General features: G+C 38.9%; 2 protein-coding genes and 1 long non-coding RNA gene across 4 annotated transcripts; 1 reads left to right on the top strand and 2 right to left on the bottom strand.

The window, feature by feature from the left end:
• Window positions 1-24,122: 24,122 nt before the first annotated feature.
• LOC141617197 (uncharacterized) lies at window positions 24,123-28,704 on the bottom strand. The gene is made up of 6 exons (XM_074434379.1): window positions 28,695-28,704; window positions 28,408-28,580; window positions 28,210-28,309; window positions 26,127-26,299; window positions 25,160-25,263; window positions 24,123-24,366 (listed from the first exon to the last, which is right to left on the bottom strand). Exons 1-6 carry the CDS (start codon window positions 28,702-28,704, stop codon window positions 24,294-24,296), a joined length of 633 nt encoding a protein of 210 aa, XP_074290480.1. The 3' UTR covers window positions 24,123-24,293.
• A 5,268-nt stretch (window positions 28,705-33,972) lies between these two features.
• Window positions 33,973-36,823, top strand: LOC141621340 (uncharacterized). Of its 2 annotated transcripts, none has more exons than XM_074437921.1 (5): window positions 33,973-34,260; window positions 34,567-35,044; window positions 35,170-35,368; window positions 35,459-35,872; window positions 36,212-36,823. In XM_074437921.1, exons 1-5 carry the CDS (start codon window positions 34,062-34,064, stop codon window positions 36,590-36,592), a joined length of 1,671 nt encoding a protein of 556 aa, XP_074294022.1. In that variant the 5' UTR covers window positions 33,973-34,061; the 3' UTR covers window positions 36,593-36,823. The 2 variants fall into 2 exon arrangements, with proteins under 2 accessions (XP_074294022.1, XP_074294021.1); XM_074437920.1 differs by having other exon boundaries at window positions 34,537-35,044.
• Window positions 36,824-36,952: 129 nt separating this feature from the next.
• Window positions 36,953-48,530, bottom strand: LOC141621339 (uncharacterized). Its single transcript, XR_012532241.1, has 12 exons — window positions 47,881-48,530; window positions 47,493-47,668; window positions 43,475-44,260; window positions 42,991-43,281; window positions 41,541-41,882; window positions 41,327-41,455; window positions 41,170-41,238; window positions 40,036-40,299; window positions 39,268-39,324; window positions 38,595-38,934; window positions 37,675-37,870; window positions 36,953-37,551 (listed from the first exon to the last, which is right to left on the bottom strand). It is a non-coding gene; the product is annotated as an uncharacterized LOC141621339 (long non-coding RNA).
• Window positions 48,531-72,089: the final 23,559 nt, after the last annotated feature.

Below are 72,089 nucleotides of genomic sequence, written 5' to 3'. Positions count from 1 at the left end.
GATATCAACAGCAAAAAAGTAAAAAATGAGATTTGAAAAATCAAATCTGAAAAATGGTAAAACAAATCAAAGATCTAGTAAAAAAAAAAAGTAAACAATGAGATTTCATAATTAATAGATTTGGTACTAAAATCAAACTATAATTTGTAAGAATGCCAATAACCGAAAAAAAAAAAGACAAAAACATCAAAATTGATAAAAAAAAAACGAAAATGAAAAAAAAACGGTCAATGAAAATTGATCTATTTTAGTAGATCTAAGATTAAAATAAAAAAACTCACAAATTTAAAACAATATTATATAACAAGACGATATTTGAGAAAAAAAAAACAATACAAAAATAAAAACAACACCAAGATTAAAATTAAAACATCAAGGTTTTTTTTCTTAAAAAAAAAATGACGTCGTGGCGGTGGCGGCGGTGGTGGTTTCCGGTGGGTGGTGGTAGGTGGATGGTGAATGAGGAATAGATGAGTAAATGATTTATTTGGACTTTTTGGGTTTTTTATTTGTTTGGTTTTTTGGGTTTTTTTTTCTTGGTTTTTTTTTGAGAGAATATGGAGAAGTGAGATATAGAGAGAGAATGAGGAGATGTGATAATGAGATGATGAATGAAAGATGAGGAGGATTAATGTAGTTAATGAGAAAATTAGAGGAAGATAGCAAAATTAGAGCATTAACCTTAATTTTTTTGTTCTCATCTTAGCCCTCCATTTCCAAGATCCAATGGCCCATAATGGAATTTATGGACTCACATGTAAGAGGAGAACTCATTTGATATTATTACTATATATATATATATATATATATATATATATATATATATATATATATATATATATATATATATATATATATATATATAGAGAGAGAGAGAGAGAGAGAGAGAGAGAGAAGAGTTCTTATAAGTCCATTATATCATATAAGGCCCTAAGTCTTTATAAGAACCCTTGGATGAAGAGATTCAATAGATGAGATAAGGAGAGAGGGCGCCTTTTTTAGAAAAAAAAAAAAAAAAAAAAAGGAAATGCTGGGTGTATGAGAGAGGGTACACATTTCACTAATTGTGTACTACTTGCAGAACAATCCCGCGGACAAAAGGAATAAACAAACACTAATAATTTATTTTGCATGCTTTCCCTCTTCATTCACCATTCAAAACCTCTCAACAAGCAAAACCCATAAAAATCACCATTCAAACCATCCTAAATCCTGTAAAATGCATTATAAATCATCAAAAAAATAAAAGAATTTTCATTCCAACTGTATAACTACTTCATGTTGCTTTGTTGAAGATAAATAAATTGTCATTCTTCATCAGAGAAAGACGCTCAAAATGACAGTCAGTGTTTGTGAAGTGGATCATATGCAGATTGAAGTTGTCGTCGATAGTGAGTTATTTGCTTTCTTATTTGTGTCTTGGTGTTCAAGAATAAAGTGCTATATGTAATTTTAGCTTGATGTTCATTATTGTAGCTTGTTGTTATTTCATTTGTGTTCATTTTTCTTAATGGTGTTGTTCTTTCATGGTGTTCATTAAAGTTGGGATAATTGGTCTTTCATGGTGTTCATCAGATTTGTTCTTTCATTTTGGTAGCTTGTTATTCATGGCAAAAAATGATGGAAATTTAAAAGCTTGATAAAGAACGAATTATAACTTTAGTGGGTTTAAGTAAAACTCTTACCCGTATATGTATAACTTCAGTAATACAGTTTGTGTACTCATGCAGTTCTTATATTCATCGTGTTATAACTCCAGTGGTTTTTTGTATAACTCTTTGACAATTTCCTGCAGCTTCAGGTAACAGAGTACATAACTCCTGTAATTCTAATCCTAAATTTTGCATAAAAAATATTACTAAACAACCAATTTTGATATAATTATTCATGTTATAACTTAAGTTATACATTCATTAAGTGAAGTTATAGGATGTGGAGGGTTATACATTCTCTGCTTAGAGTTGTACATTATATGATTAGAGTTATACAGTCTGTGTCTAGAGTTGTACATTATATGTTGTAGAGTTCTTCATGATATGCTAAGAGTTATACATTGTATGACTAGAGTTATACATTCTGAAAACTAAAGTAATACAGTCTACAATGTATAACTCTAGGCATATAATGTATAACTCTTAGCATATAATGAAAATATATAAACATATAATGTATAACTCTAGACACAGAGTTATACATTATATGCCTAGAGTTATACAGTCTGTGTCTAGAGTTATACAGAATATGCCTAGAGTTATACAGTCTGTGTCTAGAGTTTGTAGCTTGTTCTAGCTTGTTGTTATTTCATTTGTGTTCATTTTTCTTAATGGTGTTGTTCTTTCACGGTTTTCATTAAAGTTGGGATAATTGTTCTTTCATGGTGTTCATCAGATTTGTTCTTTCATTTTGGTAGCTTGTTGTTCATGGCAAAAAATGATGGAAATTTAAAAGCTTGATAAAGAACGAATTATAACTTCAGTGGGTTTAAGTAAAACTCTTACCCGTATATGTATAACTTCAGTAATACAGTTTGTGTACTCATGCAGTTCTTATATTTATCGTGTTATAACTCTAGTGGTTTTTTGTATAACTCTTTGACAATTTCATGCAGCTTTAGGTAACAGAGTACATAACTCCTGTACTAACCCTAAATTTTGCATAAAAAATATTACTAAACAATCAATTTTGATATAATTCATGTTATAGCTTAAGTTATACATTCATTAAGTGAAGTTATAGGACGTGGAGGGTTATACATTCTCTACTTAGAGTTGTACATTATATGATTAGAGTTATACAGTCTGTGTCTAGAGTTGTACATTATATGTTGTAGAGTTCTTCATGATATGCTAAGAGTTATACATTGTATGACTAGAGTTATACATTCTAAAAACTAAAGTAATACAGTCTACAATGTATAACTCTAGGCATATAATGTATAACTCTTAGCATATAATGAAAATATATAAACATATAATGTATAACTCTAGACACAGAGTTATACATTATATGCCTAGGGTTATACAGTATGTGTCTAGAGTTATACATCATATGCCTAGAGTTATACAATATATGCCTAGAGTTATGCAGTCTGTGCCTACAGTTATACATTATATGCCTAGAGTTATACATTATATGCCTAGAGTTATACAGTCTGTGTTTAGAGTTATACAGTATATGCCTAGAGTTATACAGTCTGTGTCTAGCGTTATACAGTCTGTGTCTAGAGTTATACATTCTATGCCTAGAGTTATACATTCTGTGTCTAGAGTTATACAGTATATGCCTAGAGTTATACAATCTGTGTGTAGAGTTATACATTATATGCCTAGAGTTATACAGTCTGTGTCTAGAGTTATACAGTCTGTGTCTAGAGTTATACAGTATATGCCTAGAGTTTTACAATCTGTGTCTAGAGTTATACAGACTGTGCTTGGAGTTACAGAGTAAATGCTAAGGGGTTATACATTCTATGCTTGGAGTTATATATTTCTTAATCATTTTATGGATGTTTGACTCTACTCAGATGGTCGTAAGGAAGCGGAAACTGAGTATTGTAAGCATTTGGCAGCGGAGTTTACACCTTGTGTAGGACAACAATTTTTTGAAATCGATGAGGCAGTGACATTCTATAAAATTTATGCATTGGCGTCCGGGTTTGATGTTCGGAAGTATACCAAGTCAAAGTTGCTGGTTTGCAACAGAGAGGGATTCACATATGTCCCAAAAGGCAAGGCAGTAATTAAAAAAAATGAGACCGGGATTAGGGAAGAAGAAATGCAATGGGGATTAACAACTGCGAGACAGTCAAGAGGGTAGGGTGTAAAGCACATGTCAGGCTATTTATGAAGAATGGAGTATTAGTAATTGACCGATTCCACATGGGGCATAATCACGAGCTTGTATCTAGTGAGGATCGTCAGTTTCAAAAGATGTCGCGGAACATAGAAGATTTTCACAAGTACTTGATAATGTACAACTCAAGGGTTAGTTTACTATTAATCAAACTTCCACTAATTGAATGGCAAACTTCTAAAGTTATACACCGAGATCTTAGAGTTATGTTAACTTCGAGTAATTGATTGTGAAACTTCTAAATATTTTTTAAAATTCTAGAATAATTTATAACAGCCTTAGAGTTATATAGAAAGTTGTTAGAGTTATACATAATCGCATTGAAGGTTATACTTTCAGATGTAAGAGTTATAAATAAGCCAGAAGTTGCACAATCAATCAATGGAGTTATGCATATATTTCATGAAGTTATATGAAAAGGTGTAAGAGTTATAGTTGAGGAATTCTTGATTATTACTCAGCACTGATCAGGATTTGTTGTCCACTGCAATTGAGGATAGGAGCAACCAGGACGTACAATATGTGTAAGGAACTCGTAAGCGGGTTCGAGAACATTGGTGCATCCTTAACTGATTTTAAGAACTTCCACCGAGATGTGAAATGCTTCATCCATAAACGGGACGGTCAATTGTTCATAGGCCGGTTCAAGAATATGGCACAAAATAGGCAGGGATTTTATTTTGATTATGAAGTTGACAAGGATAATAGCCTTCGAAGGGCAATGGGCAATGATTTAACCGCTAGAAGGAACTACTCCGTGTTTGGAGATGCAGTGTCGTATGACCCAACATACTCAACAAACAAGTACGATATGATTTTCATGCCATTCACTGGCATAGATCACCATAAGCGATCAGTAACATTCTGTGGGGCATTGATTGCCCATGAAGACCATGAATCCTTCCAGTGGGTTTTCAACAGGTTTTTGAATGCTATGGGTGGAAAGGAGCCCAAGTACATTATCACAAATCAGGATGCGGGCATTATTAAGGCCGTACCCCTTGCCTTCAAGACTGCACGCCACCGATTTTGCATGTGGCATATAATGAACAAGGTGCCATCGAAGTTCGGGGTGACAGGGGAGGATTATAAGGAGTTCCTTCAGAAATTGAACAACATTATATGGGACGACAACCTAGAAGCAGACGATTTTGACGCTAGGTGGGCAGAAATAATGGAAGCGCATGGTCTTGTGAACGAAGAGTGGTTTACAGAAGCGTACGATAAAAGGAGCCAATGGGTGATGGCGCATTGCAGGGACTTGAACATGGGTGGTGTAATGAGGACAACCCGAGATCGTAGAGCATTAATAGTTTTTTTAAGAAGTTTGAGCAGAGGTCAGGTACGTTAGTGGAGTTTTGGATGCGTTTTGAAAGCGCTATGGACCATCAACGGCATACGCAGAAGAGACTTGACCATGAAAACCGACACTCAACACCAGCAAGGGGAACGCATTTACCCATAGAGGAATATGCGTCAAATGTTTATACCCGTGCGGTTTTCAAGGAATTCCAACTAGAGGTCATTTTCTCAATCGATACATGTAAGACCGGGGGCTATGCTGAAGTCGATGGAGTTGAAGTGACTGTCGTTAAGGATTCAATCAGAGAGAAAAGTATCAACGTAGAGTACAACCCAGGTAACAACATTTTGGCATAATCTTTATCTATGTGGTAGTTCACTGAAGTTGCTAGATATCGTGCCAAAGTTACATTGTTTGAACATAGAAGTTATACAATTGTTCACTGAACTGCAGTTATCTGTTGTATAAATCTGACTACATTTTGAATAACTTTAGTTTTCAGAATGTATAACTCTTGTTATTATATGTATAACTCTACTTGCAGAATGTATAACTCTTGCTGCCATATGTATAACTCTACTTGCATAGTGTATAACTCTTGTTACCATATGTATAACTCTACTTGTTGAGTGTATAACTCTTGTTGCCATATGTATAACTCTACTTTCAGAATAACTTTAGAAGTTATATAATTGTTCACTGAACTGCAGTTATTTGTAGTATAAATCTGATTACATTTTAAATAACTTTAGCTTTCAGAATGTATAACTCTTGTTATTATATGTATATCTCTACTTGCAGAATGTATAACTCTTGTTGCCATATGTATAACTCTACCTTGATAATGTTTAACTCTTATTATTATATGTATAAGACTACTATATGGATGGAGACGTTATTTAGATGACAGTAACTTCATAATTTAATTAATTTACAGGGACACTAACTACACGGTGCAGCTGTATGATGTTTGAAAGGATGGGAATTCTGTGCCGACATATAGAATGGATTTTGTCGGCTAACGACAAGAAGACAATTCCAGATGATTACGTTTCTAAAAGATGGAGAAAAGATGCATTGCAATTCAGATTATCAGAATGTGATGGTGAACAAACGGATTCAAATAGTAGCGCTGATGGAAAAGAAGTTGAGATGGTGAAGTTGTGGTTAGAAGTTCATGCGACCATTGGTTTACTTCGTGGCATGAGTGTGACTGAAGTTGTGAACTTAAGCTCCTTAATTAGACAGTTCATGGAGAAACTTTTACCGTTCAAGAAAGATTTAACTAAGCAGCAGGAATTCGAGCAAATACTTGGTTGCCCCGCCAGTGACGAGGTAACAATACTTCCACCAAAACAATCTAAAAACCTTACTAAAAAAACCCTGTGGGAAAAACATTAGAAAAGAAAAGAGTACAATATCTTCTAAACACGCATAACAAGTTGTCTCGCTAAAACCTTTCCATGGAAAACCCAGTGGGACAAAACCACGAATAAGGAAAAAGAGTACAGAGCGTGCCTACTCCCCCTGATGATTACATAACTTGATAAATCTTGAAATGATCCATGATTTGACATAACTTCTCGATTGTTGAAATATAATTCTTCTTGGTTGATAACTTGATATCTTTAATTAGTATAAATTCTTGATAACTTCAATCATCATACTTCATCGGAACTCATAATCTGGATATGATCATTTCATACTAACTCTTGAATTTTCATTTCACATAATACCTCCATAATTATGATAGAGTTTCTCCTCAATATATGACATAGCATTATATGTCCAAAATAATTGTTATCGCAACAATAATGACAATCATGACTATAGCGTAATAATGCGCTTATAGTGCTACCTCATTAAAAACTCTGCTAGGAAAACCCGTTGGGATAAAAAACCTAGTCGAAGAGAAAAAGAGTGTAGCCATTATTCCTTAATTCCTTGTCTTAAGGAGATTCAATCCGATAATATTGAATAATCATCCAATACCTTTGAGCGTTTTCTTTACTAAACCACATATGTATGGATTGACATTCTCATTGTAGACTTTGACTACATTTTTTCCAATCGTTGTGGTACCATTTAACCGTAAACTAATTTCACATGTTTAGCATGAAGTTCATTTAAATCATTATTCTCATATGCTCAAACTTCAGGTTGAGACAATAATAACTTCCTCTAAGTAACTCTACAGGAGTTTGAATTTTCCATTTTGGAAATAATCACGATAACCTTTCAATCGTATCATAGAAGTTCATATATAATCATGAGTTCCCAAAACTCAATTAATCAAACATCATTATTTGATGATCATTTATAAGAGGCTGTAAAATATATTTCTCTTTTTTAAACATTTAACAAAGTATAACAATATAATTAATTATGTGCATCCATATGATATGTAACTAATTCAAAACAATAATAAAAACAATGAAAATATGCAATAATGTATAATGTATATATAATAACACTAAGATGCAAATGATAAACTTATTATCTAAAATGCACATGATAATGACTCAAAAATGCAAACTATATAAGATTTATTTTCCAATATTCATAACTAAAATTGACTTCAGGTCAATGAATGGACTTCAGGTCCATAAGCTCATTCATAATCACTGATTATGTGTCGACAGTAAAATTGGACTTATTTATAAGATCCCCATTTTCAAGTCCACTAAATTTCGCGCGCGCAAATGCATATCGGTTCATTAACCATATCGATATAATTTCAACATCTCGTGATATTGTCAGTACTGAATTAGTGATATCTGAATATATTTGGTACCAATCCTTTTCCACATAGGCCAACTATTATTATTCAGATATCTATGTCACTTACAGGACATCCAAATTTCTTTACTCCATAAGAGTACCAACTGCCTAAGCTTGCCATTTTCTTATTATTTGAAATATGTGAACCAATATGACTCTCACACTACATTTCACGTGTGTTATTGTTCAATTTGGCAAGAAACTAATATTTTCATTACATATATTTTCTATGACTAATGTATAGCTCGCTATACCACATATAGGATTAATCTGTCTATAATTAAATCATAGATTTCAATGTATGAACATATCACATTTTGATAAGGTGATCAAAGCGGTATCATAATACATCTTCATTACCAAATGAATACCATCATTTGTAATTCCACGAACCTCTATTTGATATATTTCCTTTTGAAAACAAATCGCTGAACTTCAGGTCCAGTTAGGGACAACATGTTTGTTTTTACCAGCTTTTCCTTATCATTCTCCCCCTAAGGTGGTAAAAACCATAACCACCTTATACCTTAATTTCTCATATCACCGATAAGAATTTATATGAGCATTTTTGTACAATAACAATCTTTGGGGGAGTAACATATAATGCAGTTGGTTTTAAATGTGTTGAATCACAATGCCCAATTCGGAGACTAACGATTTCATATTATAATCAAACTGTGATTTCCACACAATAACTACTCAGAAAATCATAATGTGGCTATAAATCCCTTAATATTACATGAACATTTAAGTTCTTTAATACACTCCGAGTAGTTGTTAGATCTCCAATAAATATACTCAGTCTTCGTGTAATGTCTTGCCTTTAATAAATTTCACGAGAGAGTTTCAGGACTTATATTTTCCTTTAAGATAAACTCCAAGTTTATCAAAACGGGTATAATAGGAACCCGGATGGCCTTAATTGTCACATCTGGATAATTTCATGTCAACTTTTTTTAGTTGCCCACAATCCAAGGCATTCTTTCATAATCTATCTGGCCAGATAAATGATGTGACATAGGACACAATAGATGTCTCTTATATGTAGGCAAGACTCATTAATGTTCTTTCAGGGAATATGACTATATTTGTGACACCCCGATAAAGCGGAAAATATAACTAATAAATTAAAGCGGAATTTGCGAGATTTTAAAAACTTTTTGTTATAAGTTAATGATTAAAACGCGGGTGCCAAAAACTAAATAAAACAAATACTACAATGGACAAATTTAGGTTATTACAACCCAAGTCTAGAAAGCGGGGAAAAGATATCCCACGAATAAACATATAAGGGGTTTCTAAACTAGAAACTAAGGTCCAAGGGTTTAGTTCTCGCTAGCCCACACGTCTTTCCCACGTAAGCATCTTCACCACCTGTCATTCATGTAAACATGAACGCCACAGTCAGTGGGGAGTAACTCAAGGTTCTCCCAGCCACAATATGTCGAAATGCAAGTAAACAAACACTTAATTAAACATATTGATCATGCAACGTATGTGAACAATAAAGAACAAGGGATACAATTGATGATCATGATGAGATAGGCATAATACTTTCTTAATGAAATAGGCATGAGATATTAGATGAAATATGCAATCAAGGGCATAGAACAATCAAGTCAACCAACTCATATTGACACGACTCAACAAGTGTAAGACATATACTTAGTATGAACTCACAAGACAAACCATCTAGACTCCAACCTCTTGGTAGGACGACGATCATAATACGGTCCTAGTCTAAACCTGGATCCAGACTCTCGGGATGGACGTCACCCGATTCGACAAACGATATACCAATCGTATCCAAGACTCGAAACATGGCACACACTCGTAACCAAAGGTCGAGTAACCTCTAATCGGAAATATGGCACACACTCGTAACCAAAGGTCCGAAGAAAGGCGGAAGGATATCCTAATTCGGAAACATGGCACACACCCGTAACCAAAGGTCCGAAAGAGGAAAGATAACCCAATCCGGAAACATGGCACACACTCGTAACCAAAGGTCCGAAAGAGGGAAGATAACCCAATCCGGAAACATGGCACACACTCGTAACCAAAGGTCCGAAAGGGGTAAATAAGGAATGTCAAGTAGTCACACAATGTAAAACGTCACACTTGAGTCACAATAAGGGTAAGAATGATCATGCAAACATCATATGACACGGGATCTTTAATGTCACATTCATACTCATGGCTTGCATCTCACCATGAGTACGGATGGGAACATCAATCCCGACAATCATATCGCAACTAGAGGGCTTATAGCTCACCCCTAGTATCCGATAGGACCAAGACTCTCACAACAGACAGTACAAGGCATTATCAAGAATACGACCCTTAATGAGTGACTATTTATAATAAATATTTCATGCTTATATTAATAAATATTTCACTTTATAGATTAACGTGCCGGTTAAATAAAATATAATAAGTGATAATGAATAATTTACGTTATATGAAATGTACGAGGTAAAATGTGACCAAGTCCAAGTGACCCATTTATGAGCCCAATAAACAAATTATAAGGAGCCCATTAATTAAATCACTTTTAAGCCCAACAACAAGGCATGCTAGACCCCACATACTACTCATGTAAAATCCAAATATTTAATCATGTGAAGTCCAACTATTTACTCATATCAAATCCGACAAATTCCACACAACGAGCCCAATACTTGTATTGAACTTAGCCCAACAAAATACACATTAAGCCCAATGGAATAAACACATTAAGCCCAATTATAAAACTTTACACAATCCTAGACAAAGGAGGAGATAGACCATAGGATTGAAATGCAGAACCGTTTTTGCAAGTAATTTAGCGAAATCGAAAATGTAAAAGAAAACATAGAAGTTTAACAGGCCGTTACTTGTCAATAATAAGCAATCACATGTATGAAGCCTATGTGCATATACTGAATGTTGGATGATATTTGAGGACGTGACGCAATAGATAATAAAACTACAAATGGTTACGGAGGGATTTAAGTATTGAATATACTCCATGCCCGCGACTGACCCGGAACAACCCGGCCGTGGCCACGCCGTCAGTCCACGGCCGGACACCAGCCCAGCCAAGCTACGACCACTGCCTGCAAACCAGCTCCAAAAACCGAACCAACACAGGCTCCAAACATCCCATATACCCGTCCCAAAAACAGCCCAAACGACCCCCATTTCGACTGTCCCAAAACAATCCACAGGCTGCAATTAAACCGTTCCCAAACAGAGAGGAATAAATTCCCTTTCCATCTTTATTTCGAGACGGAAATAAACAAGCTCAGGGTACTAACAACCTACGCAAAACTCATCCAAGAAGCTCAGGGAGGGAAGAAAACAGAAACAACAGTAGCACATAAACCTAGGACACGCAGTGAACCCGACAACTCTCCCCCATAACCGTATCCAGCCTAAAACGAGTCCAAACCATCCAAACAGCCGCGTGAAAATAACGACCAACACCACAAACTTAACCACAGACAAGAGGAAAACAAAAAGGACTAAACTTTACGACACATAAAGGTGAAAAACGAGTGGGAAGGGTGAAATATCGACATTTTGTCGAGTAACCTATCACCGTTACCTTTAACGCTCCTTATTCTTCGAATAAACGGTCCCCAAAGCTTCAGTATCCCACCGGGTCTTCGAAATCTTCAGTAAGGAGCCAGAAAACGAAATGGTTGAGGCAAAATCCGAGACTTTAATAAGACAGCGAAAACAAAACCATCACAAAAACGAGTCTTTCTTACCTTGAAAGGTGAAGGAGGAAATAAGGAGAAGAATGGTACAAAAATTAAGAAGAATGGTTGAGAAATGGCGATGAGATCTCGGTTTGAAGCTCGGCCGAAAATGGTGTTGTTTGCTCTGATTGTTGCTGTCTGTTTATCCGTTTTTTTCAAAAGAAGGAAGAGGATCAAAGTGATTGGAATGGTCCGCAGGTTACACAAGTGGGGTGGGAGTCAAAGGAATAAAATAATAATATTAATAATAATAATAATAATAATAATAATTATATAAATGAGTTGAAAAGGGTAGATACGAGTTGTCGACTTGTGATTGGTTCGGGTTTAACTTATTCAGAAGTGAAATGTGACGGTCTTTAACTAGACGGAAATTAAGACGGACATTATTACTATTGCTGTCACTATTATTATCCGACCAAAAATATGTATACATTTATTCTTATATAAATTATGTCTTAAAAATATAATTTAATAATAATAATACGTATTTTTATAAAAATGTGCCTTTATATAATACGTTCATAAAAATCGTGTTTGACATAAAATTAATTAAATTGAATAATTCAAAAATATGAAATAAAGTAATCGAACAGTTTAATAAATTTAGAATGTCAAAATGGAAAATTCGCGGGTGTTACAATATTACTCTTTAAACATTATCATAACCAACAATTATAATTGTCAACGTATACAATAAAGCTATTACCAAAATATTAACAAGTGTACATATGAGGAATAAAATCAACACTATTAACGCACAAATGAAGCTATCATCAAAACATTAACAAATATAAACGCTATTAATGACCACTCTGTTGTTCCTAATAAGACTAATGTGGTAATTCTTTCACATAGTTTACATATCAATCATCACAAGTTCACGTGCTATTCTAAAGATACTATTTTGCAATTTGTTAAAAATGGCAAGTACCAATGTTTACATAATGTGAGATGTCAATTTTATAGTCGGTGACTTGGTGATTTTCGGTGGTTATCTATATGTAGCATACACTAGTTCAATTAAAGCCATCTAACACCGTATTTGAAGACTCGTTATACTATATGCAGGTTATTTAATCAAATAATCAATCAAACTATTATATCATTTGTTGAAATCAAATATTATAATCGTATAATTCTATCATCATATATAAAACAATTAAACATATATTAGACCACACCTTAACTTCTTAGAATGAGCAGAATAAATAAATAAATTATAATTCCAAATCTACGTGGGTTAATAGAATCCAGCAATCGTACATAATTTATAAGTTCAACTGGGCAAAGTAATTGTGTATTTGTTAAGAGAGAAACAAATCGATAAAGGATTTAAACTTTCAAACATGTAAAATACTTAAACACTTGCGTCTTTACAAGTGGTGAATGTGTACTTGAATGGGCTAGAAGCAATAGAATAAGAATATAAGATCTAATACAAATCACATGATTTCCATTTGTATATATTTTTCTTTCCTTTCTCATATCGAATTTTTAGTCTATATGAGTCTCACAATACTGAAAGATGATACTCATACATGAGATGTATGAGTTTTTTCATACACGGCCAATCATAATGCGCCACATGGCAAACTAGAGTTAACTTGTATAGGTTAGAGTAAGGTTAGATTAGTAATTTAACATATTGGGTTAGCAACTTAACTATAGTAGTTAACAATTTTTATGGAAGTTTTTTTATTTGTTTTGACTTTCGTCAATTTCATTTAATTACCTAAACTTATGTTATTATTTATATTTTTTTTTTGTTATTTAGCTTTTATATTAAGGAAAATCGTTTTTTTAAAAACAATAAAATAAAATAGATAAAAATCGAATTCAATTAATCAAACCCTAATTTAATTTATTGATCAAATTGATGAAAACCTTAATTCCAAATTTCGATTTCATTAATCAAAGCAAACTCAAAATTTCGAATTCATTTATCAAATTGATGAAAACCTAATTCAAAATTTTGATTTCATTAAATTTTCCAAAATCAATTAACCCTAATTTCATTTTATTAATCGAATCCCTAATTCAATTAACCCAAATTGATTAATCGAATCTCTAATTCAATTTGTAGATAAATGTTTGCCTTAATCAAAATCTAAATGTAAATGTTTAGGTAATGATTAATCGAAAAAATGAAAAAAAAAATCAAAATCGAAATTAACTAACCCTAACTTGATTAATCGAAAAAAAAGGAAAAAAATTTGCTGGTAAGGAGATTCGAGCACGGGTTGTTGTTAGTAGAGGGCTATTGTTTGCAAAGAGTCTGGTAACCATCTAAGCTAGGGGTATCAGCACATCAAAGTACCTATTACAATTTATTATATTGTTAAAAATAAACCCTAAATCGATTTTTAACCGCCTAATCAAAAAATTCGTTTCCATGATTTTTAAAACTTCCTTATTTAAAAACTACCCCATTTATAACTTGCCTTATTTAAAATTTTGAATTTTATTTTTAACATTTCCTTATTAGAAAAGATTTTTACTTGATTTGTGGAATATTATTTGAAATATTTTATCTTATTGTTGAGAGATTTTAGAGAAGATCTTCAATATTTTATCTTATTGTTGAGAAAATTTAGAAAAGATCTTCAATATTTTTTTGTGGTAGCAATAACAGTAGAAGATTAAAAAAAAAATCTTGGCCTAAATCTACACCTAAAAATCAAATAAGGGAGATCTTCCACCCAAAATCTCTCAACAAAAAGATAATATTCCTAAAATCAAGCACTTTTTTTAAAAAAAATGATATTTTGTCAAATAAAACCGATTTTTTTTAAATAAGGCAATTATTAAACTTAAGAAAGTTTTTGCCTAAAATCAAGCTAATAATATTTTTTAGAAAAAGAAAAGTTTTACGAATTTAAAAAAGGAATTTGTAAATAAGGAAATTATTGGAATTAGAGTTCAATAACGTTTACATTTCGAAATCAATTAAAGGAATAGATTAATAATATAATGAATTATAATTAGTAAATGTATGTGCTGATACCCCTAGCTTAGTTGGTTACTAGTTTCTTTGCAAACATTTACTTGCTTCTAATGTCAACCCGTGTTCAAACCTTTACAACAACAACTTTTTCCCCCCTTTTTCCCCCTTTATGCCCTAATTATTTCGCTTAACTTTACCTTTAATTTAATACCACCTCAATTAGGGTTCATACATTTGATTAACATAACTTAATTATGTTCTAATTAAACGAACAAAATTAAGGTTATTTGATTTTGACAAATTGAATTAGGGTTGATCAAATAATTGATCGATTTTCATTAATTAAATTAGGGTTCGTCAAAATTTGTCCCCTTTCCCCCTAATTCGATTTTAAATGATTTAGAATAAGGCTAATTCGATTAATAGTATTGAATTAGATTTTAATTACTCCAATGCTAGGGTTAACACAATTTTTAATGATTAGGATTACAATTTGATTGATAAAAACTGATTTTGATAAACTGAATTACGGTTCTTCAATTTGATTAGGGTTCATAATTTTGTTTCCCCATTTTCCTCTAATTCGATTTTAAATGATTAAGAATAAGGCTAATTCGATTAATAGAATTACAATTTGATTAATAATGCTAGGGTAATTTGATTTACATTGATTAGGATTACATCTTAATCAATAAAAATTGATATGATCAAATGAGTTAGGGTTCATCAATCCAATGAAATTAGGGTTCATACGATTTTGATTGATAAAGAATACAATTGAAGACGTCAAAAATAATTAACAATAATACTTGTTAATATTAATAATTCAAAATAAAATAAAAACAATAATAATAATAATAATAAGAGATCACAATTGTAAAACAAAGGAAATTAAAAATTACCCAAAATATAGCTAACTACATGTGGTTAGCAAGTTAACTAGATAGGTGTAATTACTAATATAACCCTTAATTAATTACATATGATTCACTCTAGTTTGCCACATGGCGCAATTTTATTCGTCGTGTATGAGATTTTCATACACCTCGTGTATGAGTAGTCTTTTTGCACAATACTGTTTATGAGATACTTTCTTTTAATGGGAAAATTTGGCTCAATTAAGGCTCATATCGTACATTAGGCTTAATTAAGACCTCTTTTCTTGGCTTGCCAAATGCCACATAATTAGGCTCAATTTAGGCCGCAATATTAGGCTTATCAAAATGCCATGTTCTCGATTTTTACTACAGGCAGAGCCTTTTATGAGATGTCACATTCACTTCAAAGAATTGACCAAATTTCAAATCTCATTATACTGTTCAGGTGAACAATAATCAATTCAGAAACAATTTCCCTTTATTAAAAACCGCTTTAAACTCATATTGCGGTTTATAAAATCGCAGCTGTGAACTTCTAGCCACTTTCACTTATACAATATAATATTGTATTGATGAGACGGTGTTAAATTATTACACACCTTAAAAACTTTGAACTTCAGGTCAAAGTTATAATATGGACATATCTCCACTCATCTTTATAAGATAAATCATTTGGAACTTCTGGTCCAAAAATTGTATTATATATCTCTACAATTTGTTCACCGCATATACAAAGCTTAGGCCACGTGGTTGAAAGTAAAAACCCAATTACCATCAAATTACCAAAAGATAGTCTTTATGCAAAATAAGATCATGATTATAACTTGTGTTTGCTAAAAGCTACTACCATTGTATATTTTATATTCATGATAAAAACAAATCTCTACACATGTTTTAAGTGGAGTTCAGGGGTGCAAAATCAATACTATAAGAATTACTTTCACATATTTATATGTTTCAACCGTATAATAATGTTTAATGTTTTGTATAATTATCGTCGTTGCAATTTGTCATAATAAATTGAATATACAAACGTACCTTAACCACGTAAACATTGGTATTTGGATCTGCATCTTCTTAATTTGTCTTACCCAATTGGCTATAGGATATCGTCTCAGTCGCTAGGAGTCGTGTTGATAACGTGTTGTGAAATAAAGAGATGAGAGGATTGTAGAGAGAAGTTAGAGAGAATATGAGAGAGATAAAATTGTATTCTTATTCCATTATGAGGGGTATATATATGTTCGGGGTGTAATTCCAGAGCAGTGTTGTTTACCACGCAAGCTTGGTGAATGGATGTCTTTCCTTGCCTTGACTCTTCCTCTCGGCCTCTCCTGAAACGATGAACAAACTGAGGGCTCGGCTTTGCACCGAGCATACTCACTCCGACGCTCAAGTCAGTGAACTTAAAGGGATTAAGTTGTATGTTACTTGACAAAGTATATTGTAGAGAGATAAGGGAGATTATACCAGATGAATAGTGAGTTTTAGGTTAGATTGTGGATCCTTTCCTCAATGAGGGTTGAGGAGTATTTATAGACTTTCACCTTTTGTCACGTAGTGGCCAAGTGGCCAAGTGGCTAGCAGGTGGAAAGACTGATCTACCCTCGGCCGAGGTACCTATGGCAGGCCGGCGGGCCCTGTTGACTCCATGCCGATGAGTCTTGGATATGAGTACGCGGATATGTGCCCCGGCTGGCTAGTTGTCCCAGCCGGGACCCAAGAGACAGGCCAACAGGCTGCGTCGGTTAGGCTGTCTAAGTCGTTGACTTGCTGTGGATATCTTTGACCTTGCTCAATATGTTGACTCGGTCACCGGGTGCAGAATATGCCCCATCAATTTGCCCCCAGCGTAGTCTATGCCGTGGTATGGACCTTCGATGAGTGTTGAGCGTATTCTGCGCAAGTTTCAAATTTCTGCCCCGGCTTCTTCTACCTCGGCTTGGTTCTGCTTAGGCCGTACCGTATCATATCCCCCCTCCACATGGATGTGTAATGGACATCAGATGTGGAAAAGAAAGTGGCGCTGGCCGAGACCGTGGTTGTGAGTGCCGTGTGCTTTTGATTGCTCCCAGCCGGTGCTGCCAAGCTTGGTTGAATCAGCGGGTCGTTTGTCAAGTAGATACCAAGGGGCGTGTTGAAGAAGATACGTCGATTGGCATTCTGTCAAGGAGCGTGTTGAAGAAGTTTTGTAACTGTTTGTCGATTGACATTCCATGGCTGCATGCTTGACACGTGGCTCGGCGTTGATTGGTTGACGCTTCATGGGCTTTGCCCTGATTGGTCTGTCTTCGTGGGCTTTGCTCTATAAATAGAGCAGTATGCCCCTTAATTTTCCGCACAAAGTTCATCTTCTCAAAAATTTTTCTTTCTTAGATTTTCAAGGGTTTCTTTCTCTTCTAATCTTCAAAATCGTTACTTCGGCGTAGCACTTTTTCTTCAAGGTAAACAAACAAATTTACCAACTTTTAATTGTTTAAGTTTCTTTGTTGTGAACATGTCTTCTGCTGATGCCGGACCTAGTAGTCCTGCGCCGGGGGGTTCCCCGTCGCGTCTTGATGAAGAGGAGGCACTAGCCGCCGTTCCGATAAGGTCTGGGGGCCCTAGGTCTCCTTCTCCTGAAGTTGATCCAAAAGTTCTGGAGGATTGGGAGGATGATGATGATGTTGATGATGACGGTGATGATGAGGAAAGGGCTCATCCTGATGACGAGAGGCCGTACGTCCTGGATCACGGCGACGCCTTGTAAGGTCGCCCTGACCGTGCTTGGACCCACAAATTTGCCGCTTGTTCTGGTCCCGACTTCTTTGAACATCATTTCTCCTTCGGCGGGGAGTATAAGATTGTTATTCCTAGAGACGGTCGGGCCGTCGTTGCCCTCCTCCTCCCGGTCAGACGTATCGGCGTATACATCGGACACCGGAGTATGGGCTCCGATTTCCTCTGAATGAATACGTTATGGCCATAATTAAAGCCATGAACGTCGCCGTGGCCCAACTGCACCCGTTGGCCATTAGGACTATAGTCGTCTTTGTGTGGCTCTGCCTTTTCAAGGGAGAGGTCCCAACGGTTAACTTATTCCGCCGCTTCATCACCTTACCGTCGCCCGGTCGCGTTGGGTGGTACAGTGTGCGAGCGGAGCCGGGTTATGTCTCCGTTGATAAGCTTTCTTCCCGCAAGGACCGGAAGGCGCAATGGGTGTACGTTGAGGTTCCGAAGGATTATCCATCGCCCGGTCCTTCCAAAGACCGCGTCAATTTGCGGTGCGAGAGTAAGGGGGAGCATGACAAATGGGTCTCCCTGAGTAAGCTTAAGGTGGACGCCACAGGTCCCTCTTAATGCGGATGAGAAGCGGGCGATGAGGCTGTTTGAGGCGGAGAAGAATGGGGTGCCGAAGGGATGGATGCCCCCGACGCAGATCATTCTTCGATGAGCCGCTCAGCCACGTCGGCCTCATACCGGCCCTCGAATGGGGTGAGTGGGGTCGGTGTGAGGCCCATCTCTGCTTTTAATGTTTCGTTTTTGAACTTTGATTTATTTCTTCTACTTAACCCTTGCTTCGTTTCCTTTGCAGACCGTTTTGGCCCGGATCCGTCGAAGATATCCTTAGGAGAATGGGACTTGGTAAGGACAAGCAAGTTGTTGATTTGCATCCTAAGGCCTGCACTGTGATCGCAGACCGGCGCCAAATGATCTCATGGATCGGCGGCCAAGGGCTTAGATACGACGGCGCCCAGTGCGAAGGTTGCTTTGGTAACATCCCGCGCCGAACGCGAAAAACAAAGTCTTCGGCGGCGACGGCCTCGACATCGCCTCCACCTCCACTCCCTTCACCCAAAAGGAGACGGTGGAGGTCGTTGATATTACCGAGGAGGAGGTCACCTTGGCAGTTGAAACTCCTCTCTTCCGCAAGAGAAAAGAGACTATCGTTGCAGCTACTGCTGCTCGCTACTACTCGCTACCGAGGCCGAAAGAAATGGGTCCTCCGACCAAGAAGGCCAAGCCTGGGTACACAGATTTATCCTGTGGCTCGACTTAGCTTCTGTTCATTAGGCGTTCCCGATGACAAAGCTCTCGGTATGTCCATGAATGTTGACATGGATGCTTTGACCGAATTTTTGTAGATCAACCGCCGCGCCACCGGACACGCTGTTGAACGGCGTGCTTTGAAGCGAACCGCACAGCAGGTGGTACTGATGCCACCGTCGTCTCCTCCTTCCCGAAGCCTACCCCGCCTGCATTAGGTCGGAGGGCCTGAGTTTGTCCAGGATGTTGTCGAAGTGGGCTGAGGTGGCCGGTGCTCTTATTGTGGAGCAAGAAAAGGCCATGGTCGAAGCCGCCCCACGCCTCGAGCGGCTCGAGCTTGAACTCGCTAGCGCGGAGAAGGAAGCCGAGAGGGCCAAGGCCGAGGTCAAGAGGCGGTCCGTGCTTGAGAGAAAACTTAGGGAGGACGCCGAAAAGGCGATCCTTCTTTGAGAGCCAAGGCCGAAGCCGCAGGGCAAGCCGCTAAGCTAAGTCGGAGGAGCGTAACAAGCTTCAGGCCGTCGCCGACTTCAATGCTAAGAAGAGGGAGGAATGGAGGAACATGTTTAGGCTCGGGGGAAGGCGCTTCAAAATAAGATAGCTATCATCGCCCAGAGGGAGTTGGACATTGAGACGCTCCAAAGCGAGATTCTTCCTAACATGTGCGCCCAATACACGGACCCGGCCGAAGAAGCCGTCAGGGAAGTGATAGGGGAGCTCTTTCTTGATGGCTCCTTTCCGTGGCAAAAATTTGACGAGCTGCTTGATGACAAGCTTGAAGCTAAGGAGAAGGCCGCGGAGGCGAAGGCCGCTGAGGAGGCAAGGGTGAAGAAGGAGGAAGAGGAGGCCGCGGAGAAGGCGGCCCTTGCTGAGAAGGCTAAGGCGGCCAAGGAGGAAGCTGAGAGGATGAGGGCAGCTGAGGCTGCTGAGGCTGAAGCTGCCAAGACAGTTCCTGGGTCGCCTACCAAAGATGATGCTGCTAACGTCGCCGATGGCAAGCAAAGAACAGCATAGGGAGACGGGCGGTCGTCACCAGGTTCACCCGCATCTCGGATAGCCACTGCTCGGGGCCAAATATTAAGCCTTTCCTCCCTGCCATCTTTTGGCGCTTCAAATGATATGTCTGTAACCTTTTGTTCTTCTTTTCCTTGTTTTTTGTAAAACTTTGGTAGGTTGTGTTTTGGCTTATCCCTATGGGGACGGCCGTCGTCTGTATTCTCCTTACTTGTAATCATTTTTAATAAAGCTTGTTTATTGGTCCCCGGCTTGGTCGGGGCTTTGATCACAATCCTTCACTTGTCTTCTTACGTTATTAATTGAGCGCTTTTTCGTTTTTACCTTCGGCCTGGCCGAGGCAGTTAGAATGCGTATCTCAACTGTGTTTAACGTTTTTTTAAACATGTTGGCATGTTGGTCGCTTCCTCTTTCACTCTCGGTCTGGCCGAGGCGTCCGATTTGCGTTTTCCAACCGCCGCTGTGAACATGTTAGCGTATCGACCGTTGTGTCCCCTTCCAGGCCTTCGGTTGGCCGAGGCGGCTAGAGGTTACAACTCGACAGCGTTCAGTATCAGAGACATATTGATCGCTTCCTCTCCAGGCCTTCGGTTGGCCGAGGCGGCTAGAATTAAGCGTCTCAACTGTATTATACGTTCCTAAGGCATGTTGGTCGCTTTGTGAGTATCAATCAACTACTGGTAGTGATCGCCGTGGCGTCTACTTCTTGGGGTGACTTTGCCGGCTTGGGCCGTGGCGTCTACCTCGATATGACTACGGAGGGGATAAACACTTTGATGGAAAACTTGGATGATTTTTCAATAGATATAAACATGCGTTGGGGTGCCAACAACAGTTTTGGACACCTCCGCCGCTATACAAAGTATTTCCTGAGGTTGTCAGTGTTCCAATGGCTCATCAAAGGCACACCCTCCATGTCCCATCGGCACCGTATGTACCGGACTCATTTCTTCAACCACTTTGTAAGGACCCTCCCAGTTGGCCGTCAATTTACCATGAATGTTTCCTTTGTTGGTGGCGGCCGACTTTCTTAGGACTAGATCCCCTACTTTTAAGTCCCTTTTGTGGACTCTTCGGTTGTAGGCTCTTCTCATTCGGTTTTGGTATACCGCTGTTGAGGCGTGTCTTATCTCGGCTTTCTTCGACCAGGTCTAGGGAGGTTCTTATACCTTCCTTATTTTCAACCGGGTTAAAGGTGGCCGTTCTGAATGTGGACACCGTTGCTTCAACTGGAAGGACTGCTTCGGACCCGTAGACTAAGTGGAATGGACTGTACCCCGTTGCTTCTTTCTCCGTGGTTCGAAGGGACCACAGGACGCCGGGTAGTTCATCGGCCCATCTTCCCTTTAGGTCTTCAACTTTCTTCTTCAAACCGTTGAGGATTGTTTTATTGGCTGCCTCCGCCTGGCCGTTGCTCTGTGGGTGGCAGACGGAGGAGTATGCAAATTTGATACCAAGTTCTTCCAACCAGTTCATTATTGTGTCACTCCAAAACTCTCGGCCATGGTCAAATACCATGACTTGGGGTAACCCAAAACGAGTTATGACATTCTCCCAGATTACCTTTCTTATGGCCGCCGTTGTCTTCGCAGGTACCGCTACAGCTTCAATCCATTTGGTGAAGTAGTCAATGGCGACAATCAAGTACTTTCTTCCTCCGGATGCCGTTGGAAACGGCCCTAGTAGATCCATCCCCCACTGTGCAAAAGGAAGGGGACTAAGTACCGGCTGCAGGTCTCGGGAAGGTTCATGTATCACCGGAGCATGCATTTGACAGTTGTTGCACTTTTTGGTTTTGGCTCTGGAATCCTCAAGCATGGTGGGCCAGAAGTAGCCGGCTCGGAGAGCTTTGTGGGCTAGTGTTCTTGCCCCTATGTGATGACCACAGATGCCTTCGTGAATTGCTTTGTCAAGATATTCTCGCGTCGGGCCGGGCCGACACATTTCAAGAGTGGCTTTACCACGGACCTCCCGTATAATTCTCCTTCAAACACCAAGTACCTTGCGCGATCCTTTTTATCTTCTCGTGAGAGACTGCGGTCCTCCGGAACTCGTTCATCGCTTTGTACTTCATTATCGGAGTCATCCACGTCGTCTCGGCCTCTATGTCGCCCACCATGCCGACGGTCTCGAATGCTTTTGGCATTCCCGATGTCCACCAAGACACGGTTCGACCGACATTCTTGATGGTTGAACTGCAAGCTTTGAGAGAGCGTCGGCTCGGTTGTTCTCGCACTGGGAATGCATTGTATCTGAAAAGATTTCAATTTTGAAGTGTCAGCTTTTACCCTTTCCAGGTATCTTACCATCCCGTCGTCTCGAGTCTCGTACTCTCCTCTGATTTGATTAGCCACTAAAAGTGAATCTGTTTTCAAAATGATGTGTTCCGCCCCGGCAGCTCTAGCTAGCTCGACTCCAGTTATCACCGCCTCGTATTCGGATTCGTTGTTTGAGGCCGAGAAGGTAAATTTCAAGGCGTACTCAAACTCGTCCCCGTTTGGGCTGATGATAAGTATGCCGGCTCCTGAGCTATTTGACGTGGACGACCCGTCGGTGTATACTTCCCATACTCCGGGGTTTGGCTCTTCTTGATATGTGCACTCGGCCAGGAAGTCTGCAAGTGCCTGTCCCTTTATCGAGGGCCTCGGCTTGTATTGAATGCCGGCGGATAGCTCTCTTGCCCATTTGATGAGCTGCGGATTGCTCAAATTTTTCCAATGCCTTCTCCAATGGTTGGTCGGTTAAGACCGTCACGGGATGTGCGTCGAAGTAAGGTTTCGGTTTCCTTGCGGCAACGACGACAAAGAAAGGCGCTTTTTCAATCGGTGGGTAATTTCTTTGGCGGGCAACAATGTATGGTGACAAAGTAGATCGGTGTTCTTGTTTGTCTTCTTCTCGATGATCACGGCGGCCGTGGCCGAGGTAATCGCTATGTATAGATATAGCGTCTCCCCAAAGATCGGCCCGGACGGGGTTGGGAGAGTTTGAAGATGAGCTTTCGCTGCCGAAAGCCGTGCTCGTTCCTCCCCACCAAGTCTTGATTCCCCTTTAACACTTTGAAGAATGGGGTGCTTTTGTCGGCTGGCCGAGAGATGAAACGGGCGAGAGCCGCCATCCTCCCGGTCAACATCATAACCTCTTTTCGATTCCTCGGCTCCGGCGGGTCCAATATTGCTTGGACTTTCTCTGGATTGGCATCAATTCACTACAACAAATACCTTGCTTTCTCGACGCTTTTTAAGGCTATTCTCAACGCTTAAAAGCGTCGCTATTTTATTTCCCGACGCTTTTAAAAACGTGGTTTTTTGGGGCGTCAGGATTTTCTTACGCTTTATAGCGTCAACCTTGTCGACACTTTTTTGTGTCACAAGCAACGACGCTTTTCAGCGTCAAAGTTTCTCTACACTTATCTGCGTCAACAGTTAGAAATTTCTCGACGCTTTTTTCCGTCACTAAACAAATTGACTACGACTACTATTTTCGTTACTACGAATGAATTAAATCATATAGATTACTAGATGACATCATAAAGAGTGTATAAACAACATTAATTGGACTAGAATATAAGAAAAACAAAATTTTATATCATAAAATTGAATTATCACATTAAATGCTTTCAAAATTCAAAAGTATTGTAACTATCTCATCCGAACGATAGAAATCAGAAAAAATATCGCTATTAATGTTTTCATGCAAAAATAATAAAATGTTCCCAAAAGATTAAATCCAAGCCAAAGGGTGCGACTAATCTACTCGCAAAAGTGAATTCGAGGTTTGCTCCTTTCATCTAGTTGCACCGCCACCATTTGTTGAGTCTGATATCTACATGCAAGAAAAATTAATATTATCAATAAATCAAGTAAAAATTTGTGCTACTAATAATAAGTAAAAGATTAAATCACGACATTGCTTAAGAAAAACCATAAAAGTAGAGCTATGATTTATAATCCCTACCCTGAAGACAACAATATATCCAAACAAGACCCCTGCAACAAACATCAGTTACATTCGGGAAATACAATAGAACTTTGAGACTATCTCTATTAGGTGCCAAGTCATGCGACTATGACCATCTCTATAGTCACTTATACTAAATGTATGCATGAATGAATGATTCGCAACTACTAGAACTAGGTATGCTATCGGTGATGTTCAATTGATTACGACAGTAGCAATATCTTATTTCTTTTGCTAGAAGTACAAAAGAAAGAACTACATTATTTTAGCTTACTTAGCTAGATCATGCTCTCTCCTATATATTAAGGGATTGGGGAATGTAACGAACAGACAAACAAGGGAAAAAAGTCGAAAACTGATCAACACAAGCATCATGACATTCTCCGTCCATCAAGCTACCAAGTCAGTTGAACACAGTCAGAATGCAGCAGTAGCTAAGGGTAAGGCCATTCATTTATCATGCTAGAAGAATGGTCCCAATGACAGTCCAGGAGAGCCTTAATTAACGTTTGGATGCATTTAGGAGCGAAAACGCAAGCTTAATAACATTCTGACAGTTAACTTGCATATATAAGGGGCGTACTCAATGTTTCATATCTGCCTATATACTTGATCAAGTCACATGATTCTTATCTCATTAGAAAGCTTAAAGTGTTACCTAAATTTAGAAGTTGGAATCATACTCATAGCTTCTGTATAACTCCAGAAAATAGCCATTACATGCAGACTGCACACAGAAATGCTATGTAGTTCAGTTTTGACCTGTCATCAAAGAAACGATCATATTTCAAAATCCACAAGTTCTTTGAATGTGATTCAAATTGGAAATGAAATATAACTCAATTAGCTTTCATTTGGCGTATGGTGGGCATGTTGGTTCAACCTGAGAGAAGAAATTTTAATCCTCAAAGTTGTTGCTGCTGCTGCTGCACAGGAGGATGCTGACGTGATACCACTCAAAGCCGGATACCACTCAAAGCCAAATAATAATAATGACAATAATGTCCAATAAATCCAAAGCAAGACATACTCCAAAAATCACAGATAATCATTTCATAATAGTATAAAACACGATCAATAAATCCAAAAAGTAGACAATATATCTTGAATGCAACAAACTGTCAAGGTCTCGAAACGACAGGTAGAAGGAAGTTACAATCCAAAATATTACCAAAATTGGTTAAGAAAATTCCGTGTGCACATTAATTTCTACAATGGCCTTAGATGGAACCATACTGCCAGGTCACCCAATGCAAATCTCATTCTTGGTCTCCAACCTAAATTCGACTTATCCAGACTCAGAAACTGGGGCTAAAGCAGGTTAAAGGAGCGCCCATAAATGCATCAAGATGTAGGCAGCAATGGCGGTGTAAATAATGCATAGTGTACAATACAATGAAGGATTAAATGGGAAAGAAAACAAATAAAATGATTTGTCGTATAAGTTGAACAATGACTCTGGAGTATAGCTTATCAGTGAAGAGCTTTCTGATATCCAAATGCAGAAGTTTGGAACCCATTAGTGCCAGAACATACCCCAAAGCGGAAAACTGATGCTAAACACATGGGTAAAGTTCATCTCATGCCTAGTACACGTATTAAAATTAAAGAGTACATAAAAATACCTGTGAATTCAAGGTCAATTTTGCAAGGTGAGCTAACTCGGGCGACGGTATTCTAGAACTCGTACCTTCCAAGATTTTAGACAAAATGAAATTGGTCTCATTCAACTTGGTTTGTAGCTCTTTGTTGTCCTTAGTCAAACTTACAATAGCCTTTTTGATATTCCCTTCTACATCTGCCAAGACACATATAAGTTTACATAGTTAAGTGAATAATAAAAAAACAATCCAGTAAAACAAATTACTCGACCCACTTAAAAATTAAAATACAATTCTACATTATCAAGCCAATCAACTAGACAATTTAGTCAAAGAATTAGCTCTGCTTTGTGTCATAAATCTGCATAATATCTGCATTTCTCATCCATATGGTCTATTCAAATCAACTACATCTGGCAACTGTTATGTCCACAACTAGAGCTGGCAAATTATAATGATTGAAGTTTGCATTTTCATTAAAAATCGAGGAGAATGTTTCCAAATTAATTGTATTAAATAACAAGCTTTGACACTCACACGGTCACGCCTATACCTAAGCTGTAACTAGACAACTTCTAGATTTACTAAGATTCATAGAGATGAAATCATAATCACAAAATTAGAAGATACAAAAACAAAGCAATAAAGGCGCGACTTAACTCAGACCCAGTTTCAAAAAATTCCACCAAAATTGAACAACACATAAAAATTTCAAAAACAACATTAAATTAACAAACAAGATTAGAATAAGGATTCTATCTAAGCAAGATAAGTGTGTGAATTTGAACTTACCCAGATAGTAGATCCTGGTTTACAAATTAGTGAACATATCCCAGATATGATGTAAAGGGAACTAAAATGGCAAAAAATTGTTTATAAAACAAATAAAATCCAGTCATAAAACATATCAAAAAGTGTGAACGGAATGAGAGCTTTGAGAAAGATTGACAGCCTCTAGTCTGCTATACTTGTGTGTTTAGAAGGGGATTCTTGTAATGCTAAATAAAATCTGCTATACTTCTGTGTTTAGAAGAGGATTCTTGTCCTTCCACACAGCCTCCAATTTTTGCAAAATAGCAACATCTGACCCTATGGTTATAGTTATGTAATAGAATATGATGAAGTGGACATGGCCATCAGAACTAAGCTTCAGAAATATATAGGAAGGAATGCATCAACTCTCCCATGTGAGCATAACAACAAAAAGAGTAACAACAAAATAAATCAAATCATTTTAGTTCCACATTCTTCATAGAGTATAACAACCAAAGCAACCAAATCATTTTAGTTCCAATTCTAGTAGTTGAACACCCAACCTTTACATTAAATTAAGTGAACAAAGTATTAGAGAGAAAAAAAGTAACACAGGAACTTTGACAAATCTGAGTTAGGAATTGTTGTAAGTTACCCGAGCTGAGAAGGCGGATATATAAACGACCCACCTAACAACATTTTAAACAACAGAATTAAATTAAAATAAGCCAGGCAGATAATATTACAAGACCAAATTACTTCCCATTTTCAGTTCGACATCATCTTTGTCATCGATCGTATATAACCTCTTACATATCCCCCCAAGTTTCCAAGAGATGCAGAGATAGCGATAGTAGTACTTGTATCAGAGGCATATCAGCAATAGAAGAAAGTCATGTTTCTATGAGTAGTCTATATGATAGAGTAAGTGGTACAAACGTGACCAATATTGTTAAGATAAAAGTAAAACAATCCAATTGACTTTTAAATTGTTGGCAAAAAAGCTTCATAAAGCCAAGGAAACTAAGCTGAATACAGACAAATATTTTTCCACATTCATTCAAACCTAACACAACTCGTTTGAGAACAGCTCGGGTAGTATAACTAACGCGGAACGACATCAACCATACCCGTCTCAACGACAGCTAGACACATATTCCTTTAACACTGAAAGCACGGTATTATTTCCTACAAGATGAATATGCATTGACAGAAATATACATAAGCATAACACAAACAAGAAATAGAAACTACTCCCTTTGTTCCAATCATTTGTTTCATTTCACTAAAATAGCCTTCACAAGGAATGCAACTATTGTTGACTGCCAGAATTCTTGAGAAAAAAAAGGCTTACAACTCGGACAAACGGCGCAAGGGGATAACAAGTTTGACGGGTTTTTGAAGTTTTCGAATTTTGTCAAAGCCACAGTTCCCGGCTTATAACGATGAGGTTCCTTCACTACGAAACAAGTCATAATTTTTATTAGTTCACCATAAGCTAATAATTAAACGAGAAATTACAATAATTGCATTAAAGTGAATGGAGCAATACCTTTGCCATCAGAAGAAGATGCAGTCGTTTGACATCTTTTCCTGTTTCCAGTAGAGCTTGAGGGAAAATGTAGGAATAAAACCAATAATCAAAGCAATTTAAACAACAAAAAACAAAGGAATGAGTAAAAAAATACGGGTTGTTCGGAGTGGAATAAGGAGTAGCAGATGCATCTGGAAGAAGGGAAAATGCAGACAAAATTAGGGTTCAAAAAGACGAAGAAGAATAGAAGTATCAATCCACTGTGACGATTAAGAGATGCGCGATTCAGTGTGTTGAACAATTGCCAGAGATCATTACGGCAATTGAATAGTAAATGAATTAGGTTTTGATTAAGATTAGGAATTAGGATGGAGGAGAACACAGCGGGTTTGATTTTTTGGGAAGACTGAGGAGCGCGAGATGAAATTTTTAGAACTAGGGATTAGAGAATAGTAGCGGTTTTTTCATTGAAAATGATTATTATAATACTAAAATGGATATTAAGTGAAAAAATGGGTCGACACTTATAAAAGCGTCGATCATAAAGCGTCGGGAAAGTAAGGGAGTTGTAGTAGTGATTCCCCTGGCGCTGACAAGTACGCCGAGGAACTTACCTGCCCGGACACCGAAGTTGCATTTCATTGGGTTAAGTTTCATCTTGTATTTCCTTAGCGAACAAAATGTCTCGTGTAAATCGGCTAAGTGCTCATTTGTCGGACTTGCTTTTTACAATAGCATCGTCGACGTAAGCCTCAATGTTTCGCCCTTTTTGATTTTGGAACACTTTGTCCACCAGTCTTGTGTAAGTTGCGCCGGCGTTCTTCAAACCGAACGACATCATTTTATACATGTATGTACCGTTACAAAGTGATGAATGCGCATTTAGGCATGTCTTCTTCGACCATGAATACCGATGATACCCTCGAGAAGGCGTCCGGCAGGCTCGGATAGTGTAGCCTGTCGTGGCGTCGATTAAACTATCTATTCGAGGCAAGGGATAGCAATCTTTGGGGCACGCTTTATTAAGATTGGTAAAATCTACACACATCCTCCACGCCCCCGATGATTTCTTTACCATTACAACATTAGCTAACCACTCGGGATAAGTACAAGGCATGATAAAGCCCGCCGCTAGTAATTTATCTACCTCGGCTTTGATGGCCTCATCCTTCTCCGAGGAGTTCCTCATCTTCCGCTTGACAGGCGGCGGTGGAGAGTACGTTCACTTGTGAACAATTACCTCCCGCTCACGCCCATCTCGCTTGAGTAAGCGAAGACGTCTTTGTTCTTCCTCGGCAGGTCTAGGAGAGCGGCCCGAATTTTGGCTCTAGGTTGACATCGACGATTACGGTGCGCCCGGGTCAATTTCCACTTCTTCGGTCTCGGCTCCTTCGACCATGCCGAAAGTGGCATCCATGAGGTCGCCCTCCTGTTGTAAGGATGGGCTTTTCCCCTTCTTCGACTTCTTCGCCACTTTGAGGGATTGCATGTTGCACCCTCTCGGCGGATATCCGGACGTTGACTACTTCATCTTTTTCGTCCTTTGAGACGAGCTTATGCGCTTCCCCCGGTCCGAGACATACATCGTGTCGGGGCCCGATGGACATTACCGCATCGGCCTCGCTCAGAGTGACTCGGCCTATGAGAACGTTGTAGGCGGACGAGCCGTCAATGACCACGAACTCGGATAGGACATTCTTAGCCGCACTCCCCTCGCCGAACATCACCGTGATCGATTGACCCTGGGGGTACCAGTACCGGAAAATCAGACAAACGGATTGGCGGGGGCTCAAGTCCTCAATCTTGAGACCGAGATTGAGAAAGCACTCCACGAACATGATGTTCGTGTAGGCGCCCGTGTCAATCGTGGCACCTCTTGACCAGGTGGTTGGCTATGTCCAAGTGGACTACAAGTGGGTCGCCGTGCGGTGCGATGACTCCCTCGTAGTCCTTCTTCCCAATAGTCATATCGGGGATGTTGGAAGGGGGATCGCTTTTTGGGCACAAAGTTGATGGCCTGATATAGCTCGTTCAGGTGCCGTTTGTGCCCATGAGCGGACCCACCGTTCTCGTTGCCCCGATGACAACATGGATTACTCCTATCCGTTCAAAGACGGATTTTTTATTTGAGCCGCCGGTATTAGTCTTTTGCCTCCGAACATATTTGCTTGAGGCTCCCCTTCCGGATCGCTCCTCAATGGCATTCTTCGATGCCGGCGGTTGTCGATTAAGTGACCGGTGTGGCCGTGGTACTCACGATCGCTCGTGTCACCGTCCCCTCTCGCCTTGGGAGGCCTTTCCCACTTCGACCCTCGTTTTGCTCGGGCAAAGACCTCGGCAGCAGATACGACCAGGGGGGTGTGACCATTGTACCGCTTTTGGTAATACGGTCCCGAACTCCCCGCGCCCGCCGAGTTTCATTTCTGGCGGACTTGTCCGACCGTGACCTATTATTGTCACGGCGTCTTTCATCCGGGTTGTCCTCCCGGCGGCTCTTGCTCTCGAGTGCCCGGCCTCGCCGGGCCTACCCGAGTTTTATGATAGTCCTCCACCTTTATGGCTTGGTCGGCCATCTTCCGGGAGTCTAGGTTCGAGCCCCGCACTTGATGAGCTCGTTCTTCAAGTCCCCTCTTGGGAGGCCTTTCATCGGTGCGAAGGCGCCACTCATTGCTCGACTCACGAATCTCTTTGAACCTTGGCATCGAACCTCTTTACATAACTTCGGAGAGACTCGCCCCCCTCCCGTCTCGATAGTCGAGATCCGATGTCTCGATGGCCCTCCTCTTATTGCAAGAATATCGGGCCAAAAATGTGTCCCTTAGGTCGGCATAACAAAGATACCGACCCATCGGGTAGCCCCTTGTACCAACTTTGTGCCATCCCATGCAGAGTCGTTGGGAAGACTCGGCACCAAACCTCATCGGGCTGCTCCCATACCGACATGTAAGACTCGAAAGCCTCGGCGTGGTCGGTTGGGTCGCTTTCTCCTTTGTATGATATGGGCGGCAACTTTAGTTTAGTCGGCACCGGGACCTCTAGGACATAGGCGCTGAGGGGCTGTCTGACCACGTGTCGAATGACGCGCGGCGATCGGCTCCTCGCATCCCTAGTCCGGCTCCTCTCCCCGTGGCGGGAAAGGCTTCTTCTCCGACTCTGGTGAGTCGGACTTCTTCTCCGACTCTGGTGAGTCGGACTTCTTCTCCGACTCTGGTGAGTCGGACTTCTTTCACTCCTGCGGGGCGGAGCCCTCGTCGGTCTTTGCGACGACGCGCCCCTCCCGCGAGTGCGGGAAGGACTCGTGTCCACCACTAGCACTCTGGGCTCCCCGGCGTCTTGACAGGTCGGCTTCCTCCAATGCTTCGTTCAAGTTTCTGAGTCACTTTTTGGACCCCGATCTCCTGTGGGGGTGCCGCCGCTCTTGTCATTGTGACAGTGTGAGTCGGCGTGCTACCCATTAGGTCCAGGAGTAGCTTTAGTTTAGCTGCATCAACCACATGTCCCATGATAGTGACTTGGTCGGCGGGCAGCGGTGTATCTTGTTCCTTTGGCATCCCGTTCGTCGTATCAGTGATACGGCCGGTGGGAGACTGCCCGATTTCAGAGTTGTGGAATGTGTCATCTTGGTAGAATTCATTTTCCACAAGCACCATCTCTGGTTGTTTCGACATCTTCTTAGCTTGTTGGGTGGGTTTTTTTTTGTGTTTTTTTTTGTTTGGGAATGAATGTGACTAGCTTCTAGTATCTCTTCCCCACAGACGGCGCCAATTGTTCCGGGTGTAATTCCAGAGCAGTGTTGTTTACCACGCAAGCTTGGTGAATGAATGTCTTTCCTTGCCTTGACTCTTCCTCTCGGCCTCTCCTGAAACGATGAACAAACTGAGGGCTCGGCTTTGCACCGAGCGTACTCACTCCGACGCTCAAGTCAGTGAACTTAAAGGGATTAAGTTGTATGTTACTTGATAAAGTATATTGTAGAGAGATAAGGGAGATTATACCAGATGAATAGTGAGTTTTAGGTTAAATTGTGGATCCTTTCCTCAATGAGGGTTGAGGAGTATTTATAGACTTTCACCTTTTGTCACGTAGTGGCCAAGTGGCCAAGTGGCTAGCAGGTGGAAAGACTGATCTACCCTCGGCCGAGGTACCTATGGCAGGCCGGCGGGCCCTGTTGACTCCATGCCGAGGAGTCTTGGATATGAGTACGCGGATATGTGCCCCGGCTGGCTAGTTGTCCCAGCCGGGACCCAAGAGACAGGCCGACAGGCTGCGTCGGTTAGGCTGTCTAAGTCGTTGACTTGCTGTGGATATCTTTGACCTTGCTCAATATGTTGACTCGGTCAGCGGGTGCAGAATATGCCCCATCAATATATATACACATACAATAGGGTAGAATTTTCTTAATACAATAACTCTAGAATATCCTAACATATGAACATCCATATAATATTACATAATAATATTTCATAAAAATGGCTTATATTCCATTTTTATCAAGAGTAGATGACAAATTTCCTTATCTAACATATAGGCATAATTATATAGAAAGTCAATCCAAAGACAAACCTAAACTATAAGTGGGGAATATGGAGTAGGTTTTTGGGTTAACAAATAACAATTAACATATACTCTCTCTGTTTATCTCGCTCATTTGTTGTCCTTTTTCATTTTTGGGTATCTTAGTCAATTGTTATCTTTTCTATTTTAAGAATGAACTTGATGAGCAATCTGATCATTCGAACCCAAATTGTTCCACTTGTCATTTAGTAATTGACTTCCTCTTCTTCCCTTAATCTTTATGCCAAAACCAAAGGACAATAATTGACCGGAACGGAGGGAGTACATTCATACTCCTTCCAAACCAAACCAATGGTAACCTGGTAAAAAAAATGGGGTTTTTAAGAAAGAAGGGTAAAGCAGGGGTAAAGAGGAAAAAAATAGGTGGGGTATGTAATTGTGGGTTTAATTGTGGGTAGTTAGGTGAGTATGTAATGACATTTAGTGTAAATATCAAATGCGTATAAGGATAACTTGGTAATGTTGTGGGCTAAATAAGGAATGTTACCATTGATATGATACGACCGCATTAGATAAATGTTAACCATTGATCTGGTATGAAGGGACTACAATTTTAAACTAAATGCGGCCAACCGGACACGACTGTGTTATGTGCTGACTTCGAGTATCGTGAGCCTCATATATAATAATGCTACTAGTTGGTCAAACCAAATTAAAAAACACGGCCAACGCAAAACAAAGCTCGACCATTTCGACCATAGAACACAGATATTTTTTTTTATTATTATTTAGCAAATTTTCCTCTTTTATTTTAACATTATTTAAAAACGAATGTGGGTAAGTCTTAACTTAATACTGTTTGAAATAAGAATTTATATATTTTATTTAAACAAGCATTAATTGAACACAAATTCTTTGTGCTGGATATCGTCGTGCGCCTCCTCATGCCTGTCGTTTGGGTTTTCAACAAGTATATATATATATATATATATATATATATATATATATATATATATATATATATATATGAACGTAGACTTTTACATTAATCATTAACGACCTTATAAAGTTATAGTCCACATTAAGGTTACTTGCATTGTATCCTCACGTATACTTGGTTTATCGTATAATAGTAGAAACTAATTAGAAGAACAGCAATGAAAGTGCCTAAGATGGAGGAGTCGTTGTCCCCTGAAATGAAACTAAGCTGGTTGAGATCAGAGACAATTGGTGGCGATGCCGAGTTTAAGTCGCCTTATGGAAGACGGAGAATAACATATGCCGATACCACTGCCACCGCCCGCTCTCTACGCTTCGTTGAAGATTACATTCTCTCTGCTTTTCTTCCTTTCTATGGTACGGAGCATTTTTCATTTTCCTTCTTTGTACAGTTGTACTAAACATAATTATTTGACAATCAGTAGACCTTACAAATAGGTTAGTTGTTACACTTATTAAAGACTAGAAAGTTTATGTAGGTCGGGTTATTTCAGGTTGGGTTAGTAATTGAGTTAGTTGTTACAAATAGGTTAGTTGTTACACTTATCAATTCAGCTCTATTCTACTGTACTTTTTTCATGGCATTCGACTGAATTATGGTCAACAATGTTGATTATGCTAATAATAATATAGGAAATACTCATACGGGAGATAGCTATGTAGGACAACATAGTACAAAGATGATGAAAGAAGCAAGCCAATACATCAAAACATGTTTAGGAGGAAATAATCAAGAGGATGCAATTTTATTTTGTGGTTCCGGAACCACGGGTGCAATTAAAAAGCTTCAAGAAGTCATGGGAATTGCAATAACACCTACTCTTAGAGACAGGGTGTCTAAACTCCTACAGGACGAAGAAAAATGGGTTGTTTTCGTGGGGCCTTACGAGCACCACTCGAACATCCTCTCTTGGCGACAGAGCCTAGCTGATGTCGTCGAGATTGGCTTAACAGACGATGAGAGCTCCATAGATATGGAAGCACTTAAGACACAACTCGAAAATTATGAAAGTAGCAACCGCCCCATGTTAGGCTCCTTTTCAGCTTGTAGCAATGTTACAGGTATTGTCACGGATACTCGAGCTCTTTCAAGGTTGCTTCATCAACATGGAGCTTTTGCTTGCTTTGATTTCGCATCAAGGTGAGGGAGTCTGTCTCTAATTTGATTGTTAAAGTAGAGTCTTACTGTTTCCAAATCCTCTGCTTAGAATTATTAAGATTGTTTAGAAACCTGCTGATCCAAAGGAGTACTAATGTTACATACAGTGGACCATATGTCGAGATCGACATGAAATCGGGAGAATTAGATGGATACGATGCATTGTTCATTAGTCCACACAAATTTATTGGAGGACCAGGAACCCCTGGGGTTCTCCTTATGAACAAGAAGCTTTATCAACTCAACAATTATCCTCCCTCTACTTGTGGAGGTGGAACTGTTGCCTATGTTAATTTCACTGAAGAGGTACTTCATCTTTCATATACAGTATATTATTTCAAACTTGCATTAAACAGTCGCAAATGTTGGATCACAAGAAGCGCTTTTGTGGAACAGGACACAGTATACTTGGAAAACATTGAAGAAAGGGAAAATGCCGGAACTCCACAAATAATTCAGACAGTTAGAGCAGCATTAGCATTCTGGATTAAAGAATATATTGGTTACAACACAATCAAGAATCAAAAGTCTAATTATATGACAACTGCACTAAAAACCCTAGGCAACAACAACAACAAAATAGATATCCTTGGGCCTGTTATATCCGTGGACCGTCTTGCTATTTTATCCTTTCTTGTATATCCTATCACAAACCAGAAACCTCTGCATGGTCGATTTGTAGCCAAACTGCTTAATGACTTGTTCGGGATTCAAGCTAGAGGAGGGTGTTCTTGTGCTGGACCCTATGGTCACTACTTGCTCAAGCTTGACACTTCTAACTCTCTTGCTTTCAGATCACCAATTCAACAGGTAATTTCTCAACTTGGTGTACATTTTACGACAAGACAACAGTATGGACAAATGACAGCATAAATATAAATATGAACTAGAATACTCAACCAAAGTTTACTGCTAGAAATGACCAAAAATGACTAAATTGAAGCCTGAAATGACAAATTTGTCTAATAGATGAGCAAAAAGACATAGAAAACACGACCAAAATGACATGACCCGACTCAATCAGAATCAACCAAAGTGCATCATATCTTGATATACCAAAACTGATTTGACCCAAATGACCGACTGATTACTGATTAGCCCTTTCAACTAATGAAACTATGTTTAAACGCATTATCGATCTATTAACAGGGCTATGAAGGAGTGAAGCCTGCATGGACAAGGATTAGCTTTCCATTTTACATGTCAAAAGAAGAGTTTGAGTTCGTTTTAGATGCAGTGAAGTTCGTGGCATTAAACGGACATCAGTTTCTTCCGTTCTATGACCTTAACTGGAAAAGTGGCAACTGGACCTTCAATGAGAAGACTTTCAAGGAAACCATTGACGCAAAACACAATACGAAGAATGTTAAAGACGACGATGCCACCTATTTCAAACACAAATGCTTAAGAAAAATGTTTGCATCATACATGGACACTGCCATTAACATTGCTTCTCATCTGCCCAAGTATCCCAAGCAACGAAAAGCTCCCCAAGACTTTGGGAACATTGACCTGCCCTTCTTAATCTAGTATACCTCAGTTTTATACTAATTCTGATGATCATCGCGACAATGACACGAAGTACCTTAGAGGTGTGATTGAGCCTGAGCTGAATCTGGAACTAGGCTTAGAGATTACCGAGAACATAGAATTAAAGTTTGACTCAGCTCGGAAAATGGCTCGGTCTGTATAGGAACATTTTGTCGATAATAAAGATATATATCCCCTCGAATGTAGTTTGTTTATTAGCAATCATCATCAATTATCAAAACATTTACACATTTCACTTTAGTTATTTATATAAACTAGTTGTTGCCCCGCGCCCTATCGGGCGCGGTGCCCCAATTTGATTAAATGGTATTTTGTAATAGTAGTGGTACATAAGTAAATATGATCATTGTTAAATCTTCCAAGTAAACTGATTTAAGTTGAATAATACACTACGTAGCCGTACTTGGCATAGCACTGGAATGCTTTACAAAATGAGTTGTCTCGACAAAATGAATGGAATGCTGAAGCATCCGTATAGTATTGGAAACAAAATTGATACTGTCCACGCATTCCGGAGGATACATTATAATCTCTATTACCAACCGAAACATGAGCAGAGATCACATATTCACTTACTTTACGACAATTTTTTGGGCTTTGGTATTCTGACACAAGTAGTGGATATGCATGTTTAGCATAACTGCATAACATCCATACTTAGGAGCTGTAGTAGTCCAAAAAACGTACAACTCGACATATAGCCCCATCATTTTTGTCCCACCACTTCTGAAATGTTGTTAGCTGGGTCGACCCAGGGGAGTCTATCGAATGTAGCTTCACCATCACCCATGTAATGCTACGTAGTGTAGCATGTGCATTTGCATTAAGAAAGTCAAGGTCCGCTTAACCAGTTGCAGAAGGAGCAGCCTCATCATTTTATCTCTATCCCTCCCATTTCCTCTTGTTCCATCTTTCTATTTCTCTTTCGATTTTGTACACTGTTCACGCATTGTGGACAATAATCGGGATAGAGAAAACTCATTATTCTATTTCACATTTCTTGCTCAAAGGCTTCACCTATTCCCTAATAATTTATAAAACACAACAGCTTTGGAGCTTACCTTAATTCAGAAGCTTGAGAGATAGCTGGTTCTTCAGTATCGTATGAATTAAAAACTTGTCCCCATGTCTTGTCTAAAATTTCCCTTCATACCCTATCTCTTCTCCAATGGCGGTTAAACGAATTTCTTCACCATGCTAGAAACTTAGCGCAAGCGAGATGGCCATGTAAACTGTGGGCGACGTAGCTGTGCGGATCTGCAAATGGGTAGTTTTTGAAGTGACGAAAAAGGCAAATGTTGAGACAAAGATGACCGTTATTTCTTCTTCTAAGGAAATGAAAATAAGGAGGTGGGGTGGGGATAGTGTGTATTAGACAAGGAGCCTTACATTGTGCAAAAATATAGGACCTAATAGGTAGCAGCTACACATTTTGTGTTGATGCGATAGATGTGCAGCTCGTCTTATATAAGCCATAATTATTAAGGATACACCACACATGCAAAGGAACAACCGTATCCATTCATCCTCTTAACCTCTCCCCGTCTCCCTTTCCCTCCCTCACTCTCTCAAATCTGAACAAAACCAAGCCCAAATGCTCTCTCTCTCTCTCTCTCTCTCTCTCTCTCTCTCTCTCTCTCTCTCTCTCTCTCTCTCTCCTCCGCCTCTCTCCCTGGCTCCCTCTCAATCTACACAGAATCAGGCATATACAATTTGTCCCTCCCACTCAATCTAAACAAAACCAAACAGAAATTGTCCCTCCCTTAGATAAACAAAGCTTACAAGAAGATAAGTGGAGCAGCCTTGTTCAAAAAAATGTTCGTTTAGATGATCATAGGCTCATTGCCCTAACAATATGGTCTGATTCATAAAAGACTAATATGTCCTTGTCTCGAATTTTAGTACAGCAAATAAAACAATCATAAACAATACAATGAATTACAAAGATTGGAATTTAATATAATATATAAAGAGTGTTTACCATTCCGTCAAGTCTTGAAGTTGAACACCACGAAGAGATCGGGAACTTTCCTCTGTCTTAACCAATCAAAGGAGTTGTATAGTTACATGGCCATAAAATATTGTAAGTCGTGCCAGTCCTGTTGTTTGCCTTCTAGTGAGAGAAGGCTTCGCTCGCTCGCTCACTGAACATTTCAACATTTCAACTGAGGACTGACCTGCCAAGAGCAAGTGATCGTTGGCACTGCTCCGTGGTTTAACGCATGTAGAAATGACTGTGAATGCCATCTTCATTGAACCCTTTCTTCAGTAAGGTTTCTCATATTTTCTTAGTTTATACTCTTATCAAATATTAGGCGATTCTACAAAAGACACATAACACACCAATAAACATATTAGAAGAGTAAAGCTGTAAAGTTTGGGAAATTCGAAGTCTAATTAGCAACTGAACCTAAACCACATTACCAAGACAGCTAAATAACCAAATCGTAAGGAGTACAATACAAACTCCACTTAATTTGCAAAATTTTGCCAATTGAGTAATTGCCTAACTTAACCATAGAATAATAGATTGTTACTCAGTTACTTTAGTCCTATATATTCAAGTCTTAGTTATAAGTTTCTGCAGTTCACACAAAATTGTATGGAGTTTAGAAGTAAAGACAGTAGCCTCAAATAATGAATTCAGATTTCACCTTCTTCTATCTCGAGTTGTTCCCTTGTCCCTTGTTGCTGAGCTATTCACCAAATGACTGCCATATTTGATTGTGTGAATGCAGATAAATGACATTACGTATAACACATTTACACTCTTTTCAATCATATAACACATTTACACTCCTTTTAACTTAACAATAATCTACACCTAGAAAGTGTTGCTTTTGATGGGGAAAAAGTGTCACTCTATACAAGTGAAATGTTGCATACCTTACTACGAAGATTCTTCTCTTTTGGAGATACAATGAGGACTTGAAGTAGAACGTCCAGTGTCTACAATTCAAGATTAAGAAACCGTATATATAATTTGGAAAGACATGCTACTCTCAGTCCTAACATGCCCTTTTTAAACAACAAATAAAGAAAAGTCGACACACGATATTCTAGTCCCGAAATAAAATGAGGTCGGCTAACACGAACCATCCATTGTTTCCTCAACTAATACCATGACTTGAAAGTACAGGTTGAAAACAAGTCACACTATCCCTACATCCCCTATTAAAACAATCTAATAATAAAAAATTGAAAAGTCAAAAACAAAGTTTTATACCCGAAAGAAAATGAGATCGGCTAACATGAACCTCCATCGTTTCCACAAATAAAATCAGGACTTAAAAGTATAGGTCAAGCCATACTATCCTTACATGCCCTATTAAAACAATCTAATAACGAAAAGTCGATACCAAAGGGTTTTAGTGATTGTGAAACGATCCTTTCATATAAAGAAGTGTAGTAATGTTTCTTACAATTCAATGCAGAGCAGATAAGGGGTTGCAATCACGCATCGCTTGTAATTCTGATCCCAAGACAGCTACTTGCCTAGTAAAAGTGCCAGTAGAATCCATACTCACAATTTGCCACTGTGCAAACAAATGTACAAACAAATGACACTGTGAACCTTCTAGACCTCTGAACTTCTCCTAAGCCAGTTTCTCCAGTCTTGATGTTTCCATAAAATTCCATGATCTTCTTCATGTAGGCACACACAATTCTCAATTGTCTCAACTTTCCTGGTGAAAGTAGTAAAGTGAGCATCAAAGTATTTATTAAAGCCTACTTCAGATGTCAGTGAGGCGTGCGCTTTGGCCTGGCACTTTGTGCCTCGTTGCCAAGGGTCCTTGTCATCTCAGACCACCAGGGACATTTACATTCATCAAAGATGATAAATCCTTGTAATATTAGGATTTTAATTCTCCTTTGTTTGAGAACTCATTTTATGGTTGTAACATGTCTTAATATCGTGCTTGTAAACCAATGACATTTCTACAATTCATTTGTGAATATCAAGCTTGTAAAAACGACCATATCATGAACAAACTATTAAGCAAGTGTGATTAAACTCGACAATGTCTTCCCCGACATTAAGTGTTTTGTTTATCCCACCTGCAGCCAAGAACTTGCATAAGCAGCAATAAAAAGATCAGCTCATCTGATGGAAATAATAAACTTCAAGGGGGATCAAAGATCCGTCAGCCAGTTGTTTCTCTCCTCGGTCTTTTATGCCAAAAATAAAGGTAAACACTCTCTCCTTACTGATCATTTGATTAACTCTGATTAAAGTAACTCTCATAAACAATAAAAAGTGAACAAATGCCAGGCTACTGCTGTTTTAGTCGAGTTAGATGCTGGCAGTAGTGCAATGCATCACACTTCTTTCAATATTAGCCGAACTACCTTCACTTGCCAAGGATTGAATTTAATATGATACATATGAGTTAGATGTCTTTGTTCACACATTCTTTGCATCTCTGCAACAAGCTTTTCCGCCTAAAGGTATCGACAAGGATCATTAATCTCATCTAATCCCAACTAACAAAGAACATTTGCAGACAATAATAGAGCACTAATACAATCTCAATTAAATCAAATAGACATCCAACCTTTTCTTCCTCAAGGCTAACAATCTCCTACTTTTCGACCTCATACTTCTTTCTAAAGTCATCAATAGCCTATTCGAAAGAAAGAAATGTCAAGTCTAAGGACATAAATGCTTTAGCAAATATCATACATAGTGTAGACTATAGTATAATAAATAACCTGATTGTTCCTATGAGAGATCTCCTTCAAATGCCTTGAAAGCTTTGATTGTTTACCGTCTAGCATAATATGACACAGCTTCTTAGCCTCTTTTAGCTTGCACTCTAAAGCGACCAACTTTACTTGAATCTTTAGGGACACTTCCAATGATGTTTAAGCATTCCAAGGTTCATAGTTACACTAAAAAGTATTCTTAATAAAACTATTATAGAACCTCTTTTTTTCTCATCTTCCAATCGCTTCTCTTTTTCCATGGCTTCCAATATTAGTTGTTGTTTTTTCTTCTATGGCTGCATCGAGCTTGCTGACTTGCGTCTCTAGAGTTTCTACTTGTTGATTGAGCTTCAAAACGCCCATCTGAAATCCGTCAACTTCAAAGAACAACACATTTTGCAGGTTTAAATAAAGCTGTTTAGAAAGTGACTAATGATTCTAGTAGTTAGAGCAGAAAACGATATTCAGGTTAAGAAGCTTTTAAACCTTCTCTTGTGACGCTACTTTTATATCTCGGAAAGATTATCAACTTGCACTTCCAATCGAGCAACCATTTTTTCTGCTTCAGTAGCAACCCAAATCTTAGCTACGTAAAACAAACGGAGTAACACATTTGCTCATTTCAGATTCTCAGTCCGTTACATGTTCATACATTGAGGATACAACAAAGGGAGTAACAAATTTGCTCGTTTCAGACTTGAGAAAAGGGCAAACAATTGAGAGACACAGCGGGAAGTAACGCCCATTTTTAGTTCTTCACCCTAGCTTCTTTGCAGCGACTCCAATGTCACTCAGTCGGCAGTAAGAAGGCAACATTTTTCTGAGGTCATCCCATAGGTAAAGAAACATGCAGATGTCATTTTTAATCTTTTGGTAAAATAGGCGAGACTAAAAACAGGACAAATGGGTGTCCTAAGCCTTGAAAATCCGATCTAAAATCTCCAACTCTTGCATGTTTCCTATGCAGTAAATGATACTATCCAGCTCACCCAACCGCAAAACTCATAACAAAACAAGAATTTAAGTAAGTAAAGGAAAACTCAACTTAGTAAACAAGAAAAAAAACACAAATGAGAATTGTGGTCAATCATCGCGACTATCACAAATCACAGACATAAAACGCGGCACCTCAGACCATTCAATCCAAGACATTCGTAACTTGAACTATACTACCTCCGTTTCTTTAGAATTGTCCCACTTCTTAGGAATACAGATTAGGCAGAAATGATATTTTTTTGGATACAAGTCGACATTTTAGTGGCAATGAAAACTCACAGTAATGAAGCCATCTCTTAATGCCAAATAGTCAGCTTTAATAACAGATTTGAAGAATTGTCGGAGAAAACATCCCTCTCAAGCATTGAAAGTCACAACTAACTAAGTAATCAATTATAATTATCTTAACAATTTTAAATATATGACGTCAAAATCTCGGGTATTACACATAGTTGTCATAAAAAGCACTTTAAGGAATCAAAATCAACAAAATTTCCAGAAACAGCATATCACTCCATATAACCCAACTTTGCAGCATGTTTAGATTTAGTCCATATGTCACATCCAAACCAGCAATGGCTGGACAGAAATGTTTGTTCAAAGGTTAATCCAAATCAGACATGGGTAAAAAGTAAGACAACTCAGAATTAGCCTAACATGTAAACCTTACATACGGATCAATCAATCCAACAGAATGGAGACTAATAGTAACAAAGAAACAAATGAAATGTGGGTGACGATAAGTCCAATCTAAAGCAAAGCCACTCCATTGTAGAACGTCAGCCTTGAATAAGCAGTTATAAGATCTACACTTGTTTCCCGAAATCTAGATCCTTGATTAAAACTTCTAATAATAATTGTAACTCCAGCTATAGTCTCAGCGAAGTGTTGTATCACTGGATCTTTACTCACTCCAGCCAATCGGCAAAGTTCTCGTGCAGATGGTATATAATATTCTTTGGCTTCTTTGAGAAAAGAAATGAGGCGCAAATTGGTGAATACTCGTTGACAATGATTCCTCAGATAGAGTGATGGGTGATACAAAAATTCAACCTGATAAAAAAATTATGTGCCAAACATACACATGCACAAACCCAAGCTTAAAAAACACACCACCAGAACCCACTAAAAAGCCTAAGCCAAACTCAAAAGGTTCACCTGAAAGAAACTTATTCAATATCCGAGCACCGAATTACCCGAGAAGTAATTATTGCGGTGTCAAGTTAGAAACTTTTTTAGGAACTCGGGATTATCATGAGATAATGGACAAGGAACATCGACAGTGTGCTGGCATCGGCTTCAAATCCGATTATAACCATTATATCACGATAACGCATTGCATCTCTTGCAGCAATGACACCAGAAGCATTGCATCCCATTCTAACCATTATATCATGATAACTTTTGTAGATGAATATATTAGGAGCAACTCTATTAGACTTCATCTCTTGCAACAATGACACCTCCTCATCAAGTTGTGCATTTTTACACAGCTCGTCTAATAAGACACCATAAGACCAAACATCTGGTTCTATTCCACAGATCTGCATGTTGTTGAATAGCTGATGTGCCATTTGCAGCCTATTTGACTTGCATAGCCCATCTATATATGAAAGTGTTATAGCACACGACATCAGGGGACATCCCTTGCTGATGCAAATCGAAGCAACTGGATGTCCGTCTCGGTCCTATATGACCGATCAATATAACTATCAACATTCTACAGAATCAACAACGAAAAGTTGATAACAAAGGGCTTTAGGCAACTTAAACGGGCTCAGATACTAACAATATAGTAACTTAACACACATCCAGAAGCATTGCGCCAAAGCTTTAATGAACTACAGTAAGACCATTTTTAATTAGGATTAATTAATGAGATTAATCCATACTAAGGGTGCCCTTCCTATATTACTCCAAACTATGTATTAACTTACTATAATCCTAATCAAGGAAGGGGCGTGGGATAGTTAGGATTATAGTAAGTTAATACATAGTTTGGAGTAATATAGGAAGGGCACCCTTAGTATGGATTAATCTCATTAATTAATCCTAATTAAAAATGGTCTTACTGTAGTTCATTAAAGCTTTGGCGCAATGCTTCTGGATGTGTGTTAAGTTACTATATTGTTAGTATCTGAGCCCGTTTAAGTTGCCTAAAGCCCTTTGTTATCAACTTTTCGTTGTTGATTCTGTAGAATGTTGATATTTATATTGATCGGTCATATAAGACCGAGACGGACATCCAGTTGCTTCGATTTGCATCAGCAAGGGATGTCCCCTGATGTCGTGTGCTATAACACTTTCATATATAGATGGGCTATGCAAGTCAAATAGGCTGCAAATGGCACATCAGCTATTCAACAACATGCAGATCTGTGGAATAGAACCAGATGTTTGGTCTTATGGTGTCTTATTAGACGAGCTGTGTAAAAATGCACAACTTGATGAGGAGGTGTCATTGTTGCAAGAGATGAAGTCTAATAGAGTTGCTCCTAATATATTCATCTACAAAAGTTATCATGATATAATGGTTAGAATGGGATGCAATGCTTCTGGTGTCATTGCTGCAAGAGATGCAATGCGTTATCGTGATATAATGGTTATAATCGGATTTGAAGCCGATGCCAGCACACTGTCGATGTTCCTTGTCCATTATCTCATGATAATCCCGAGTTCCTAAAAAAGTTTCTAACTTGACACCGCAATAATTACTTCTCGGGTAATTCGGTGCTCGGATATTGAATAAGTTTCTTTCAGGTGAACCTTTTGAGTTTGGCTTAGGCTTTTTAGTGGGTTCTGGTGGTGTGTTTTTTAAGCTTGGGTTTGTGCATGTGTATGTTTGGCACATAATTTTTTTATCAGGTTGAATTTTTGTATCACCCATCACTCTATCTGAGGAATCATTGTCAACGAGTATTCACCAATTTGCGCTCTCATTTCTTTCTCGCAAAAAGCCAAAGAATATTATATACCATCTCGAGAACTTTGCCGATTGGCTGGAGTGAGTAAAGCTCCAGTGATACAACACTTCGCTGAGACTATAGCTGGAGTTACAATTATTATTAGAAGTTTTAATCAAGGATCTAGATTTCGGGAAACAAGTGTAGATCTTATAACTGCTTATTCAAAGCTGACGTTCTACAATGGAGTGGCTTTGCTTTAGATTGGACTTACTGTCACCAGTTACATTTGCGTTCTCTTTGTTACTATTAGTCTCCATTCCTGTTGGATTGATTGATCCAGGTATGTAAGGTTTACATGTTAGGCTAATTCTGAGTTGTCTTACTTTTTACCCATGTCTGATTTGGATTAACCTTTGAACAAACATTTCTGTCCAGCCATTGCTGGTTTGGGTGTGACATATGGACTAAATCTAAACATGCTGCAAAGTTGGGTTATATGGAGTGATATGCTGTTTCTGGAAATTTTGTTGATTTTGATTCCTTAAAGTGCTTTTTATGACAACTATGTGTAATACCCGAGATTTTGACGTCATATATTTAAAATTGTTAAGATAATTATAATTGATTACTTAGTTAGTTGTGACTTTCAATGCTTGAGAGGGATGTTTTCTCCGACAATTCTTCAAATCTGTTATTAAAGCTGACTATTTGGCATTAAGAGATGGCTTCATTACTGTGAGTTTTCATTGCCACTAAAATGTCGACTTGTATCCAAAAAAATATCATTTCTGCCTAATCTGTATTCCTAAGAAGTGGGACAATTCTAAAGAAACGGAGGTAGTATAGTTCAAGTTACGAATGTCTTGGATTGAATGGTCTGAGGTGCCGCGTTTTATGTCTGTGATTTGTGATAGTCGCGATGATTGACAACAATTCTCATTTGTGTTTTTTTTCTTGTTTACTAAGTTGAGTTTTCCTTTACTTACTTAAATTCTTGTTTTGCTATGAGTTTTGCGGTTGGGTGAGCTGGATAGTATCATTTACTGCATAGGAAACATACAAGAGTTGGAGATTTTAGATCGGATTTTCAAGGCTTAGGACTCCCATTTGTCCTGTTTTTAGTCTCGCCTAATTTATCAAAACATTAAAAATGACATCTGCATGTTTCTTTACCTATGGGATGACCTCAGAAAAATGTTGCCTTCTTACTGCCGACTGAGTGACATTGGAGTCGCTGCAAAGAAGCTAGGGTGAAGAACTAAAAATGGGCGTTACTTCCCTGCCAGGTCTCTCAATTGTTTGCCCTTTTCTCAAGTCTGAAATGAGCAAATTTGTTACTCCCTTTGTTGTATCCTCAATGTATGAACATGTAACGGACTGAGAATCTGAAATGAGCAAATGTGTTACTCCGTTTGTTTTACGTAGTTAAGATTTGGGTTGCTACTGAAGCAGAAAAAATGGTTGCTCGATTGGAAGTGCAAGTTGATAATCTTTCCGAGATATAAAAGTAGCATCACAAGAGAAGGTTTAAAAGCTTCTTAATCTGAATATCGTTTTCTGCTCTAACTACTAGAATCATTAGTCACTTTCTAAACAGCTTTATTTAAACCTGCAAAATGTGTTGTTGCTGAAGTTGACGGATTTCAGATGGGCGTTTTGAAGCTCAATCAACAAGTAGAAACTCTAGAGACGCAAGTCAGCAAGCTCGATGCAGCCATAGAAGAAAAAACAACAACTAATATTGGAAGCCATGGAAAAAGAGAAGCGATTGGAAGATGAGAAAAAAAAAGAGGTTCTATAATAGTTTTATTAAGAATACTTTTTAGTGTAACTATGAACCTTGGAATGCTTAAACATCATTGGAAGTGTCCCTAAAGATTCAAGTAAAGTTGGTCGCTTTAGAGTGCAAGCTAAAAGAGGCTAAGAAGCTGTGTCATATTATGCTAGACGGTAAACAATCAAAGCTTTCAAGGCATTTGAAGGAGATCTCTCATAGGAACAATCAGGTTATTTATTATACTATAGTCTACACTATGTATGATATTTGCTAAAGCATTTATGTCCTTAGACTTGACATTTCTTTCTTTCGAATAGGCTATTGATGACTTTAGAAAGAAGTATGAAGTCGAAAAGTAGGAGATTGTTAGCCTTGAGGAAGAAAAGGTTGGATGTCTATTTGATTTAATTGAGATTGTATTAGTGCTCTATTATTGTCTGCAAATGTTCTTTGTTAGTTGGGATTAGATGAGATTAATGATCCTTGTCGATACCTTTAGGCGGAAAAGCTTGTTGCAGAGATGCAAAGAATGTGTAAACAAAGACATCTAACTCGTATGTATCATATTAAATTCAATCCTTGGCAAGTGAAGGTAGTTCGGCTAATATTGAAAGAAGTGTGATGCATTGCACTACTGCCAGCATCTAACTCGACTAAAACAGCAGTAGCCTGGCATTTGTTCACTTTTTATTGTTTATGAGAGTTACTTTAATCAGAGTTAATCAAATGATCAGTAAGGAGAGAGTGTTTACCTTTATTTTTGGCATAAAAGACCGAGGAGAGAAGCATCTGGCTGACGGATCTTTGATCCCCCTTGAAGTTTATTATTTCCATCAGATGAGCTAATCTTTTTATTGCTGCTTATGCAAGTTCTTGGCTGCAGGTGGGATAAACAAAACACTTAATGTCCAACATTGGAGTCCCACACATATCACCCAGCAACACTGAAAACACAATTAAAAGAAACAAACCAAATAAACATTCATGATCAAGTGAATGAATTATGGTTAACAAATTAAAAATAGTGTACAAAGCAACAGGACTATAGCAGACACTAAATCCCAAAATTGAAAGAGACCAACAGTCCATGTAAATCCGAAAGTTATCTATATAAGTGATCAATCGACACTATTTCTTAGTATGAATCAACGAAGAAGCTCTGAAATTGCATGTTTTCTCATCTTTAGCAATGACACAATCATCCGCCTACAGTAACGCACCCAAAATAACCCAAAATTTTTAATTGGAATATATTTGCATCCCAACATGCAAATGGAAAAATAGGAAGACACACAACAGGGTAGCCGTTAGCCAGAGTAAAGTTTTATTAACAAGAGTAAAGTTGAAATGGGAAATGAGTACTGCGAAAAGAGAAACAAGGATTTGATTGTTTTGAGAGGCAAAACAGATTGGCGAAAATGACGGAGGAGAAATGGCGATGAATCCCATAGGTGGCGGCCATGTTAATGACTGCGAAAGAGAGAAGGAAAGAGAGAGAAGTGGCAGTGAGAAAAAGAAATACGGAAACAAGGAAAAGGAAAGGAAAAGAACGGGAAAAGGACAGATGTACCATGTTGAGACACAGGGGCAAAATCGAAAAAATTGTTAAATTTTACTGTGCTGGCTACAGTAGTTCTCCTTTAGGATTTTAAAGGAGTATGGATAAGAATAAAATTAACTTAATCTTGCACAACTCGGGTGAGATGTTGTTGAAAAGATGCCCAAGTGTCACGGTCCGAAACTTTTGAGTCGGGGCGTGACGCGCACCCTTGTCTAAACACTCGACAAGAATGCAAGCGAGAGCGTCAAGTACTAGTGTTTGTCAAACACTAGTGCATTCGTAATCGGTCTCGGGTTGTGGGTGTCGGAATTCTAGTCTCGATCGACACACACGGGCTTGTTAGTGAAGTGAAGGCAAGAGTCGTTCACAAGAAAGCAACAACAAGCAATAAGAAGGCAATTTGGTAGGAAGTAGATTTTTGATTGACTAGTACTCCCTAAAGAGGAAAATTTGATATTTACATCCTGGTAGCAGGAGACATTGAAATTACAAAACTAGTGTAGAATAGCGATATATTTATTTATGGAAAGAAAAGCTTAACTAAGACTATCCTAAACTATAAAGCATTTACTAAAAATATACAAGAGGAAATGAATCTACATAGCATAAATAAACCTAAGGGTTCGAAGTGTGCGGCTCGTCACACTCTCCCCCACCTAATCTGTTGCCATCCTCGGCAACGCTGGAACTCTTCAAGTATTCAAGTCTTCAAGGCTGGGTTAGTCGGCTGATGTTGCTGGAAGTTGATTGGAACGGATGTTGGCGCGCTTGCTCTTGTTGCGGGTTGGATCTTCAGGATCTGGATGGTACGACTTCAAGCAGCTCACATGGGAGACCGGGTGACACTTCATCCAGGCAGGGCGGTCAAGCTTGTAAGCAACTTCCCCAATCCGCTTGATCACTTGGATGGGGCCTTCATACTTTCGCACCAGCCGCTTGTCTCTTCCCCTAAGAAATCTCATCTTCTCCTTATTCAACTTCACCATGACCATGTCGCCTACCTTGAACTCTCTTGGCCTCCGGTTCTCATCTGCCCACTTCTTCATGCGGCGGGACGCCTTCTCCAAGTAAGCGCGAGTAATCTCAGTATTGACATTCCATTATTTAGAAAACTCGTGAGCTTTCTTCGTCCGGCCACCATAAAAATCTGCAACTGTGGGAGGCAATAACGGTTGTTGACCTGTGACAAGCTCAAAGGGCCTCTTGTTAGAAGAGGAGCTCGTTTCAACATAAAAACAGAACTGGGCAACATCTAGGAGGCGCACCCACTCGATCTGGGTTGCGCCCATAAAATGTCTCAGGTACTCTTCCAACATGCTATTGAATCTTTCCATCTGGCCATCTGTTTGAGGATGGTAACTTGAGGACATCCGAAGTTTAGAGCCCAGGAGCTGGAACAACTCTCCCCAAAATAGTCCCGTGAAGCGAGAGTCGCGATCACTGACTATACTTTGAAGTAGTCCCCAATATTTCACAACATTCTTGAAGAACATCGTAGCCGTCTCTTCAGCACTCCACGTCTTCGGAAGGGGAATGAATGTGGCATACTTCGAGAAGCGATCCACAACGACAAGGATCACACTGAGAGCCCCTACCTTCGATAACCCAGATATTAAGTCCATCGAGATACTTTCCCATGGACGAGTTGGTACCGGTAAAAGATTTAGTAGCCCTCGGCTTCTGTTTCTCTTCCTTGTCTTGCTGGCAGATCAGACAGTCCTTTGTGTACTCCATCACATCATCTTCATCCGCGACCAGTAGTCGCTTCTCTTCAGTAAGCATAAGGTTCTCTGCCACCCCGGATGACTGTGGACACGGGGGCGCTTGGGACAAGCGTTTGCATTTGTGGAGTCGCCACCAATTTATTGTGGAAAATTGGAAACCGTTCGAATACTTCGCGTCATGTCAAGACATAAAGTAGTGACATAGACACCAAGAACTCGTTACCCTTAGCATTATATGTTTAAAATGACTCTCTGGATGCCAATGAACATGGATGTTCACAGAGATTTGGAGTAAGGGGTGATGGTATGTATTAGGAAGCTCTTTTGATCGAACACCTAATCCCGCCCACCTCGATAGCGGCCTCTACTAATGATTAGGGAAATTATTCATCTATACTTGATATGTTGTCGATTATATGCATGCAATGCAACATTTAATAAATTAATCCTAGCATGTGAAGATTTAGACTAAGTCGGTGAACACGTAATTTAGCATAAAATTGGGTCGAAGTAAGGATTTAGATTGGTTACATGTGAAACATATAAACAAACGATAATGAAGAATACAATAAATGTACAATAATTAAATTACAATAATTACATTGGTTTGATTGATCTACGTCGAAAATACATTTAAAACGGATGATTTGAGAAAAGAAAAGAGAAAACAAATTAAAGAACAGATCAACGGTGATAATACAAATAATAGTAAATTAATACGTAAACTAATAAACTAGCTAGGTCAAAGAAACAACGGAAGTTCAGAGACATAACTCAACACCGAACAGGCGCAGCAGAGCTGCATCCCTTGCAAGAGGCGCAGTGGTCACTGCGTCTGTTCCTGAGGTGAGTTCTGGCTATAAAGCCGGAACTGCGAATTGTTAATGTTCGTTGGTGAATTTAATGATTGATTATTGATATTTGACTCTAAGTAAGAGTTATTTAACAGGTTATTTACATATGAAAGGGTCATAAAAGCGATAAAAAAGGACTCGAGTTAATTAGAACGAATTAAAGACTAATTATAAAACTAATCACGAACTAAGTTTATTAATACGAACTAATTAGGTTTATTTACAAATTAAATTAGATTAAGTGATGATGAACAGACGAAATATACAAAAGATGAATTTCAAAGACTTGATATGTGTAGATACCTCATTTCTGCACCTCCCGCAAACCACCCGGTGATGATTGGGCCGCATGTTTGGTACGCGGAACGATTTGTGACAGTTCGTAAGTTTATTGTCAAGTGATTGCTCAAACACTGATGTCTACCTCTTAATTGTCATCTATGCGCCGATACGGTTGTTTTGACAGTAATTAGAGTACATTTGGAGTCCGGGCCTAAAACCGTCTTCATTTTCTGATAATCGCCAAATCCCGAGTCAGAATGTTCTAGAATGTTCCGGATATTTCTATTCCATATTTTATAAATCTTTCACAATCTTTTATTCTTTGGTAAAGTATTTCCCGTAATATTCATACAAAATATTAAGGAAAATAAGATTATCCCGTCATTCCATAAACCAAACACGGAAATCTTTCTTCCGCAGGAGGAAACCACTTGGGAACAGACGCAGCAGGTGTTGCGCCTCTTCCAAGAGACGCAGATGGCTCGCCGCGCCTCTTCCCAAGTCCATTTCTGCGTATTTTTCGTATCTTTTCATATCTTTTCGAGATTCACTTCCAAAGTTTCTCCGAAAACCCTATTCCTCCGTGTGATTAGTATAAATAGGAGCCTTCGCTCCTCATATTTCTCACGCGAGTGTCCGCCCTTCTCTTCTCCCTTTGCATTCTAGACCACGTTCTTACTTTTTGGCGTCTACGTGCTTGAACATTCGACCACGTAAGCTCGGATCCTTCTGAGTACCAGCCTCGTTTGCATGACCGACCAATTTGACCAACTCCACATCAATCAACTTAATTAATCTTAATCGTTTTCCTCTTACGAGGCCACTTTCTTTACATTCGAGTCGAGCATCACTAATCATAAACTTAGTTCCTCTCGTTTCGTCAAACATGTAAGTCTGAGGGTGTAAATCTCTCATTTATTATTGTTATTTACCTTTTGTATCATTAATGTAAGGTTTATGTCGAAAATACTTCTTAAAACCGATTTATAAAACATGCTTTAAAACCCTTTTTTACGGATTACCAGAAGATGACCGTCAAGAAAGGACGCGGCAACTGCTGCGCCTCTTCGAAGGGACGCAGCACCTGCTGCGCCTCTTCGTGAGGCTGCCGCAGTTCCTGCTTCCTTTCTTCTTCCTTCGTCCTCTGTCAATTCGTTGTTCGTTATTTGTTTTCGTTTGTTCTTCAATTCTTTGACATACAAGCACAATAATCTCACATGTATATTGTTTAACATCATTAATACATATAATTCATCATTGAATCCCGACTTAAATCCCAAGTAATCCAATATTTGCGGGTTTTCGTCATTAAAATCAATCCGGGTTGTAGAGATTCGATTCACTCATATTGAGTTTCTGGAATTTGACCTTTGGTATATTTCCATCTGTCTATTGTCCTATTCGTCGTTAATTCATCATATTTAACCTATTTAGTTCACTTATGTCACTAATCAATCTTTCATTCATGTAATTAATTCGTTTACAGGTTCGTCTCATCCATGTTTTATTGCTTTTATGACTCATTCGCATGTAATTAATCTGTTAAATCACTTTCATCTGAGTCGAATATCATAATCAATCCTTAAATTCACTAACGAATATTAACGATTTGCAGTTCCGGCTTCACAGCCAGAACTCACCCTTGGAACAAATGCAGCAACTGCTGCGCCTCTTCCAGAGGGCGCAGCTCTGCTGCGCCTCTTCCAGGATGATTTCTGTCTCTAAACTTCCGTTCTGTCTTGACCTAGTTTAATTAGCTTACATTTTAATCAACTATTAATCGTATTATCGCCTAATTCCTGTTCGCTTATTCCTTTATTCTTTTCTTTCTCAAATTATCCGTTTTGGAAGTATTTTCGACATAAATCAATTGAATCCATTGTAATTATTGTAATTTTTCATTATTGTAAATTCATTATTGTATTTATTGTATGCCTTCACATATAATTGAATCTTAAATTCCTACTTTGACCCAATTGTATGCTAAATTAATTGTTCACCGACTTAGTCTAATTCTTCACATGCTAGGATTAAAACTTGGATGTTGCATTGTATGCATATAATCGACAATATATCGAGTATAGATTGAAGGAAAAGTAGATCTATATACTTACATATTCATATATGTGATATAAATTAATTTGTCATAAAATTAATGAAGGTCTTATGCATGCAAACAATAAAACAAAAATAAGGAAGAAACATTATTCTTACATTGTATTTTCGGTTCAAATGGGCACAAAAGAAATCTCCTTTTCTTTTGTTCTTGAGCTTTCCTTTTGGATGAACAAAAGATCCAAGTATATGATCTCTCCCAAGGAATAATACCCAAGGCTTTCTCTTAATTAAAATTAATATTATAGGTACTAGATAATATTAATTTTGTAGAAAAATGGCCCAAAATAATTTGGTATTTTGGCTCTCTAAAACCGGTTAGAGGAGAGGAGGAGGAAGAATATTTTTATCTTTCTAAAATCTTATTTTGATAAGTTGAATGAATAATAGAATGATACACCCTTATGCATGTAGTGTATCACCAAATTAAGACAAAAATCCTTTTGCCTTTTCTAGGGTGAAACCGGGTAGGAGGGAAGAAAGGGGGAAGAGAAAGACCCAATGCATGCCCTTGTCTGCCTTCACAATGCAAACTAGGGTTGCATGGCTAGGCTCTATTAAGAATGATTGTGTTTTCCACTTATTTAAACAACACAATTTCTAGCCTAATTCCCTCTTAATTTCGGTATACTCATAATATGGGATCCATATTATTTTTGTCAATTTTGACTTATGTCACATGTCATATGTGACATAAATTTGTTGTGCATTTTTAACATATTAAAAAATCAACGTATTATTAAAAATACGTCACATACAAAAATCGACTTAGTAATTCACAATTACTTGTACCAAAATATTTTACCATTTATAAATCACAACAGATTGTATTTATAATAATTCATTCAATTTCAATTGTTTCTTTAAACAATAATTTCATCCGAGTTATGATACAATTCGATTACTCAGACCGTATCTCATTTAATCACATTTCAATGTGATACGTAAATTTTTACTTCCAAAATCGTCCGTCAATTTTTCAAGTAATTTAATTAACTCGTAACATTATACGATTAATTAAATGATCAATTAAGAGTGTTGCCCTATAGGTATGACCTAGGGGGTCAACTGATCACCACCGTCGCACGACAGTAATGTCAAACTCTAGTCAGCCAATCATTACCGATATATGTTGACCAGTTGACAATAAAATACTTCCCAATTGTATTCTTTAAAATGAGATTTAATAATGATATTTAAATCATGTGATCGCACTATTGTTGAGGACACATTTCCCAACAATCTCCCACTTGTCCTCGACAAGTGTGCGTCACCAATTCTCTTGTCCTATTACTATCTCCCACTCAATGCAAGGTGTCTTTCAGGTCGTATTTGCAAGTGATCATATCGAGAGTGGTTTCCTCGATCTGGAGAATAACTGATTGACCGGACTTATCTATCATAGATACTTTCCGAGCGTAGCCACGCATTTCCAGTTCATTACTCCTCGAGTGGCCCTGAGATATTGTTATAACCCTGACTAGGGGTGGACAATTCCTATCGCACTCATTCCCTTCGACTAGCCACAGCCATCATAACCCAAAATATGCCCATTTGACCCCATTTACGAAGGTCGTAGTAACACAAATCAAAGTTAATCTGAAACTGTGCCATCTTAGGCGAATAGTCTTTAGTCAAAAGAATCGACTCATTTGAATACTATAGTAGCTCTCGCCACGACCAGGCTATATAAATTGCCAGAACTCTATAAGCGGTCATAAGGCCCGACAAAATGTTCCTAACAGTCTGCCTATGTGATCGACTAGTCATCTCACATGACTCTATGGCACTTGAACTTGCCATCAATCGCATCACACTCTAGTCACTTCGAGACGTCACCTCATACAAGTTACTATGGGCAAATACTATGTTAATCCGTGTTCACTTTAACGGGGTTCAATTGTCACTACAACCCGTTTGGATGTAACAATGTATGAATTAAAGATAAAAGACAAATGTGATTATGAACATGAACAAAAACAACACTTTTATTTCATTTCAAAATCTAACATAGACTTGGTACACGTTTAAGTCCCATGGACACCATATGTCCATCATGTTCAGCCTGCGATAAAGGCTTGGTGAGCGGATCGGCTATGTTGTCATCCGTCCCAACCTTATAAATCGCAATTTCCTTTATTTCAATGAGATCTCTTATTACATGATATTTTCTAAGTACATGTCTAGATCTATTACTAGACTTTGGCTCCTTAGCTTGGAAGATCGTCCCACTATTATCACAATAGAGAGTGATGGGATCATTGGCGGTAGGTACTACTTTTAGACCTTCCGTGAATTGCCTGATCCAAACAGCTTCCTTAGCAGCTTCTGATGCTGCAATGTACTCAGCCTCCGTTGTGGAATCCGCGGTTACAGCTTCCTTGAAGCTTCTCCAGCTTACGGCACCACCATTGAGCATAAAAACGAAACAAGCTTGTGATTTCAAGTCATCTCTATCTGTTTGAAAACTTGAGTCCGTGTATCCATTAACACGCAACTCAGTGTCTCCTCCAAACACTAGGATAGAATCCTTAGTTCTTCTCAAGTACTTAAGGATGTTCTTGACAGCAATCCAGTGACTCTCACCTGGATTTCCTTGATATCTACTCGTCATGCTCAAGGCATACGAGACTTCAGGACGTGTGCATATCATGGCATACATGATTGATCCAACAAATGAAGCATAAGGAATCAACTTCATGCGTTCAACATCATGGGGTTCGGAGGGAGATTGAGTCTTGCTCAATATCGTCCCGGTTACCATAGGTACCAAACCCCTTTTGGATTTGTCCATGCTGAACCGTCGAAGAATCTTATCAACATAAGACTCTTGACTTAGTGCCAATATCCTCTTGGATCTATCTCTATGGATCCGGATACCTAATATGCGTTGTGCCTCTCCTAAATCCTTCATTTGGAAGTGGTTACCTAACCACTTCTTAACAGAAGACAACATTGGAATATCATTTCCAATGAGTAGTATGTCATCGACATACAAGATTAGGAACACAACATTGCTCCCACTGAATTTCATGTATAAACATGGTTCCTCAACACTTCGAGTGAAACCATTTTCTTTTATAACATGATTGAATCGATGATTCCAACTTTTAGATGCTTGCTTAAGACCATAAATGGATCTCTTAAGCTTGCACACTTTGTTAGGATTTTTAGAATCAACAAAACCTTCGGGTTGTATCATGTACACCTCCTCTTCTAAATGCCCATTTAGAAAAGCGGTTTTGACATCCATTTGCCATATCTCATAATCATGAAATGCGGCGATCGCTAACAAAATCCGTATGGATCTTAGCATGGCTACGGGGGCGAATGTCTCATCATAATAGAGACCTTGGACTTGGGTAAATCCTTTTGCCACTAGCCTAGCTTTGTAGACATCGTCATGTCCTTCTATGCCATTCTTGACTTTGAATATCCATTTGCATTGAAGGGGTCTTGCCCCTTTAGGCAAATCTACCAAGTCCCAAACTTGGTTTTCATGCATAGAATCCATTTCGGACTTCATGGCTTCGAGCCATAAGGAGGAATTTGGACTAGAGATTGCGGCCTTGTAGGTGGCGGGCTCGTCACTTTCCATAAGTAACACATCGAGTGTTCCATCTTCCTCGATAAGTCCCACATATCGATCGGGATGGCGAATTACTCGACCCGTCCTTCTTAGTGGAGGAGGTACAACCGCGTTAGACGACGAAGGAACTTCTTCTTGCGTCTCTACCTCGGTTTGTGGCTCTTGAACTTCGTCAAGTTCAAAATTTCTCCCACTCTGTCTCTTAGAAATAAATTCTCTTTGTAAGAAGACAGCCTCGCAAGATACAAACACTTTGTTATCTTGAGGTTTGTAGAAGCAGTATCCTCGAGAGGTCGAGGGGTAACCTACAAAGATGCATTTTTCGGATCTTGGGGCAAGCTTGTTGTCGTTCTTAGTTTTGACGTAAGCATCACATCCCCAAATCTTCATATAGGATATATTTGGGATCTTTCCCGTCCACATCTCACATGGAGTCTTTTCGGTGGACTTTGTTGGACTATTGTTCAAGGATCGAGTTGCGGTTTGAATCGCAAATCCCCAAAACGAGTTCGGTAACTCGGTTTGACTCATCATGGATCGAACCATATCAAGTAGGGTTCGATTCCTCCTTTCGGCCGCACCATTGAGTTGTGGTGTTCCGGGTGGAGTAAGTTGTGATATAATACCACGACCTTTCAAGTGTGAATCAAATTCAAGGCTAAGGTATTCACCACCACGATCGGATCGTAGTGCCTTAATCCTTTTGTTCAATTGGTTCTCTACTTCGTTTTGAAATTCCTTGAATTTCTCAAACGCTTCACTCTTATGTTTCATTAAATAGATGTACCCATATCTACTCAAGTCATCGGTGAAGGTTATAAAGTAGTCATAATTACCACGAGCGGTGATGCTCATTGGTCCACATACATCGGTGTGTATGAGTCCCAATAGCTCACTAGCTCGTGTCCCTTTACCACTAAAAGGATTACGAGTCATTTTGCCAAGTAGGCAATATTCGCATGTACCATATGATTGATAATCAAATGGTGTAATCACATTAGTTGAAATTAATCTTTTGATGCGATTCTCGTTTATGTGACCTAATCGACAATGCCAAATGAACGCTTCACTTGGGTCACTTGATTTGAGTTTCTTTGATTGAATGTTATAGATATCATTAGTTGGATTTGAGGTCTCTAAAATGTAAATGCCATTGATAGAGGAAGCTTGGCCAATAACCAAATCATTCCTAGAAATAGTACAACGATTGTTCTTAATGACAAAACAAAAACCGTCCATGTCTAGCATGGCGATTGAAATAATGTTTTTAGAGAGTGTAGGCACATAAAAACAATTATGTAGATACAACTCAAATCCATTAGGCAAAGCTAGAACATAAGTTCCTTTTGATTCGGCCACTACCCGAGCTCCATTTCCAAGGCGTAGATCCACATCTCCCTTGCTAAGCCTCTCCACATCTCTTAAACCCTGTAAATGATTACAAAGGTGAGAACCACAACCGGTATCTAGTACCCATGTCGTAGTGGAAGTATAATTTATATCAATAACATAAATTTCTTTAGGAATTTTACCTTTCGGAGTGATGATTCCTTCCCTTATATTTCGCAAATATACGGGACAATTCTTAAGCCAATGTCCCATGTCATAGCAATAATGGCACTCATCATTAACTTGCTTGAAGTTTTTGATTTTCTTTCCTTTCTTCTTGAACCTTTTGCCCTTTGAAGCAAAAACTTGATTGCTTGAGCTCCCACTAGCTTTGGCATCTTTATCTTCCAGAGACAAAGACCCTATAGATTGTATGAGGTAGTCTTCCTGAGACGGACTCACACGAGGTCTAGTAGTAGTAGGTGGTTTAGAAGAAGTGATGAAGTTAAGGTTTCCATCCGAACCTATCCCAAAATGAAGTTCTCTAGTTGTGTCGAAATCATTGTTGGAGCAAATGTCGTCAAAAACATTGTGGTAAGACTCAATGGTTATCGGTGCGGTAGCATTTGATGGATTCATTGTAATGAACTACAAATATGGAGGAAAAGAAAATATTAACATTTGTCTTTTTAAATCATACTTGCAAATTAACAAGATATGATACATTTATATAGTGACCTCTACCCAACTATTATAAATGATTCCAAGACCCAAATTCATATTGACTTAGGCACGGTGGGGCCGATACATCCTTTATCAACATAACTCGGTGGATTAACGTTTAATCGATTCTACTTTTAGAACTCTTGGTCGATAATATTACATTAACATTTATCTTTAGCCCAAAACACATTCGACAAGGGCACGGTGGGGCCGATACATCCCTTATCAAAAACTTTTGTTGAGTTCAATCCAAATTTCGAATAAATGTGTCCATGATCCAAACCCATATTAACTTGGGCACGGTGTAGCCGATACATCCCTTATCAACATGAATTCGGTGGATAAACATTTATCACCCACTTCCCCTACGTAACAAGGTTTGTACCCCGGTGGGGCCGAGCGCACTCCCTCGCGAAAGAGGTTTTCATGGTTTCTACTATTTGGTAAGGCTATGTCTCAATTAATTGTTTTAGCGAGAGGTCATGTCAATTTATTATCTATCACGTTTTAAGTGAACTAAAGAGGTGAACTACGATAATTCTAATTGACACGGTCGATAAACTCGATAAAATAAGGATGCATGTTTTAGTTATGGCGATTTAGCGATGCATGTGACATAAAATAAAATGCAAGCATAAAAATAAATAAATCCTAGTATGGCCTTTCCTAAAATAGAAAAACTATTTAACTATTACATATTCGGAAACCAACTCCATTGGTCCCTTGAACTTCGGTTGTGGCACGCATCTCGAGGTAACACCGTCTTTATGTATCGCCATTCTTGAAGAAATCCGTCTTTGGGAACTCCGGAATGAATAAAATTACATAATAAATTACATAATTTCCTATTATACATTTGTAACTAAAATAAAATAAATCTATTAAATTACAAAACGGTGATACGAGATCACAATAAAATTACAACCGAATCGATATTCCCATACATTTCGGGAAATACCAATTAAAATCTAAGGCCATACTAAGTAAAATTACATAATTCAAAATTACATAAATTAAAATTATGACAATCATAAAGAAAATGCAGCATTATAATATGTATGAACATGCTCAATTTTATGCTAAATCGCCTTTAATTAGCCAATATCGTATATTACTCGGTTTTGACGGATTTGCGTGATTTCAACATTCTATAATCACAAAAATACATAAATTCATATTTATGCATAAGTTAATTACCCTAACCTCTTAGGACTCAAAATATAGTCTTCACAAATAATTTGACCATAATTAACTCATATTTACAAAATTGTTCATTAATGGACTACAAATTACAAAAATAAGCTATAAACCTCAAATAAATCACAAAATTTCAAATAAATTTGAAATTGGAAATTTAAACTCATGAACATTCTGGAAAAATACCATGACACTCATAATGTTCAAAAACTTAGGTTAAAAATTTCAAAATTTTTCCGGAAAAACAATGTTGCGGTTTAACGATTTTTAACTAAAATAATCATAAAAACATGGAAAAATTATATTCATTAACTTTTCAATTTTAGATCTGAAAAATATAATAAAATGCAACATTAGACGTTTTTCCTAAGCCATAGATTATGTTTTATTAATTTTTTACTAATAATGTCACTATTTATGCTATTTTTCTTCAAAAATCCATAAATCATGCAAAAAGACTTCTTTATAGCCAATTATTTTACACACATCTTGTAAAATTGCATGTGACAACATATTAAATTTCTATGACCAGATTCGAAATTTAACTCATATTAACCTATTTTTCACTTAAATCCGAATTTAATAATGAAAAATCCATTTTTCGAGCATAACAAGTCCAAAAATTATGAAAATTTACAGGTTATCTCAAAATAATATATGTGACAACATATCCAAAAATCACAGGAAAATTCGAAGTATAGCTAATTTTAGACCAAAAATGACATTTTTACTCATAAAATCATATTTAAATGCCATTATTGTATAATATGAACAATAAAAATCCGTAAAATTAACCAAAATATCCTAAAATATTTTCGGACCAGAAATATTAACATGCATGAGATAATTTCGTGATATATCATAATAACACAAATTTTACAAGTTTTATATGTTATTCTTATAACTCGGAAAAACTTTTAACCGATTTGCATGCAAACAACCATGGCTCTTGATACCGATTGAAGAAAAAGTAGATCTATATACTTACATATTCATATATGTGATATAAATTAATTTGTCATAAAATTAATGAAGGTCTTATGCATGCAAACAATAAAACAAAAATAAGGAAGAAACATTATTCTTACATTGTATTTTCGGTTCAAATGGGCACAAAAGAAATCTCCTTTTCTTTTGTTCTTGAGCTTTCCTTTTGGATGAACAAAAGATCCAAGTATAGGATCTCTCCCAAGGAATAATACCCAAGGCTTTCTCTTAATTAAAATTAATATTATAGGTACTAGATAATATTAATTTTGTAGAAAAATGACCCAAAATAATTTGGTATTTTGGCTCTCTAAAACCGGTTAGAGGAGAGGAGGAGGAAGAATATTTTTATCTTTCTAAAATCTTATTTTGATAAGTTGAATGAATAATAGAATGATACACCCTTATGCATGTAGTGTATCATCAAATTAAGACAAAAATCCTTTTGCCTTTTCTAGGGTGAAACCGGGTAGGAGGGAAGAAAGGGGGAAGAGAAAGACCCAATGCATGCCCTTGTTTGCCTTCACAATGCAAACTAGGGTTGCATGGTGAGGCTCTATTAAGAATGATTGTGTTTTCCACTTATTCAAACAACACAATTTCTAGCCTAATTCCCTCTTAATTTCGGTATACTCATAATATGGGATCCATATTATTTTTGTCAATTTTGACTTATGTCACATGTCATATGTGACATATATTTGTTGTGCATTTTTAACATATTAAAAAATCAACGTATTATTAAAAATACGTCACATACAAAAATCGACTTAGTAATTCACAATTACTTGTACCAAAATATTTTACCATTTATAAATCACAACAGATTGTATTTATAATAATTCATTCAATTTCAATTGTTTCTTTAAACAATAATTTCATCCGAGTAATGATACAATTCGATTACTCAGACCGTATCTCATTTAATCACATTTCAATGTGATAAATAAATTTTTACTTCCAAAATCGTCCGTCAATTTTTCAAGTAATTTAATTAACTCGTAACATTATACGATTAATTAAATGATCAATTAAGAGTGTTGCCCTATAGGTATGACCTAGGGGGTCAACTGATCACCACCGTCGCACGACAGTAATGTCAAACTCTAGTCAGCCAATCATTACCGATATATGTTGACCAGTTGACAGTAAAATACTTCCCAATTGTATTCTTTAAAATGAGATTTAATAATGATATTTAAATCATGTGATCGCACTATTGTTGAGGACACATTTCCCAACATAGATAACTTCCCTAATTATTAGTAGAGGCCGCTATCGAGGCGGGCGGGATTAGGTGTTCGATCAAAAGAGCTTCCTAATACGTACCCTCACCTCTTACTCCAGATCTCTGTGAACATCCGTGTTCATTGGCATTCACGAGAGTCATTCTAGAAATAGAATGCTAAGGGTAACGAGTTCTTGGTGTTCATGTCACTACTTTGTGTCTTGACATGGCACGAGGTATTCGAACGGTTTCCAATTTTCCACAATAAATTGGTGGCGACTCCACAAATGCAAACGCTTGTTTCCCACCCGCCCCCGTGGCCCATATCCACAGTTTGGCGACTCCGCTGGGGATAATACACTTACGTGTAGCCAAAAGGGTGAAACTTGAACAAGGTTAGGGAATGGTTTGTACAAGACAATTGTCGGTTTTCATAACTCGGTCTTCCTAGATCGTTTCATTCGGCCTTCCTAGGCCCAACCCAACCCATTCAACCAATCGTCCCGTCTAAACGGTCCTAATTCTTATTTGGGCCTAAGGATGGATAGCGATTGACGTCATCCATACCATGGTACTTACTCTTGTTTGTATCAAGGACTTTCACTACTTGAGGAAATGGACTAGGAATCGGCCTTACTCTTGTTTGGTACGAGCCTCTCCACAGACTTCGGGTTTGATTGTTCGGTATGGCAACCCACCCTTTAAACCAAAACCCTTTTTAAATGCACTCAACATCCCGTTATAATGCTTGTATAAATGTTTGTACCTTACGTGATCACCATTTCTAAACGTAACCATGACGATTCTTGTAAAATCAAAATCCCTTTTAAAATGTAAATTTCGAAAAAGGCCAATGATTAGTGCAAAACCGAGTCAAAACTCTGTCCTCTGCCGAGTCAAATTTCGGGCCCAAGCCCATTTCAAAACCTCACTCCGAGTCCACTCCTACAACTACACTAAAGTTGACTAGGACCAACATTTTTTCAAACCTTGTCATTTCTTCAAAAGCTCACTGACACAAGTGGCACACACCCACTTCACGAGTCAAAACATTTCTTTCTTAGTAAGTGTGCTAGAATGGTCGATCGTGTTTTGATTCGTCGTCGATCTCTTATCCAGTTTCCAAGATGCCTGAAACAAGCGACTTCAATCAACTCCAGGATAGTAATGATCGAATCCTAACCGCGCTAGCTCAACTCCAAGTTACTCAAGACCAAGTGTATGATCGCCTGGACACCATCGAAGGTCGGATCTATACCGTAGAAACAAGGTTGCCTCCTCGAGAAAGTGAAGTCGTTGATGACTTCGTAAATGACTTCAGGGACGACAACCCTCCCATGGGTATGACTCATTGCGGTGAGAAACGACTCCAAAGATTTAGAGAGGAGTAATTGATGTATCTTAAAGGGGATGACATTTATAGGGAGAATAATCGCAAGTATAAGGCCGTGAGTTCCAAATTGCCAACCAACTTCAACATGACGGATATCCCTAAATTCAAGGGGCATGAAAACCCTTTGAACCACATCCGTGCTTTCAAGGACTATATGTCTATCAAAGACATCAAACCCGAGATGTTCTTAAGGATATTTCCTTCATCTCTTGACACCATCCCAAAGCAATGGTTCTACTCTCTAGAACACAAGAAAATCGCTACTTGGGAAGACGCCGCGGTCGAGTTTGCTAAACAATATGCGGATAATGCCGAAATTCAAGTTAACATGCGCACTTTAGAGGTTCTTTCCCAAAATGACAAAGAAGGTTTCACCGACTTCCTAAGTAGGTGGAGGAAGACTAGTACCCAACTAGTTGAACGCCCGGATGAGGCTACCCTTGTGGAGATATTCGTGGATAACTTAAAGCCCATCTATGCCAATCATTTGAGGTACCAAAACATTAAAACTTTCAAGTACTTAACCGTACTAGGAACGAGAATCGAAGATGAAATCCGTAAATGGCTCTTGTCCAAAACGGTAGGTCGAGGATATCAAGGCTCAACAAGTCGTTCTTACGGCACCACTAGCAAGACCGATGAAGTTAACCTCCTCGAGCCATCCAAGAAGAGTGCCCCACCAAGGACATTTACAAATCTTGGGGACACTTACTCCAATGCTCTAAAAAGGCTAATGAAACAAGGCAAACTCCAACCCATAGGACCTACGCCCGAACCTGAAAAGAAGTCCAAGTTCTGGGACGAGAACTCATACTGCGAATATCATAGGGGTAAGGGACATGACACAGAAAAATGCTACAAATTGAAAAATGTGCTTCAAGACATGATAGAGGATGGTCGACTACCAATACCGCCGGGAGGTAAGCCCAACAACACTCAGAATCCTCTTGGAATTCTAGTGATCACAAGTGAAGAATCTACCTTAGATTGTTCACACCTCATTTCTCCAGTCGAAGACAAGATCCACGCGATCGAGAATGAGGGGTTCTACTCTACCATTTCCCCTACCATCGTCGACTTCATCGCATAGGCAAGAAGTGTGGATAGGCAAGTTTGGGAATTAGAAAATGTGGTGACAACTTTGCATGACCCCAATGCGGCACCCAAAGAACATGCGCCATTAATCTTTTCTCAAAATGCCACTATGCAAGAAATAGTCGCCGTGGTTGATAAACTAGTCGACCAAGTCACACAATTAGAGGACGAGATCATGAGAATGAGGGAACTAGCTACAATCAATGGACTATGGGCCGATGATGATGAGGACGAGTATCTCATTGAACACTCCCTAGTCAAGGAAATAGTCCAAAATGGTGAAGACCAAGATGTGGACCACCTAACTCGTTCGGGGCGTCCATATCAAAGTACTACTCAAAATGGTCCAACCAATGTTATCACACCAAATGATAATGAAGATGACTCTACTGATCATTTGCTCAAGCAATTACAGAAGACAAAGGCTGATCTTTCAGTCTGGCAATTAGTAGCAAGCTCATTCCCACATCGCCAAGCTTTACTGCAAGCTTTGGCCAAGCTAAATGTAGCACATAACTCCACACCCAACGATGTAGTCAACTTGGTCTTCTAAGAATCACCGAAGCTAAGTAATCCTATTACTTTCTCAGACGAAGATTTGCCACCCTTTGGCGCTAGTCACAACTTGGATCTTTACATCACCGTCATTTGCTTAAAGAAGAATGTGCCAATGACCCTGGTAGATGATGGCTCCGCGGTCAACGTCATACCCCTCAAAACGGCATACAAACTAGGCATGAAAGGGTCGGATTGGACCCCTACCAATCAAGGTGTCCGTGTATATGATGGTACACGACGAAAGATCGTAGGACTCATTAACCTAACCATAGCCACAGGGCCAATTGAGCGAAAGGTTAACTTCCAAATAGTGGACATCGAAGCTTCCTTCAACATACTTCTGGGAAGACCTTGGATTCACGCTTCCAAAGCGGTAATGTCCACCCTTCACCAAAAGATCAAAATCCCACTAAATGGCAAAGTGGTGACGATCACTTCGTCGCCCATCAAGACAATAATCGAAAAGAAATCAAATAATCAAGTCCTTGCGGATCCAGTACATGAACTTGGGGGCTTTCAAAGCATAAGTGTCATAGAAAGCGAATTGGCACCCCTATACTACGATCCCTACTCCAACTTGGTGGTCAACCACATACTCAAATCCCAGGGATACTTCCCTGGAATGCCTTTGAACCCTATCCGAAGAAACACCTTCGTACCCTACAAGGAAGGCAACTCAAAAAGGATACCACTTGGACTAGGATACAAACCCACTAAAGAAGAAGTTCTCGAGATGCTTGCTCAAGTTCAAAACCGTAAGTACGTAGGAGTCCAAATGCGACCCTATCTCCCTACCCTGAATGGATACTTTGTTAAGGAAGGAAGTCTAGAACTCTTTCACGGATTTCCCGAACCTTGGAATTATCTCGAAAGGAAGCTAGCCGGAATCGAGATCTTTCACGATTGCTACTTAATTCCTCCAGAAACGGTTCCTACCGTCAAAGCTCGTCAAGCACCTTGCTTAGACGAACAAGCTGTTAGTCTACTATTTAGAGAAGATTGATTTGTTAGAGCCGCGCAGGATAAGATCATTACTATGATACTTCAAGACAACCACTTCAACCCTGCCGCGTTAATCACAGAAATAAACGTGAATCAGCAGAAAGGATGGAGAAAATCAATCAAGTGGACCAACAATCAAGGAAGAATCTTCAACCTCACCACTGGAGAAGGAGAGATGTTCAAAGGAGAACCAGAAGACGATGAGTTCGAGTCAGAGTCAGAGTCGGAGTCAGAGTCGGAGTCTAGAGAAGTCACTAAGAAGTCTCCTCCTGTCGTCATCCCAATTCCCTTTGTTTCTCCTAGCTTAGTCTCAAATAGTAACAGTAGTTCGGGAAATGCCCCAACAACCGTCCCTTTACCGCCGCTCAATTGAGATACCTCTCTACGTAGCCAAGGAAATACTACAAGAGGGGGAAGAGGGACCAGTAATAGAGAACACTGAACCCATCAACGTAGGAACCGAACTAGAACCCCAAGAACTTAGGATAGGGACAACCTTGAGCTACACCGAAAGGGCCAATTTCATAGACCTCCTAAACGAGTTCAAAGACGTTTTCGCTTGGTCCTACAAAGATATGCCAGGAATCGACAGGGATATCGCCGAATATAGAATCCCAATTAAGCCAGGTTTCAAGCCCGTAAAACAGAAGCTTCGTCGAATGAGAACAGAGTGGGCTCTCAAGATCAAAGAAGAAGTCGATAAACAATTCAAAGCCGGGTTCATCAAAGTTTCCGAGTACTCTAACTGGGTAGCCAACATAGTACCCGTACCCAAAAAGGATGGGAGAATCCGTGTTTGTGTTGATTTTAGAGACTTAAACAAAGCGAGTCCTAAAGATGACTTTCCTCTACCACGTATCGACATATTGGTGGACAATACCGCAGATCACGCGTTACTATCCTTCATGGATGGGTACGCGGTTTATAACCAAATCAAGATGGCCATAGAAGACATGCACAAGACCGCCTTTGTCACTCAATGAGGAACCTATTGCTATACGGTTATGCCGTTTGGGTTAATCAACGCCGGAGCTACATATCAACGCACCGCAACTACACTCCTACATGACATGATGCACAAAAAAGTTGAGGTGTACGTAGACGACATGATTGTCAAATCCAAAGATAGAGAGGGGCATATTGCGAACCTTCGCAAATTCTTCTTAAGGCTACGAAAGTACAACATGAGGCTTAATCCTCAGATGTGCACATTCGGAGTAACATCTGGCAAACTCCTGGGATACGTCGTTAGCCAACGAGGTATAGAAATAGACCCTTCCAAAATCAAAGCTCTGATTGAAATGCCACAACCTCAAACGGAGAAAGAAGTCAGAGGATTCCTGGGAAAAGTGCAATACATAAGTCGATTCATATCGAAACTCACCATGATCTGTGAACTTATCTTCAAAAAGCTCAAGAAAACAGATCACACCATGTGGGATGATGACTGTCAGAAGGCATTTGACCGAATCAAGGAGATATTAGCTAAACCACCCGTGCTCATGCCACCTCAACAAAATCAACCTCTTGGTTTGTATCTCACAGTGACTGAAACAGCCATGGGCGCCATGCTAGCTCAAACCGTAGGAAAAGAGGAAAGGGCTACCTACTACCTTAGTAAGAAGTTCTTGGAGTACGAGTACAAATATTCACAACTCGAAAAGACATGCCTCGCTCTTGTGTGGGCAACGAAGAAGCTACGACATTACATGCTTAGCTACTCCGTCAAAATATACTCCAAAATGGATCCAGTCAAATACCTCTTCGAGAAACTCGTCCTCAACGGACGACTAGCAAGATGGACTTTGATGCTCTCAGAGTTCGATCTCAAATACGTGCCCCTGAAAGTTATAAAAGGGCGCGCCGTTGCCGAATTCTTTGCAGAAAATCCCATCAATGATGCACAAACAATAGATACTTGGTCATTTCCAGACGAGGATATACTCCAAACCGATGTAGACTCCTGGGACCTTTACTTCGATGGAGCGTCAAACTTAAGAGGATTTGGAATAAGAGTGTGGCTCATTTTTCCTGAAGGCGAGCATACACCAATCTCTGTCAAACTCGACTTCGAGGTGACAAATAATACTGCAGAATACGAAGCATGTCTCATTGGACTACAGGCGGCAGTAAGCTTAGGCATTAAAAACCTCCGAGTGCACGGGGATTCGTCCCTGATCATCAATCAAGTTACGGGATCTTGGAAAATCCGAAGCGAAAGCTTAGCCCCTTATCAAGCCAGAATAGACCAAGTTGCCCAATTCTTTGATCACGTGACCTATCTACACCTACCTCGGGAAGAAAATCAATTTGCGGATGCTCTTGCAAAACTCGCATCTTTGATTAATATGCCAGATGACATGGTGGAAATGCCTTTATGTATCGAACGACGATCAGAGCCAGCTTATGTCCACCAAATCACCGACGAAGAGGAAGTCACAGAGGAGCCTTGGTTTCAAGCAATCCTAAATTTCAAGCTCAACGGTACCTATCCACCGGATATGGACAAAAAGGGACAACGTGCTATACGTCTACTAGCTTCCCAATATGTTCTCATGCAAGGAGAACTATACAAAAGAATACCTCTTGGTGTAATCCTACGTTGCCTTGATCATTCACAAGCGCGTAAAGTAATGGAAGAAGTTCACGATGGAGAATGCGGTCCTCGCATAAGTGGGCCCATGATGGCAAAGAAAATCACACGTTTGGGGTATTATTGGACCACAATGGAATCCGATTGCATCAAATACGTAAGACATTGCCACAACTGCCAAATCTTCGGGAATGTACAACATGTCCCTCCCTCATTGCTCTATACGATGACATCTCCTTTGCCATTTTCTGCCTGGGGAATTGATATAATCGGGAAGATAACTCCAGCCGGAACAGGAGGTCACTATTTCATCCTAGTGGCAATTGACTATTTCACCAAATTTGTAGAAGCGGCTTCCTACACTAGTCTTACAGCTAACGTGGCAAAGTTCATACAGAACAACATCATCTGTCGATACGGCTGCCCACATGAGATCATTAGTGATAATGGATCACATTTCCAAGCTGAGACTGAGCAATTGCTAGCACCACTCCTCACCGTATAGACCACAGACTAATGGCGCGGTAGAGGTGGCAAACAAGAACGTTGTCACAATTCTCAAGAAAATGATTGACAACTATCGAGATTGGCCAAGAAAAATACCCTTTGCTTTATGGGGATATCGCACATCAGTTAGGACGCCCACTGGGGCCACCCCTTTCTATTTGACCTATGGCATGGAAGTTGTACAACCAGTCAAGTTAAAAGTACCATCATTGCGTATCTTACTCGAAAGTCAAATCCCGGAAGCCGATTGGAAGAGGGATAGATATGAAGAACTCATCCTCTTGGATGAACGTAGGCTACGCGCATTACATAATGTCCAAACATATTAAGCACGTATCAAATGAGCCTTCAACAAAAGGGTCAAGCCAAGGAACATCAAGGAAGGAGACTTAGTACTCAAGTCGGTTAGAGCTCTTTTACCTGTCGATCCACAGGGAAAATTCAAACCTAATTGGGCCGGGCCATTTCTAGTCAAGTCCATACTTCCAGGGGGTGCGGTTAGGATCACAGACCTAGATGGGAATGAATTCGCTAACCCGAAAAATCTTGACCAACTAAAGCGGTATTATGCCTAGAATAGGAACAAAAACGCGCCTCGCGTAACCTCACGTGTCGCTCTTGTGGCACTAAATAAACGGCCCCTGGCCGAGCTGAAAAAATCTAATGTCACTCTGCTCTTGCATTTTGACAATTTGTCATCCTCATATCATCAAATAAACTAAATTGCACCTTAAGAGTAAGTAAAAAGCTCATGCTTATCTTCTAAGTTCATTACAAGCTCTTGCTTAGAACAATTATTCTTTTACATTTACTAGAACTACGTGCAAGGGTTTGATTTCATTTTTTTAAATGAATACGTAGGCAATCCTTCACAGGATACAACCCATTAATTTCAAAATGTAAATAGAAGGACATTTGCAGTTGCATTTGGAATTCGACAAGAATAATAAATATAAAGTCACAATGGTTTCATAACCAATTAACCTCTTTTATTTCATCCATTTCTAATAATAATAATATAAGTTACATAATAATAATAATGCTAAAACAAAAATAAAAATAGGCTAGGATTCTAAAAACCCCACCTTCTTATTACAATAATAATAATAATAAATAATAATAAAGAGTTGAGCTATTCCTCCATCTTTCCTTTGCCCTTGTCATTTTTGTCATACTTCTTGTCACGACCTCGAGCCGGACGCTCTTGCGCCACTTCAGACCTAATCACCAATGGACTTTCTCGAGGCCTAGCCTTCCCGTTCTTGTCAATCACTTTGTCCACGACAGGAGAGGTCTTCAGTTTCTTCGAAGGACGAACAACTCGAAATCCGGCTTCCTCCTCTCCCTCAGTCAGATGCTTCTCTTTCTCCTTTTCCACTTCGCGCACCTTGTAGTCAACAGGCTCGCGCTTCCTCAATCTCTCACGCTCCTTGGGAGTAGTAGCTTTCCTCCACCGCAGATAGGAATCCGACACCCATAAGGCACTAACAGAAGAGTTCAAGAACCACGCGTTTCTTTGAGCCCATTTAATGGCCCACTCCCTTCGACTCTCAGTAGTAAGCGCCACGGCAGTCTGCGGGACGGTGTCAAGCTTCGGGATCATCTATTTCAGTCCAACTTGTCTCATCAGCCTCTCCGGGAAGATGCATACCATGAATTCCAAGCCAGGAATGCGCACAGATCGGGTAGGATCCAAAGAAGATACTCCAGTGACAGATTTGAGATGCCACCACGGTACAACCCATCTAATCAAAGGGCCATCATCACTCTTCAGTTTGTTTTCCCAATAATTGCAGACCCGAGTGAAGTCCACCATGTAAAGCCTGGTCCTCATTGCAATCGAGCGAACATGTTAAGAAGGAACATGAACTGGGGGCTCGATCAATCGAAGGCGCTCCATAAGCCAGACCTACCAAAAGCGGCTATTAGAAAAAAAAACGAAAAAAAAAACGAAAAAAAAAAAAGAAAAAAAACAAAGCGAAAAAAAAAGAAAGAAAGAAAAAGAAAAGTGTTCTTTTACCTGCAGAATAATGGGACTCTCCAAATAAGGTAGGTCGCGATTGGCTTTCCTGTTATCCAAACCCAATAAGATCTCTCCTAAGCATAAACAAGCTGGGCTCCTGCGCAGTTCCATTTGCTCAACTAGGCCCAAGAGACGGGGATCACCTCTCAAATCTTCATCAACATGCCCTTGAAGGACATACACATACAACAAGCAAAACCCAAATGCCCTTCGCCTGGCAACATAAGAGACGGTGGGGTCGGCCTTGTTAATGAATCGGTCAATAAAGTCCAACATTCGCACTCCTTTCGAGGTCACTAGACGGTCAACCTCAATTCTTGTCAATCCGAG

Source organism: Silene latifolia, chromosome X (genome assembly GCF_048544455.1).
Source record: "Silene latifolia isolate original U9 population chromosome X, ASM4854445v1, whole genome shotgun sequence".
Lineage (NCBI taxonomy): Eukaryota > Viridiplantae > Streptophyta > Magnoliopsida > Caryophyllales > Caryophyllaceae > Silene > Silene latifolia.
The sequence above is the reverse complement of the archived record's forward strand: the minus strand, read 5'-3'. Positions and strand labels throughout refer to the sequence as shown.

Bases quoted from the DNA above. Each gene is read 5' to 3' on its own strand.
- LOC141617197 (XM_074434379.1), bottom strand. The intron at 25,264-26,126 runs GTATTTTTATGT...CTTTGATGACAG, and splicing joins AATTGACCTTGAATTCACAG to GTCAAAACTGAACTACATAG. The intron at 24,367-25,159 runs GTAACACTTTAA...TCTTGCATGTAG, and splicing joins ATTCCAACTTCTAAATTTAG to ATATCAGACTCAACAAATGG.
- LOC141621340 (XM_074437920.1), top strand. From the start codon at position 34,062: ATGAAAGTGCCTAAGATGGAGGAGTCGTTGTCCCCTGAAATGAAACTA. The intron at 34,261-34,536 runs GTACGGAGCATT...ATAATAATATAG, and splicing joins TGCTTTTCTTCCTTTCTATG to GAAATACTCATACGGGAGAT. The intron at 35,873-36,211 runs GTAATTTCTCAA...ATCTATTAACAG, and splicing joins TCAGATCACCAATTCAACAG to GGCTATGAAGGAGTGAAGCC.